Below are 72089 nucleotides of genomic sequence, written 5' to 3' on the forward strand. Positions count from 1 at the left end.
CTGCCATGGTTTTTGTTTGTTTGTTGTTATTTTTAATAAAACTCACTGCATTTGGATCCGCATCCTGTCTTACCTGGATTTACCCGTAACAGAACGATCGACCATTAAGGATCCAGCAGCAATTCCTCGCTCCCCTGTGTGTTTCCCCTCGTGCTTCCAAGGTTTCCCTGTGTTTTGTCCGACCCCGCTCACAAGATGACTTCCGCCGTGTCTGAGCCGGTGCACAAGTCACCAGGTTATCCGGATCATCCCGTGAAAGCCCGGGTCGGCCGTTTGATCTCCAGTGTGTTGGATTACCCGCTAATCACTGTCCGAGCGACCAGAATCCCTGGACCGCTCGTTCTCTCGAGTGAATCTTCGCCGAGTGAATACCAGAGTGAGTCCCCGAGTGAATCCCCGAGTGAGTCCTCGAGTTTGTCTTCGAGTGAGTCCCCGAGTGAATCCCCGAGTGAATCCCCGAGTGAATCCCCGAGTGAGTCTTTCCCGAGTGAATCTTTCCCAAGTGAATCTCCGAGTGAATCTTTCCCAAGTGAATCTTCCCTGTGTAAATCTCCGAGTGAATCGTCCCCGAGCAGATCCCCGAGTGAATCATCGGCCAGCAGGTGTGTTACATCACATGAGACAGCTACAGAGCTCTTGAAACTGTTTGTGCCCATTGATTCACTGAAGGCCTCGGAGCTCCCCGAACTTTTTAATCTGTGTGAATCATCAATGTTAGCACTGGCATTGTGCTATGTTTTTTCAGTGTGTGGCTCACCAGTTCAATGGCAGATCAACCAGACTCATGAACACGAGTCCTCTGAGCCGAGTGAATCTCCCGAGTCCTCTGAGCCGAGTGAATCTCCCGAGTCCTCTGAGCCGAGTGAATCTCCCGAGTCCTCTGAGCCGAGTGAATCTCCCGAGTCCTCTGAGCCGAGTGAATCTCCCGAGTCCTCTGAGCCGAGTGAATCTCCCGAGTCCCCCGAGTCTTCTGATTCTCCTGAGCCGAGTGAGTCTTCTGATTCCCCTGAGCCGAGTGAGTCTTCTGATTCCCCTGAGCCGAGTGAGTCTTCTGATTCCCCTGAGCCGAGTGAGTCTTCTGATTCCCCTGAGCCGAGTGAGTCTTCTGATTCCCCTGAGCCGAGTGAGTCTTCTGATTCCCCTGAGCCGAGTGAGTCTTCTGATTCCCCTGAGCCGAGTGAGTCTTCTGATTCCCCTGAGCCGAGTGAGTCTTCTGATTCCCCTGAGCCGAGTGAGTCTTCTGATTCCCCTGAGCCGAGTGAGTCTTCTGATTCCCCTGAGCCGAGTGAGTCTTCTGATTCCCCTGAGCCGAGTGAGTCATCTGATTCTTCTGAGCCGAGTGAGTCATCTGATTCTTCTGAGCCGAGTGAGTCATCTGAGTCATCTGAGCCGAGTGAGTCATCTGAGTCATCTGAGCCGAGTGAGTCATCTGAGTCATCTGAGCCGAGTGAGTCATCTGAGCCGAGTGAGTCATCTGAGCCGAGTGAGTCATCTGAGCCGAGTGAGTCATCTGAGCCGAGTGAGTCATCTGAGCCCCATTGGTCAGCTAGTGTGGCCACCGCGATGCCCCAGAGACTCTTTGTCGTCACCAAGACTATGGCCAGTGCTGAACTCTCTGCATGTCCCAAGATGACTGTCCCCAAGCTCTTTGCCCTCACTGTCTGGTCTGAGATGTCTATATTTGAACTTACTGCCCTGTCTAACCAGGCCCAGAGGGCCTCTCTCTGTTCTCTTCTACCCAGGTTCATGATACCACCAGCACCACCCTGGTATCCAGTCCCTCTCTGGTCTCCGGCTCCGCCCTGGCTTCCCGCCCTGCCGGCTCCGCCCTGGCTTCCCGCCCTGCCGGCTCCGCCCTGGGTTCCCGCTCTGCCGGCTCCGCCCTGGTTGCCAGTTTTGCCGGCTCCTCCTTGGTCCCTGTCTCCGCCTGCGGCTCCTCCTTGGTCCCTGTCTCCGCCTGCGGCTCCTCCTTGGTCCCTGTCTCCGCCTGCGGCTCCTCCTTGGTCCCTGTCTCCGCCTGCGGCTCCTCCTTGGTCCCTGTCTCCGCCTGCGGCTCCTCCTTGGTCCCTGTCTCCGCCCGCGGCTCCGCCCTGGCTCCAGCCTCCGCCCGCGGCTCCGCCCTGGCTCCAGCCTCCGCCCGCGGCTCCGCCCTGGCTCCAGCCTCCGCCCGCGGCTCCGCCCTGGCTCCAGGCTCCGCCCTGGCTCCAGCCTCCGCCCGCGGCTCCGCCCTGGCTCCAGCCTCCGCCCGCGGCTCCGCCCTGGCTCCAGCCTCCGCCCGCGGCTCCGCCCTGGCTCCAGCCTCCGCCCGCGGCTCCGCCCTGGCTCCAGCCTCCACCCGCGGCTCCGCCTTGGTCCCTGTCTTTGCCTACGGCTCCGCCCTGGCCCTTGGACTTTCATGGCCTTGGCCCACCATCCCTCCCCCGGGTCCACCTCCATGCCACCGCCCTCCTAGACTGTTGTACTTTGGGGTTTTCTGGGGGGCGTCTGGAAGCCGCCCTTTGAGGGGGGGCTATGTTATGAACTCTGTCTGTGTACCCTGTCTTGTACTCTTATTTTGAAGTCATGTCTGTGTCATCCATGTCTGTAGTTCTTTGTAGTTCTTTTGTTCATTGGTCTGTGTGATGATTGTTCCCCAGGTGTGTCTTGTTTTCCCTGATTACTCTGTGTATTTAAGCCTAGTGTTTCCAGTGTCTGATGTCGATCGTTGCTCAATGTTATGGTGTTTTTTCGTGTCCTTGTTCCTTGTTGGAGTACCTGCCATGGTTTTTGTTTGTTTGTTGTTATTTTTAATAAAACTCACTGCATTTGGATCCGCATCCTGTCTTACCTGGATTTACCCGTAACAGTTACATTTAAGTAAAACTAAATTAGACAAAGTGCATTTTTAAAAAGTGTACTTAAGTATGTTAAGAAATATTGTGATGAAAGTGTACTTACTATAAGTTAAGCTTAATTAGACAGTATTAAAAAGTGCATTTTTAAAAGTGCACTTAAGTGTGTTTATAAATATTATGTTGAAAGTGTACTTTCTTAAGTTAAGCTTAATTAGACATTAATACAAAGTGCATTTTTAAAAGTGCACTTAAGTGTGTTTATAAATATTATGATGAAAGTGTACTTACTATAATTTAAAATTATTTAGATATTATTACAAAGTGCATTTTTAAAAAGTGTCCTTAAGTGTGTTAGTGAAATATTATGATGAAAGTGTACTTACTGTAAGTTCAAATTAATTAGATATTATTACAAAGTGCATTTTAAAAGTGCACTTAATTGTGTTTATAAATATTATAATGAAAGTGTACTTACTATAAGTTCAAATTAATTAGATATTATTATAAAGTGCATTTTTAAAAGTGCACTTAAGTGTGATTATAAATATTATGATGAAAGTGTACTACCTATAAGTTAAAATTAAATACATATTATTACAAAGTGCAGTTGTAAAAAGTGCACTTAAGTGTGTTAATAAATAGTGTAATTAAAGTGTATTCCATTTAAGTACGCTTAAGTGGTCTTTAATTTGTATTATATTATATTATCAGCAAGTGCACTTTTCGAAAATTATACTTTTATTATTTTAAGCACACAAAAAGTATGCTTTCAATACACTTAAGTACGCTAATTTTTCACAAGGGGTGCCTCCCCCCAATGCATGTAAATGTAACCAATGATTAAAGAAATATCTGTAGCTTTTGGTCTGTCATGTTTATTTGTGAAATTAATAGAAAATATTTATATATATATATACACACATTATATATACACTGTAAAAAATAAATTGTTGGCTCAATGAATTATTTTTTAGTAACTAGTTCCACAGAAATTTTACGTTCACTCAATTTCTGTCTCCAAAGTGTTTCCTGGATTGATGTTTTTTAGTTGGCCCAAACTTGACTTAAATATAAAAAAGTATGTTTGCTCAATTAGCTTTATCATTCAACTAAAATGTTTTAATCAGTTGAATCTTTAAAAACTTACAGCAAAGACTCTGTCAATTAAAATTTAAGTATTTACTCAATGTTTTAAATGTTACTTCAATTAATATTTATTATTTGGGATTTTTTAAATAAAATTTTTTAATTATTTATCAAATAATTAATGCTGGTGTTGTTAACAAAATAATCAACTTCAGTCACATAAAAGCAAAAGCTTTTTCTTCATTTATCATACAGAATTAAGTCTTCTTTAAATAGAGGGCATAAAACAGTCCAAAAAGCACTCCAAAGTCAGACAGAACATTTGCAGGGCCATTTAGGAGACTTTCTTCAGCCCGTCCAAGCGGAGACTGTCTCGCTATTTATTCCTCTGGTCTGCCTCTCACATCATCTCCGCTCTGGCTTGATAAACAGAGGAATATAAACATACACACATACATAAATAACATGTTTAATATAATAAAGCTTGACGGTGAAAGACTTTATTCCCTAAATAACGTTAACGTTAGGCCAAATTTCCCTCAGACATGACACATAATTAAACACTATTGGGCGGTTTTCTCGGACAGGGCTTTTCACTGACTAAAATAACTTACTGACATCTCTTAACATATGAGTGCTATTGTTTTGTATCAAAATGCACGCCAGTATTGTATTTTATAAGGTTTGTTTGTAAAAATGTCCCAATTATAATAAAGACCGAGTTCTAAACCCTGTCCGGTAAACCAACCCTATAGCTCCACTTTACTTCGGACACATAACATAACACACTTCTAACTATATCTTTACAAAAATATCATTACAAAAACGTTGAGTATTTGCGTCTTTGCCGATTAATATATTCTAAAATTAACATTTAATTACAAACACTTACCTGACGTGAACTTGAGAAAACGGCTGATGAATTGTGTCCTTGTGTAAAACAGTAAGTGAATCCGGCTGTTATATGTGCGGATTGATCTCAGATGAAATTACCTGTGATCCAGATCCTTCCGAGTTAAAACATTTTAAATTCAAAATACATAAACGCAAGCACATACATACATACATACATGTACACACGCGACGCACGCACACACATGGGTATATTTAGAAGTTTTATTTAAGGTTGTTATGATATTGGGACTATTTCTCAACTCGCTCCTTCAGCTCTGAAGTTCAAATTCGCAGGCAGGACGCAGTCCGGTTATAACAAATGTAAAAGATATGAAATATCATTCAACAGCAATATCATTTAAGTGCAATCCTAAAATATGATTTAAAACATACCGGTAAACCTTTTATTATTAAGTATAAGAAATTAAAATGAATTAAATCGCATGTTTAAACGCCACAGAGATATCAGAGCCAGCAGTCTGATGGGCTTGCCGAGTCGAGACTGCGCTGGGCGGGGTGTGAGCGCTGCACATACATTCACGCCCAGGGCCTGAAGTTAACTTTTTTGACCACCAGCCACTGTGGCAGGTGGATTTAGAAATCCACCTGCCACAGAGACTTGCCAACGTTTTTTTTTTGCCTGAATAGTGAATGATAACGCTGTCTTTATTGTATGAATTAAATATAATTTTTTTTCAGAGCTACAAAAGTGAATTTCTCTTTGTCTTAGGTTGTTTGATTAACATTAATGACACAGACTTAAGTAGGTTTATTGAGGTTACTGTCTCTTTAAGACCAGCACAGACTGGTTTTTGAATCTCTATACATACACTTAAGACATAAAGAAATGTTTTATTAGAAAATTAATACTGTTGAGATCATTTTGTTTATATGTGCCCTGTCAAGAGCAAAAATTTTTTATGTACGCATGCTTTTAGGAACGCGTCTCTCCGATGTGCCCTATTGAGTCCCCTTAAACCCGCGCACGCACACAGAGACAGAGGGGGCACAAACTGCGCACATAAACGCTGCACATACGTTGTTTTTCATTACTATATTCGCAAAATGTATGTTAATGTACTACAGTATAAGGCATAGTAGCGCAACTCTCTCTAAAGTTTACACATCAAGAGTTCTGATCCATCACAGCAGCACTACACATCTGTGCAACTGCGATTGTACAGTAGCCTATGTCAGCATTGTATTATCATCCCATCTCACCAACAGTTTAATACTTACTCGCACATCCAAACGTAGTCAGAGAAGTGCCTCATCTTCTTTCCAATCGCATGAACGTTGCGAAAAAGAAGGCGCATCCTTTCAATGAATCACACAATTTGCATCGGTGATATGCGCAGGTTGATAAGAAATGAGCGGGTGCCGGTTACGAGTCATCCAAAAATATTTTAATGATATTCAGGCCGCGGTCAGTCGGTCGAGTTTAAAAACTATTTTGAACAATTGCGGGCGGGTTATAGTGATGGGTCGTTTGGGAACGAGCCGGCTCTAAGAGCTGATTCTTTGTAGCGAACGAGCAGAGCCGAATCTTCAGATGCAGGCAGGGGTGGAACCGTAGAGGCCAGAAGAGCCGAATCTATGAAAAGAGCCGGACTGCCATCACTAAAATGTAGAGCCGGAGCTGGAGCCGAAAGAGCCGAATCTATGAAAGTTGAAAATGTCGGTCGGTAGTGGGTTGGTCATACAATGACCCGCGCATCACTGATTCGCATTGGCTACCCGCCAATGTGGCTAGTAGATTGAGAGTGTTACCCGCCAATTGCAAAATCCACCCGCATTTGGCGCGTGGTCGGGTGTTAATTTCATGCCCTGTTCACGCCTGAACAACTCTTAAAATTACATTTTGTTACCAAATAACGGTTTATTATGAGCATTTTGTTGTCAGGAAACATAGCTGTCAGGAAACATAGCAGTCCACATATTGACCAGATTTGTCTTAATTAGTAATTTTAAGTCTAGATAAATCTGTGTTTAAAACATTAAATGAATGGTCATTTTCAAATTCAGTCAACATTCAGAATGGCTATGTTGACTGAATTTGAAAATGACCATTCATTTAATGTTTCCCGGACCAGGATTAGCTTAATCCAGTACTAGGCCTTAGTTTAATTAGGAAATATAACTAGTTTTAACAAACATGCCTTACTAAAAACATTACCTGTGTGCATTTTGAGGTAAAACAAATGGCACTTATGTATTTGAAGATATGTCAGTGCAAGTTGTTTTCAGTTTGGAGAGCTCTTAAAAGTGTTTAAGTCTAGGACTAGTCTAATCCCTGTCCGGGAAACCACCCCTTAGAGCAGGGGTGTCAAACTCATTTTAGGCTGAGGGCCGGATGGTAAATAACGCCATAATGTGAGGGCCACCGATGTTTTTTTAAACCTTAGTGTGCTGATAATTGTGTTAATATTAACTAAACAAACCAATTAATTCGTTTGTTCAGCAAGAAAACTAGAGAAACACACAGCTCTGTGAAAACTACATTTCATAAGGTCACACTCATACTGTACATATTATACACACAAATTTACATCTGTACAAAATCCATCGGCCTTAGGTTGAAAAGCCTTAATTTAACTTCTTTTGCATTATTCCTTAATGCCAAAATTATTTATAAATCATTCACTTTTCTTTGGAATATATTTGTAATGAGAACAGTCATTTAGAAAATGAAAATGCTAGATGGGGCAGTGGCCCAAACCAAAAAGGGCACTAAGGGGGGTGGTATTATAAATAAGTATTATAAATATGATGTGTTATATTACTAGCATGTGATTATAATAATTCGTTACATTTATATAGCGCTTTTCCAGTGCTCAAAGCGCTTTACATATGAATGGGGGAATCTCCTCAACCACCACCAATGTGCAGCATCCACCTGGATGATGCGACGGCAGCCATATTGCGCCAGAACGCTCACCACACACCAGCTTATTAGTGGAGAGGAGACAGAGTAATATAGCCAATTAGTATGAGGGGATGATTAGTAGGCCTATGGGCAAGTTTGGCCAGGATGCCGGGGCACACCCCTACTCTTTTTCGAAGGACATCCTGGGATTTTTAATGACCACAGAGAGTCAGGACCTCGGTTTAACGTCTCATCCGAAGGACGGTGCTTTTTTTTTGACAGTATAGTGTCCCCGTCACTATACTGGGGCATTAGGACCCACACAGACCACAGGGTGAGCATCCCCTGCTGGTCTCACTAACACCTCTACCAGCAGCAACCTGGTTTTCCCAGGTGGTCTCCCATCCAAGTACTGACCAGGCTCAGCCCTGCTTAGCTTCAGTGGGCAAGCTGGCTTGGGCTACAGGGTGATATGGCTGCTGGATAATAATGGGATTATTATATATAATAATGGATTATAATGGGAACTATAATAACAAGAATTAAAGAGTGACAATCTGCTAAATATTCAATATGATACTGGCTTGATGGAGCTTTGAATCCATGTTTGCAATGTTGAACTGCCTTTAGCAGCCTCTCTTTCCCTTCTTTGTCGTTATTTTGTTAAGGCATTGGTGTTTTTTGTATTTTTTGTCTACAAAGTGTGCCAACAACAGCAAATTTAGTGTTTATATTAACTTAGATCTGATCGGGAAGATTAAATCCATTAGACATGTATTGTAACGTTAATACTAAGAATGTGGATATTTTGTTGTTGTTTGCTTGCTAAGTTGTTAGCACTTTTAAAACAAAATTACTAATTTTGTTGTTTAACAACTGATTTAATGTAATTAATCTACCTGTTAATGCAACAAACTTCGGAAACTGTCGTCTTCGCTCTCCAGGCAGAGAGTGGACACAGAGATGCTGCAGAGCGGTCGGGAAAACACGAAGTGGATCACCGGAATAAGTGGATCTTTAGCGGATCAGTAACAATAAAACAGCAAGATTTTTGAGCACCGTGTTTAGTCTATGTTCCGCGTTTTGCTGCTTTCCGCAAGTCTCTCATATTAAAAACGAACTGGACACCCGCCTGAAAGTGTTTTTAAAATATGTATTTCATATTTAATAAATCATCATGCGGGCCGGACTGGACACCTTTGTGGGCCGTATGTTTGAAACCCCTGCCTTAGAGTATAAGCATGGTATATAAGCAATGATATCAATAGAGATAAGACACTTTGAACTTAATTTTCCAGGTTTCAAAATTATTTTAAAGGCGCTGTATGTAGTTTACAGCGGCCTCTAGCGGTGATGTTTCAGATTGCAACCAATAACAGGGCTCGAAATTGCGACCATTTTGGTCGCATATGCGACCGAAATTTAATCTGTGCGACCTTAAAATATATTTGGGAGCATTTGTGCGACTGCCCATTTTGTTGTGACCCGAGTTGATTGTGATCCTGCATGCTGGCGCTGTCCCAGGTTCAGTGTTCTCTCCAACGATACATAACCAATCAAATTTCACCATTAATTGCGTTTAATGAAGACCGCAGATTGGCTAATATGAGCTTCAGTCATTCCTTGTTGCCGTGAAGCGCGGAAATGTGAAAAGACGAACGCGTCGCGAGCATGACGAGAGCGAGCCGATTACAGCCAATGTTATTACTGTATTTTTTGACGACGATCCAGATTCAAATGTAACTCCACCACCGGAAAATACGAGTTGACGTTAAACCTTTCAGAGAGAGTGGCTTAAAGATTTCGAGTGTCTCCGCTATGAAAATGTAACTTACTGTGTTTAAGGTAAATCCTGTAAAACGGCGTTAATGGCGGAATCAAAACATTTTAAGCGCCAGACGTACCTTGCTTAAACATGGCGAAAGTGCCAAAAATACAAGACGTGTCATGACAAATGTGTTTATTATTGATGGAGACACCGAGCTGTCTGTCAAAGTGTGTTTGACGGTGTATGTGCGCACACACCCGTCGCTATGGGCGGGCCACAGGGGGCCGGGCCCACCCTCAACGACCCTTGTGCCCCCCCTACCAGTATTTAAAAAATACTGTAATTTTATATTATCATATTTGCTAATTTTGTGTTGCATTAATGTTGTATTCTTTATCATTAAAACATCAAAACATTAAAAATATAAAAAAAACAATGGTGTGATTTTGTTTGATTGATGGGAATCTAGCTACACTGCAACAGCCTATCACGAGGCTACGTTCGTGACGTAGCCTACGTCAGTATAGCCGCTCAACAGTTACCGCACTTTTTTTTTAAAACTGGACGAGTTTTAAACTGGACGCTTAGCTGCTGCTTCAAATTCAAAATGGATATCCGCAAATGGTTTAAAAGCCCACCAACAGTCTGCGCTGCCAAAATTAAAACGACATCGACGCCTGATGTTGGAGAAGGAGACCCTGGACGACAGCCTGAGCCCGATGCCAGCTCCGTGGAGCCCGACCCCGGGCCTTGCGGGTCAAGTGCAACCGCGACTGGGGCAGCATTTCGGCCACAACAACTGCCTGATGAAGCGCGTGTGAGTGACCTCGGCACTGACAAACCCAAACAGGTTGTGTTGAGCAAATTTCCAGTCAAAATGTTTGGTTCAAAAAAACGATCCTTTTCCTCTAGCTGGTATTTTAACAGGGACTGGCTTGAATACTCGGTGGAAAAGGACTCCGCATTTTGTTACGCCTGCAGGAAATTCAAATCTGTATCATCGGACGCAACGTTCTCTATTAAGGGATTTAACGATTGGAAACATGCGATTGAAACAGGCAAGGGTTTAAATAAGCATGCAGCCTCAAAAGAACATTTAGCCTGTGAAACAATGTGGAGAGATTCAGAAAAACGTAGAGAGACAGGAAAAGAGATTTCCAGTCTCTTAAATTCAGAGCAACTGGCTCGCAACAGATACTACATGTCAGCTGTGATTGATATGATAGAGTTTTTAGTGGTGAATCAATTGCCATTACGTGGAGATAATGCTGGTTTTGCCAGTGTGCTGCTAGAGGATGATAATAGCTCCATGGGGCTGTTTTTGTCTCTTTTTGAGTACACCATGCGCAAAGATCCTGAACTGAAAAAGATTACAAAAACAATACCACAGAAGGCACGCTATACCAGCCCACAGATTCAAAACGAGATTATCGAAATGATGAGCAAACTCGTGACAGAGGAGATAGTGAGACAAATCGGTGACAGCTGGTATTCAATTAAAGTGGATGGCACACGGGATTCTTTAGGCCAAAAAAATATATCTGTAGTTGTGCGTTTTGTTGACGAAAACTACTGTGTGTGTGAGCGCCTCTTGGTAATGGCCACATCTGAGAAAGGTGATGCAGAGGCTCTGACAGGTGTCATCATTGATGAGCTTACCAGCGCCGGACTCAGCACAGACAAAATCCTGAGTCAGGTTTATGATGGCGCATCACTCATGTCTGGCAGGCATGGTGGTGTGCAGAAATTGCTCCAAAACAAGCTGGATCGTAAAATACCATATATTCACTGCTTTAATCACCAGCTTTATCTGGGTGTAATTCATGCCATGTCCAGTGAAGCAGCTGTCGAGGATTTTTTTGGAGTATGCAACATGCTGTACAACTTCATCAGGAAGCCAACTGTGGCGATTCTGTACAAAGGTGATACCCTGAAACGTCTCTTGGATCAGAGATGGACTGGCCACTTGGCAACGGTCAAAGTTGTGGTGAAGAGTTTTCACGACATTTCCACATTACTGACCGAGGTGGAAAACACACGAGGCCTTGGAGCGGAGGTGCGCGTCGAGGCAACGGGGCTGCATCGTGCCATTACGCAGCGCAGTTTTCTTTTCATTGCGCACCTGTTTATGAAACTGTTGTCACTTTTCGAGCCGCCTAACAGACTGCTACAGTCAGAAGATATGGACTTGTTCACTGCGGTGACACTTGTGAATAGCGCTTCTGACTGCGTGAAGACACTGCACACAGAAAACGAGTTTTCTGCACTGTGGGATATCTGCGCTCCTCCAGCATCTGTTACCGAGACTGTGCCGGTGACCGACCCTGGTCCAAGCAAGAGAAGACGCACAATTAACAAGAACCTTCGCGGATTTGCAGTTGAAGAAACAGTTGGTCAGCCACAAAGTGACATAGACGAAAAGACTGAGTTCATGAGATTGTTTTACAGTGTAATTGATGCTGTGCAAGGAGAGATGAATGCGCGTTTTGGAGAGCGCAGTAGCGAGCTCATTTGCGCACTGGCTGCTTTGAACCCAGAGGACGTGGATAATTTCCTGGACCCATCAAAGGTAACCCCTCTCCTAGTATTAGCTGGAACTGATGTGGTTGAATCTGAATATACTGTGGCTCGTGAGTTCCTGGTGAAGAAAATGACTGACACCCCGGTTCCCCCCGAAGATGGAAAATGGACAATAGCCAACATCCTCAGCACATTCAGCTGTGCACTCCAGGCTATGCCTACTGTTCTCACAGCCTACACACTTGCCCTAACTTTAGGAGCTTCCACGGCGATGTGTGAAAACTCATTTTCCACGCTCAAAAGCATCTTCTCAGAGCATCGGCGCAGTATGCTGCACAGACGCAAGGCCCAGCTGATTCAGCTTGCTTTTGAAAAGGACCTCACTCATAAGTTTAATTTCGAGTGGAAGGACACTTTAATGAGGAGGTTCTGCTCGGAGAAACGCCGCCTGCCGCTATACTGACTGAAGGATGCGCTGTCGTCTCTCCCTTCCCTCCTCTCAAGTGCCGGTAGGTTCAAAGTCTGCGTGTGTGTGTGAATATGTGTGTGTGCGCACGTGTCTCATGGCAATGCATATCCCTCTGTTGACTGCTTTAAAATGCAATGTTTAAGAGATGCCTCTGGTGTTACATATAATATGTTGTAAAGATTTATGGATATTAATAAAATTGTTTCTATGTAATGTGGTGTAGGCTATAGGCTATCTGGTCATATTGCTGATGGTTATGTTTAACGTGATGATTACGTGCTGCGCGAATACAGTATATATAAGTATACGTACTGTAGGCTAATAATAAGTGTGCCCTCCCATGCATTTCATATGCCCCCCTTAAGACTGAGGTCTGGCGACGGGTCTGTGTGCGCATGTGCTGGTGAATGGACATCCGACAAACATCCTTGTGGTCCATGTTGCTGTGGAATACGACAATGCTGATGGTATGTTTTTGTTCTATTTTTTAAAACATTGCCTATTTAGTAGTAAAAGCATCCTGGTAATGCAGTTATCAATACCAATATATATTAGCCTTCTATATTAGGGTCACTTTTGTAATGTCACAATTAATCAGTGTTTTACGTGTTTGCTAGATTTTCTATTTAATCTTAATCATGTTACCTGTAATTGTTAAATTATTATTGCTGCAATACTATTTCAACAGCATTTGGGTATTAATTTAGGAATTTATGCAGCAAAAAATAAAATAAAATAAAATAGAAGACCAACTTTTAAATGCTGGCCATAGGACGTGTAAAGCCCGGTGGTGGTGTTTTATTTTTAATAAAATAAATATATTAACATTTACATTGTAGTTGTGGTGCTTTTAAATTTTTTGATGGATGCGCCTAAATTTTTGCTGGTGCTCCTAACTCTTTAAAGTTGGGAGCACCAGTGCTACCAAATAAAAAAGTTAATTTTGAGCCCTGAATAAGTTTACAAGTGCGTGCTTGAACTCATGAGCGACGGCCAGACTGAGATGTAAAACACCGGACAAAGCATCACACAACATGCTGGAACTCAGGTAAACTCCCACTGCAACGTTTAATTGACTGCATTTAGCCTATGCAATGTGGTGTTATGTAGGTAAATTTACGGTAAGATAACGAAAACGATTAGTGAACTACACTGAACAATTTCAGTATAACAGTAAAGCCCGATATACTGTGCAATTTTAAATAGCCCTTTAGGGTTGTTGCTTGCCACACTGTGCGATCAATATCGTAGTTAAGTCCACATCACACTGTATAATCTCAGTTTCCATCAATGTCAGACTGTACGAGTTTAAAGACTTTTAAAAAGCGGATGCACGCAAACAAACGCGTCCGCAGTTTTACGTCATCGATCGACGACGGCTGGGCAAACACGCTAAAGGGAAGGCTAGCAAACCGAAACATCATCTAAAAAACTAAAGCACATAATCGAAATATATTTGACATGCTTTGTAGTAATGTTAGCTTACCTGTCCAAAAGGATGAAAGCCAACTCCGGATCCGTTTTTATACCCAAAACAAAGTGGATGTTTCTCCATAATTCAAATGCCCTGTCAATGTTAATCCGTGTTTTTGTCCGAAGTTGATCCGATTCACGTTTGGCTTTACGAGCTTAAGCGGATAACTTTTTTCTTCACAATATGTGGAGTTTGTGTTGGAGTCTGTGTTGTGCTGGGAGCAGGTCGTTTTAGTCTGTTATCAGACGCAGTGCAGTGTCGGCGCTGTTGAGTGCAATGTCAGTAGACGAGGCGAGAGGCTTGGGAGCGCGCATGCAGGTGACATCATGAGTTTCTGCACGAGAGCGCCCTCTGGCTTTTGAATGTGGCGGCATTTCACTGTAATTCATTAAAATTCATTAATTGAGAAAACGCGCATTTGCACGATTAATCGTTACAGCCCTAATATTTTTCATGAAGTCATCGGAGGAACGAGCAAGTCAGATGACGTCACAATATTAGACAGCACTGTTTGGATATTATGAATTATACTCCTGCCTACTTTTAAAAACAAAGTTTGACCGCAGGTTCATGTGTTTACCGCAGTGGTTTTCAAATTCAGTCCTCAGCCTCCCCTCCCAGAATGTTTTAGATGTCTCCTTATATGAAACACCTGATTTTACTCATCAGGCTCCTTAATTAACCCTCTGGGGTCTAAGGGGTTTTTAGGGCCCTGGGGAAGTTTTGACATGCACTGACATTTGTGCTTTTTTCAGTGCTTAAAAAAAAATATAAATGGCAAAATTCTCAGCACAAACTGGGCTACAATATTATATGATCAACATGTATGTACATGTTTGTATTTTTGAGAGAAAAAATGTTTATGCGTGGTTTTTGAAAAAGCTAAATTTTTAAGTCACTGATACAAGTCCACAAAACTCATTCTAAACATGTTTTCCCAAGACGTTTCAAAACAGGATCTAGTAGTCTAGAGTTTTTTCTTCAAAATTATGTGAAAATTATCCTGTCTGCTCATTCACATAAATCAATATATTGATTTACAATTTCTAAGACACATTTTGCTTGGGAAAGGCCATATGCGTAGAGGCGGGGAAGCTCCCGAATTATGAGTGATTGACAGCTGGAGAACGAAAGAGTTGAATAATGAGCCACATAATGAGCCTTGTGGGAATGTTCAACAGGAATGTAACTTTCTCTGTAGTAAAACCATGATAAGGTTTACTTGGGAATTTATAACAAAAAATTATATATATATATAATGTGTGTATATATAGAAATATTTTCTATTCATTTCACAAGTATACCTTTAAAAACCACAGTAATCATAGTAAAGGTACTGTTTTGGCCATCCTAAAATTAAAGCAGGGTTAGTGTTTGGTTGGCCAGCGAGAGGTTTACTTTTGTGCAGTAAAAAGCTCAAAAGAACTGCCTATCGTTATCTGGACTCTTATTTGTGTTTTTGTAATCATTATAGTAGAAACACAACAAGGGATAAGCGTGTAAAAACATATCAATGTTTGTTTACAGCCGCCGCCGCCATTAATCCCTCACGTGTTAATCATGAAAGCAGATATACGCTTAGATGCAACTAAATAAGGATTGTACTGTTTGCAATCGAGTATTTTATAAGAATACCAAAAAGCATGTCGAGTTTCCTGACTTGTGTGTTTGTGTATGTGAGTTCCCCTCACGTGAAATGTTTGACGGAAGAACAAAGAAAACACTCGCGTCTGGAGATACTGACACACATATGCAAGTAAATAAGGATTTAGATGTCATGTTTGGTGCATTCAGATGAAACAACAAGGAATGGAGAGACTGGATTGTGGATTGCGTATCCATTGACGGCAGGAGGCACGAGATATGCATATGGATGTTTCTGCTCATTCACTTCAATGGTGCGGGGGTGTGGCGATCTCATCTCATTACAGATAAACAGGTAACAAAGGAAAGACGGTACTTCTCCTCCTTCTCATACAGTTTACACCAAATGACAATATCTGTTTTTGATCTTACTTACAAGCATTCCAAGCATTATGTAGACATTTATATTTTGTTTCTATGACATATATTCGTTAAGTTACAGTTAAAGGTGTAGCAGAGGATTTTCTAGAATTTTAAAAAAGAACCGCCTTCTCCACTTTTTATAAAAATGCAATTGTGCAACACTCCTGATTGACAACTAGGAGGACCAAAAGTCTTGATGATCCACCCGGAAAAAGAAAATCCTCTGCAATACCTTTAATTTTTATGACGCGTTTCTGAAAGGACTTCACTGAGGGAGAGAGAACAAAACGTGCATCATGTTTATTTTCTTAATTTTGCGAAAAGATCAAAATTCTGTTTTTATTGGGAGTTGACAGAAAAAAAACTAGACACTTTAACGTTTTAAATGATGTATAAATCATATCTGTATGTTCAAAATCAGCAGAGTTATCTAAGTCTCTTTGCAGAGTGAATGAAAAATAAAGAGTTTGTGGTGCCCGCAGTCGACCCCAGAGTGTTAACACACTAACAAGCTGATGAACTAAATCAGGTGTTTTTATATATGGAGACATCTAAGATGTTCTGGGAGGGGGAGACTGAGGACTGGAATTGAGAATCACTAGTTTAGCGTAACCTAAAGCGTAATCTCATATACAGTGTTACGATGAAAATAGTCCTCAGATTGTATATTATATTCTATTACAAGATGTTCATGCGAAATCTGATGTAAACAACAGACTATATATCCATATTTCATGGATTATACACATTTGTGGACAAAAATGGTCATTGAATGTATTCTATTAGATTGTTTTTATGGGTTATTCAAACATCTGAAACAGACTGGATTCGACTTGCAATCGTTATATTAACAGAAATTTAAGGATTCCCGTTTATATTTTGCATGTTGTCATCCGGTCTTTTGTCACAAAATACTACATTTATGATCCTAGAGCATCTGTATCTCAAAAGAGAGTCCATACACTGATCCATACACTGATGACCTTTTAAACGATGTATAGTAATGTTAATATTATTAATCTTTGTAGACAGTAGGCTATATTGATATTGTTTCTGTGGCACTGTGTTAGTGTTACAGACCTGTGACACGGGCAACCCAGGTTCAATTCCCCTTTAAGGCAATTTTTTATAAACTCACGATCTTGATTCATACATAAATGCGATCTTTATAAATGATGGCGATTATCTTGCATATAGTTCCCTGTATTCAGATCCTGCATTCACGTGTTCACGTATTTACCTTTCTTTTACTGTCTATGGTATTTACATTACAATCCAGGATGCTATAGCAGTCAAACTTGCTCAAACTCACACAGTGTAAAACCAAACCCTATTCATTCACCAATCCCTATTCATTCACCAATCAGATCCGAGCGTTTCTTTCTTCCTCATTTGCTGCGTTCCGCTGTCACTCGCGTGACGTATTACAAAACGGCAGACCTAAACACATCGGTTTACTTGGATTTGGAGCGACAATTTTCACACAAAAGAGAGGAAAAACAAGCGCCATTGCGGAAAATCCTGGTGGCGAGGAAGAGAGAGACGATGCAACAATATTTGTTTCGAAAAAGGCAAGGAAATACTTGTGGTCGTTTCTCAATTGGAAGGCTGCAGCCTCCGGAGGTCAAATATGCAGGCTGCATAGGTCATCAAGCCTGGTTTATTAAGGTAAACTGAGCATTACATTCGCAAGTTATAAGCATACTGCAACAATTTACGATTAACTAAGTATAATACGGACTACCGGCACATCTGGGAACTTGACTGTAAATTTCGTCACCGCCCCTTTTCGGGGGATAAAAAAGCAGCGCCTCCATTGGCTTCCATTCAAAACAGCGGAACAAAGCAACGCTTCCACACAGCCAGCAGGCGCAAACAACCCATGAAATCACTCAGATCAAACATGCCGAGTATGTATCTGTCCATCCCGCCCGCCATAGAGCGCGAAAGGTACATTAACACGTTTAATTTGGTCAATATAAAAACAAGTCCCCTTCATTCTCACAGCGTCAGATTTTGTCAAACAACGCCATCCAGTGATTGCTGGAAATATCGCTAAGCCAGTTAGTTGTATGACTCAACGGAAAAGTGCACTCATTACTCTAAATATAAAGACATAATACATAAATACGAAGTAACTTTCAAATACGAAGTAAAATCATTAACTTGCTTCCCTGTTGACTCGATGAGGTACGAGTAAATGTCCGGGTAAGACACCTCTGGCCAATAGGGAGCGTTGTTACACAAATTTGATGCTGTGAGAATGAGGGAGACATGTTTTTGTATTGGCCAGGTTGAATGTGTTGATGTGTCTTTCGCGCTCTGTGGCGGGCAGGGTGGACAGATAATTACTCAACATGTTTAATCTGAGTGATTTCATAAGTTATTTACGCCTGCCGTCTGTGTACGAAGGTTGCTTTGTTCCGCTATTTTGAATGGAAGCCAATGGAACGTCTAGTGCGATTTCCCCCAAAAGTGGGCGTGAACCTGTTCAGAGACATTCTATGTCGTTGCGCCGGTTGTGCGTATAGTCAACTTTATAATTGTTAATATTCTGAAATAAGACAGTCTTGATGACGAATGCAGCTTAGAAATACGAAATCCGGAGGCTGCAACCTTCTGATTGAGAAATGGCTTCTGCCACGAGTTCCTCATCAGAAAGTTGTAACATGACTGCATTTCTCCCTGATGCCTCAAAATGTTGATTGTTTAGCGTTTTAAATGTTTCGTTTTTAGTTTAGTTTTAAGGTTGGCCAGTTCTTTTTCTTAGCGACAGTGCTGCAGCGCTTGTGGCCTCTAGGGGCGCTAGGCGTGAAAAATGCATGTCTAGCGCCCCCTAGTGGCCAAAAAGTTCCACGGTGTGCCTTTAAAGTCCAATATTACATGTGTCTCAATGAAAATACACATATTTAAAAGCCTGTAAAAATAATCATAGATTTTATATATGATTTTAAATATACTCATTATGAATATCTTCTTTTACAGTTAAAGTTATGATTGTTAAACTATTTACAGTTTATGATTGTATTGAGTATACATAAAATGCACTGTGATTGCACTGTGTGCACATGATGATACTATGAAACAGTTCGTAAAATATTTCCAAAAGCAAACCGACAAGTCATACAGGTGCACAATTGTTGTCAAAAAATGATGTTGACATGAACAGGAATGTGGTGATATGATTTCAGTAAGTAAGAGTTTGTATTTTAATCTACCAAGAGACATCATGCGGAAACATGACATTGTGCTGCGCGAAAAAGGGGAGGCCAGAGAAAAACGTGAGCATTTTGAATATGGTTTAAATATGAATTATTATTATTATTTAAATATTATAATAATATTATAATTATTATTAAATACATTTTGTCAAAGGAAGGAATATTTTTATGTAGCCTACACTGCAAAAAAATTCTGTAGAAATTGCAGCTGGGTTGCCGGTAGCTTACCGTAGATTTAAATTTATGTTTTTACTGGCAACATTTTGTTCAAAGTTAAATGAACATAAAACATTTACAAGTCTTTGTCTTTACAGAGTAAAACAAAAACAAAAGCATCAAGCAAAACATTCTGGGAAACAAAATCTGAAGCAAAAAATACAAAAAAGTTTTTCCAGAATGCTTTGCATGAGGCTGTTAATGTATAGTTTTATTCTGTAAAGATAAAGACTTGTTAATATTTAAAATTTATTTAACTTTGAAGAAACACAGCCAGGCTACACACCCCCATGCTATAACACTGTGCGGGATATACTCATGCCTCATGCTCTGGAGGAGATGGAGGATAGGCTGTGAGACCTGTTGAAAAAAGGGGATGGGTTTGTTCTGTCAGCAGACATTTGGACCAGTAGAAGAGGGCACAGCTTTCTTGGCATCGTGGTCAGCTTCATTAATAGGACATTCCGGGGTCACACGGTTTTGTTGAGCTGTGACCACATACAGGGTCACCGCAGCTCACCTTTACCAGATGTACGAAAATGTTCTGAAATACTGGAAGGTAGAACGACGTGTCGTCACTGACAGTGCCAGCAACATGGTCAAGGCATTTACCTTCTTCCCTGTGACTGAAGAGTAGGATGAGCTCATTGATGAGGGGAACGCGGCTGCCAGCAGCAGCAGTTTTGAACATGTGGATGAGCACGGACAACCTGAGCTGTTGCAGATCGAGGTGAATTAGGTAGCAGCCAATGTCGAAAACATGAAGTTTACATTTAAGGTGTCCCATTCACATGCTTCAGCTGGCGATCAAAGACGCCATTAACAAGCATGACAGCATTAATAGGCTCCTGGTCAAAGTCGGAAACATAGTGAGAAGTGTTAGGAAAAGCACCCTGGACACTGAACAGACAGACGCTTTAGGTGTCCACCCCACAACTACATGTATCACTAGATGGAACAGCCGCTCACATCAATCTCAACGAAGTATGCCAGCTGACGCACCTTGTTTGTGTGCTTACACCACTGGCAGACCTCACTGACAATTTACAAAGGGAGTTGGGGAACCTGGCGATGATTCTCCCTGCTGTCAGTGAAATAAAATCCATACTCACTAATGATGCTGCCCTGCCCATGATGATTGCTGCTTTTGCTGAAACGTTGGCCAACAACATCTCCTCTCATTACAAAAGATATTATACCGATAAGCATATACTTTTAGCATTGGTATTAGATCCACGTTTCAAAACTGAATGGATAATTTGTGACGAGTCTGTGTGCAACAGGCTTGAGGAGATCCGCGACCTCCTTGTTGAGGAAGCTGAGCGACTAAACCCTCCCCGTGGGACACCAACACCTCACCTGACTCTGAACCAAAAAGGGCTCGACTGTTTGGTTCATACTTCAGCAAGTAGTTCGCACACCTGGAGACACCAAATGTGAGGTTGAAAAGTTCCTTTCATCCCCAAGGCAGAACCTGGACGCAGATGTCATACAGTTTTGGAACAAAAACTCCAAGTCATATCCCCTTTTGGCAAAGTAGCTCGCTCCGTCTTCAGCATCCCTAGTTGCTCTGCAAGTGCTGAGAGGGTGTTCTCTGCTGCCAGTCTGGTATCCAGAAATCACAGCACTAGTCTGAAGCCTCAAACATTGTCCAGACTTGTTTTCTTGAAGGTGAACTCAAAAGTACTGTAGATAAGGATGGTATGCCTAATTAACATAAGGGTTGACCATCATTTCATTAATATTTGTCATTATTAATTATGGGCTATATAATTAGGCATTAACCTTTGCTAATATAACATTTAAAGTGTGAGTCCATGTTTTTATAGGTCTATGGTTGGCTAGATTGCATTGATCATTTATGTTTGTGTTTAGCTTTTTAGTTAGTTTGTTTGAAGTCTCAGACTGACATCACTCCAACTTTTAATTTGTGTTCAAAACTTGGATGTTCGCGGTTGTGTTTGTTTGAAATAAACATATGTTTCATTCCAAATGATGGAAATGGAAATATGTCATCTGTCATCTTATCAAACACAGGCTCTCCTCAGGGCTGTGTGCTCTCCCCCTGCTTTTTAGGTAAGTTTTCAGATGATACAGCCCTGTTGTCCCTTTTACAGCGCAACCAATTTGATCATAGTAGTGCCCTTGAGGAGTTTGCTAGATGGTGTGATGATAGCTTCCTTGAATTAAATGTCAAAAATAAAATCATTCTTTATAGATTTTAGGAAGTTAAGTGAAGAACCAAAACAGAGTTTAATACACAATGAAGGTGTTCAGGTGGTACAAACATACAAGTATTTAGGCACAATGTTTGACTCGGAATTGAAATTCAGAGAGAACACTGATAGTATTATTAAGCAAGCAAACCAAAGAATTTACCTACTGAGGAAATTTTATTATTTTGGGGTCTTCACATTCTATCAGTCATTCATTGAATCTTTTAACTTTTTCATTTGTGGTTTGGTTTAATGGTCTAGGTGTAAAGGACAAAAAGAGTTTGAACTGTTGATAATAGATTGAGGAATACTAAGAAGGTGGAGGTCTAAATTTAAAACATACAGTAAATGAGGGGGTACTGGATAATCCCTATCACTAAAGACCCAATGAATCCATTTAAGGGTTAACCTAAATTTAAATCAATGTAATATTTACTAAGTGAAGTAAGTAATTTCAGAGTGCAGACTATAAAGGTTGTGTTTCATTTTGTTTGAAATAGATCCCCCCGAACGCAAAACAAACAGATCTCTGCAATAGCTGCTATGGTCTTCCCCATAAAGAAAGGATAAAGAACAATAAAAATGTCAATTTCTTTACAATAAAGAAATGTTCATACAAAAAGAAAAATTCTGATTTACCCGCTCTTGTGTCAATCCATTGACTTTAATTATATGAGTTTATAAAAAAAATCTTTGTTCATGTTCAACAGAAAAAGAAATGCATTACAGAATGTTTATTAATATGTATGTGGTAAATCATTTGACATTAACATTACTACTTTAAGAAGATGCTTGATCACCCCAATTAAACAATTTAACAGCTAAATAATTTACGTTTATTTAAGAATTTTCTAAAATGTACTTAATAAATTGATATTTACTCAAATGTCAAACCATCTGAATCCTTGAAGCCACAGATATAAGTGGATATGAGAGTCTTAAAGGCCTTCTGAAAACACGGATAAAAAAATCCATAGATCAAAGGATTGCAAGCAGAGTTAAAATATCCAAACCAACCTAAAGCCTCAAAAAGATCAGCTGGAGTTGAAAATTTGATATAAGGGTTTACGGCACTGACAGTAAAAAAAGGCAGCCAGCAGAGAAAGAAAACGCCCATAACAAGAGCCAGAGTTTTAGCTGCTTTTCTTTCTCTCTGTGCAGAGCTTTGACTGTTAACACCTTTGGAGGCCACAGACAAAACCTTTGCATGTTTTTTAACAACTTTAAATATGCTGATATACAGAGAGCTCATTATAGTTCCTGGAATAATAAATGCTACAATGAGAGTAGTTAGTACCCATTCTTTGTTTAAAAAAGCAGCACAGCCACCAAAACAAGACATCTGTAATATAAGAGCTTCCAGACCAACAGCATACACACCTGAAAACACAACAGAAAAACTGTACACAAATGAAAATATCCATGTAAATGTAATAGTTACAGTCATAGTGTTGTTTGTTACCCTCATTTTGTATTTTAAAGGGTAATATATGGCCCAATATCTATCAATAGATATTAAGCAAAGATGCAGAATAGAGACATTACAGAGGGTCATGTCCAAACTAATATATACTTTACAAAGAACATCTCCCAAAAACCAGCAGCCCTCGACAGATCGCACCATACTGTAGGGCATTGTCAGTGAACCCAGCAGAAAGTCACACACAGCCAATGACTGCATAGGCGGAAATCCCGGGGGGGGGTCGGGGGGGACAGGACCCCCCCTATCTGAGGGTTGTCCCCCCCTAAAATATCATTAAAATATGTGTATTGAAAATCATTTAATGATTTATAATACTTAAAATAGTTGTGTAAGAAGTAAAACAATACAAATACAAACGGAGCGACAACAAAAAACGTTGTAAACATTTGGATTCCCCCTCTCTTGCCTCACAGTGGTTTGGTCCACTGCCAGCGCCACACAGTAGGGTGGTTGAGAAGTGTACGAAGCCGATGCGTTAATCAGCTATATACCTACAAACCAACGTTTCCCACCACTTATCAGTTTATCCACATGTGTTTTAAAACTGGTCTATTTGGACATATAAACATGAACATATTTCGTTTTATGAGAACAGAAGCAGATAAACGAACAAGAAAACTTGTTATGCATTCATGAAGAGGTGAGGCAGAGCTGAAAAGTAACAAATTACATTTACTCACGTTGCTGTAATTGGGGTTTTTTGTGTGTACTTTTACTTTTTTGAGTAGTTTTTTAAAATCTGTACTTTTACTTTAACTTAAGTATGTTTTGTTTAAAGTATTGTAGGCTACTTCCCTACATTTTAAATCATATCCGTTACTGAGTAAAAATAAAACAAAAAAGCAAGAAGCGCCACGGATGATTGATTGATGGGCGGGGGAACGCGCAGAAAGAGATGGAGAGGGACGAGACAGGCGCGGGCTAATGCAGACCCTCAATTTAATTCTTATGAAAGAAACCCCTGGCCGTTGACGCGAAGCGATTGTTTCATTCAAGCTCTTGAATTGCCGACCGGGTTTTTAGCGCTTATTTGCACGACGCGTTTTTATTACATGCGCATCCTTCGAGGTCTAGCAGCTTCGCGTCAAGTCAAACAACTTAAGAACGTCCTCGGGAATGCGCAGGTAATTAGACATTGCAGAGAGAGAGAGAGAGAGAGAGAGAGAGAGAGCGCGAGAGAGAGAAAGATTGAAAGACATCGGTTACACAGGTCAGGGAAGCTACAATAAACGTGTAAAGGATAAAAGTATATTTTGGCACTCATCTCATGATATGCTCATTTAAACTAGGTATATAGTTTAATAAAATAATGTATGTTACCAGCAATACATCAATTACAACCTTACTATAGTGATTGTATTTACTAGCTGCTGACCTCATATTATTTTTGCTTCAAAAGTGCATAACTCACCTGTAAAAATCATTAAATAATTCCATAACTGTTTCTTAGTTATAAAAAAGCTTTTTATGTTATTAACTTTTTGTTATTGCACTTTAATTGTAAAGATGTTCCTACAATAAAAAACAACTAGTTTAAGTCTTTTTCTATACTAGAAACCTCTCCCCGCTGTAAAAAAAAGTAACTTTTTACTCTGAGTAAAATTAAAATGACTTACTTTTTACTTTTACATGAGTATTTTTAGACCAGTAACTTTACTTTTACTTAAGTAAAATATTATTGAAGTAACTTTACTTGAATATTTTATTACTCTTTCCACCTCTGAATTTATGTGTATTAAAATTACATTTGTGTCCGTTCATAGAGAAAGAGAAACGTTTTCTATCTGTACACATTTCCTTGCAAGTACAATTTTGCCTGTATAATTGGTGTCCCCTTCAAAAATTGTTCTTGAAAAATTTTATGTTTATTGTCCCCCCCAACATTTAGATGAGATTTTCGCCCCTGAATGACTGAACGATCAGATGAGTTGGAGACTGAAGCTGTTTGAAGTGAGAGATGGAGATGATGATCAGCAGATTCCCAAAAACTGTCATGAGGATTATGAGTAAAATGAAAGCGTACATTGCCACTTTAACTCCAGTGAGACGATGAGTTCTAGGACAAGAGTCTGGATGTAAAGGATGACACAGGAGAATATTCTCAGTCCCATTAGAAGACATTGCATCCAAAACTTAACACATCAGTTGTACAAGTAAAAAGATACAAGTATTGACCAAAATGTAAACGGAATTATTTCATAAAATTATATGATAAAGACCAAGACCAAAAGAAGGATTAATATATAAACAGTACCTTTCCATTTAAAATAACATCTCAAATGGACTCATCGCTGTTGCTACGTCTCTTTATATATTCTCAGAGGTAAGGTGCCTCCCCCTAATGCATGTAAATGTATCCAATGATTAAAGAAATAGCTGTAGCTTTTGGTCTGTCATGTTAATTTGCTGTGTTAACTCCAATTTTTTTGTCTTCTCTAATTTTCACTTATAGGCTATTTAACATGCTTTGATTATTTATAAGTTTAATTTAAAGTGAATTATTCAATTTCAGATTTCAGATTTTTTTTACCTTAAATAAAAAAATAAAATGTTAATGAAAAATATGTTTTTTGAAAAAGCTACAATACAGATTTACAGTACTGTGGTTAATGTGAATGCAAATCATAATAATTTTTTTAATGAATGCATCTTTAAGATGACTTGTGGGTAGTGCCACTACTAGTGTGATCACAAATATAGTGCCCCCCCCCCCCCTCTAAAAAAAGAAGTGAATAGAATAATATACAGGCTTCCATTCTGTTAATAATTTACATTATATTGCCAAAAGTTTTGGGAGACTTGCCTTTATATGCACATGAACCTGAATGACATCCCATTCTTAATCCATAATGTTTAGTATGGAGTTGGCCCACCCTTCGCAGCTTTACCAGCTTCAACTCTTCTTGTAAGACTTTCTACAAGGTTTTTGAACATTCTTTTAAAAGTACATTTGTAAGGTCAGACACTGTGTTGTGTCTGCAGATTGGTTGTGTAGCCACTAGATGGCAGTAGTGAAAAGAGAAGAAGAGAAGTAAAGAGGAGAGAAGAAAGTAAAAACAGTCTCGTGTCTCTGTTTATTTTCTTTTACTGATTATAACCCTACAAACATCACATTTGGCGACGAGGATGTCGATTTCAGTTCCTTTACCGGCTCCATTTCTGCCATGCCCTGGTGAGCCTTCTCTTACATTTACCGTTTGGCTCAAAATGTTTGAAAATTACCTACTTGTAATCGATGCTACTGGTGACGCATGGCCAGAGGAAAGAAAGCGAGCTGTTCTGCTACATGCTTTGGGCACAGAAGGACAAAGACTGTTTTATACCTTACCAGACACGGGCAATACTTATACCACGGCTGTCGCTGCGCTGAAAAGCCATTTCATTCCTGCAGTTAATGTTGTCGCTGAGAGACACAAATTTAGGCAAAGAGCACAGCGAACTGACGAAACTATTAATCAGTTCCTGGCTGCTTTACATGAGCTTTCAGTGGAGGGTCCGCTAATTATGCGGGTGATCATTGCCTTGTGGTGCCATTGTCTCTGCGCACAAGACTGGTGAATTTAGCTCATGAAGGACACCAAGGCATTGTACGGACTAAACAAAGACTTCATGAGCTCTACTGGTGGCCGCAAATGGGCAAAAACGTAGAAACCTTGATTGCCTCATGTGTGACATGTCAGCTAAACGACAAAACGGCCAAGCCTGCACCTGCACCTATCATACCTGTGGAACTACCTAATGGTCCATGGCAAAAGGTAGCAATCGATATTGTGGGACCATTTGAGTCTGCTACTTGGGATTGCCGCTACGCCATAACACTAGTAGACTACTACAGTAAGTGGCCAGAAGTAGCTTTTGCATCACATGTGACAACGGATGTCATAACCACTTTCCTGGACACCATCTTCAGTAGAGAAGGCAATCCACACTGCTTAGTGTCTAATAATGGTGCACAACTTACCTCTACGGCTTTTGCTGATTTCTTGGAGGAACGTAACATTCAGCATGTGTACTCCAGTGTATATTATCCACAAGCTAACGGGGCAGTGGAGCGATTTAATAAAGTGTTGAAAGAGTGTATCCAATCTGCAATTCAAGAAAAGCAGCCCTGGAAGACAGCTGTGACACAATTCTTGCATAATTTTCGTGCTACGCCACATGCTACCACAGGGGCTACACCATTCGAGCTTTTGCGTGGCCGTAAGATGCGTACAAAACTGGATGTCCTGCCTGTCAGCATGAGAGCTAAGACACGTTCGGAGATTAGTGATACAGTGGTTCGTAAACAGCAGAAATGTAAAGACTATACAGACAAAAAGAGAGGCGCTAGGGTACCCACATTCAAGGAAAAGGACTGGGTGCGTATTAAGAAACCTGAGCATGTTCGCAAAGGTTCATCAAAGTACACTGCTCCCTGTTTGGTGAAAAAGAGAGTGGGTCCAAATACCTTCCTGTTGGAAGATGGGAAGAAATGGAATGCGTCTCGTCTCACTGGAGTTCCAAATGAGGTGTTGTTAAGTCTGGGAGAAACACCAGAAGGAAAAATGAGTGTACAGCATCATGCTCATGTAAATGAACAGCAAACGAGTCCCAGAAGGAGTGTGAGAGTTCATAAACAGCCAGTTTGGTTGAAGGACTTTGTGTTAGAGAAATAGGTACAGTTAGAGGCTGTGGGAACAGTCATGATTCCAATTCGGTTAATTGTTGCTTTGGGTGTTTACTTGAGTTAGTTTAAATGTTATTAAGATACTCCTTAGAGAAAGTGCTAGGAGTTAATACACCATTTGTTTTGCTAGTAAACTTTTTATAGATAAAGCTAATTGGTTAATATCGAAATTCTTTAATTCTGTATTGTTTACAGTATTGGAAATATAGTACGGTACTAAGTTGTAATGTTCCATGACAGTACCTTAACCAAAATGCTTCAAGAAAAGGGGAAATGTTGTGTCTGCAGATTGGTTGTGTAGCCACTAGATGGCAGTAGTGAAAAGAGAAGAAGAGAAGTAAAGAGGAGAGAAGAAAGTAAAAACAGTCTCGTGTCTCTGTTTATTTTCTTTGACTGATTATAACCCTACAAACATCACACACTGATGTTGGACGAGAAAGCCTTGCTCGTCTCTGTTTAATTCATCCCAAAGATCTTCTATTGGGTTTAGGTCAGGACTCTGTGCAGGCCAGTCAAGTTCCTCCACACCAAACTTGCTCATCCATTTCTTTATGGAACTTGCTTTGTGCACTGGTGCACAGTCATGTTGGAACAGGAAAGGGCCACCCCCAAACTGTTTCCACAAAGTTGGGAGCATGAAATTGTCCAAAATGTCTTAGTATGATGAAGCATAAGAGTTCCTTTCACTGGAACTAGGGGTGTTTTCACATATAGTTCATTTTAAAAGAACCAAACCCAGTTCACTTAAAGTGAACCAGAAAAGGAACTAGCTGAATGTGACCTCAGTCCTTTTGGTGTTCACAATATAGTGGACTCAAAAGAGGACCCAGTTCTTTTTTTGGTCCTCTTCAGAACTTAAGTGATCTCAGACCTTTTCTTGTTCACATCACAACTTCATAAGAACTCAGATCCCAGCTTTCTGTGCAGCAGTTGATTTTGATACAATGTCCAAACAACACTCAAAGTGGACCGGGACCTCATTGATTTCACATATCAAAAAGAAATCGAACCACAAAAGAACCCTGACGTGGTCTGAGTTCGGTTCACTTCTGGGTCCTTTTAGGGGGCTCTGAGATCACTTGGTTTGTTCACATATACACCCTGAACTGATCTGAGAGCGTTTGGAAAGCTCCTTTGCAAGGGTACCGCCACGAGTATTCAGAAAGGGTTTCCTTCGCAGGTATGCCACAGGGAGTTTTCAGAAGAGGCTTTCCTTTGTAAGTATGCAACAATGAGTATTCAAAAGGGGCTTTCCTCTACAGGCATGCAGCGTTAAGTATTCCAAAGGGGCTCTCCTTTGCAAGTATTTAACGATGTGTATTCAGAAGGGGCTTTCCTACGCAAGTATGTAGCAGTAAGTATTCAGAAGGGGCTTTCCTTGGAAAACATGCAACGATGAATGTTCAAAAAGGGCTTCCCTGTATAAGTTTGCAGTAGTAAATATTCCAAAGAGGTTCTCCTTTGCAGGTGTACAGCGATAGATCTCCAGTTAGGGCTTTCCTGCACAGGTAAACAGCAATGGATACAAAGAAAGGACTTTCTCCTAGGCAGGCAGCAGTAAGTATACAGAAAGGACTTTCCTTTACAGAAGAGCAGCAGTGATCCCACAGGACGGACTTTGCAAGTGGGCGGCAGTAGCTATGCAGAAAGAACTTTTCTTTGCAGGCGGGCAACAGTAAGTATGCAGAAAAGACTTTTCTTTGCAGGCGGGCAACAGTAAGTATGCAGAAAGGACTTTTCTTGCAGGCGGACAACAGTGAAGACACAGGACGGGCTTTTACTTTGCAAGCAGCGGCAGTAAGTATGCAGAAGGGACTTTCCTTTGTAGGCAGACAGCAACAAATATGCAGAAATGACTTCCCCTTACATGTAGGCAGTGACGAGTGTACAAGAAGAGCTTTGCTGTGTAAGTGAACAGCAATGAGTATACAGAAGGGCTTTCCTTTACAGGTAGGCAGCAACGAGCATACAGAAGGGCTTTCCTTACATGAGTATACAGAAAGAGCTTTCCTGTGTGGCGGACAGCAATAAGTGTACAGAAGGGCTTTCCTTTACAGGTAGGCAGCAATGGGCATACAGAAGGGCAGCGATGAGTATACAGAAAGGGCTTTCCTGTGTGGGTGGACAGCAATAAGTGTACAGAAGAGCTTTCCTTTACAGGTAGGCAACATTAATATACTGAAGGGCTTTCCTTTACAGAAGGGCAGCGATGAGTATACAGAAAGGGCTTTCCTGTGTGGGTGGACAGCAATAAGTGTACAGAAGGGCAGAGTTCCATAGAAGGAGGCGGAAGCAAAGATCCAGGAAAAGGGCAGCATTCTTGGCAAATCCATTCAAGTTGACCAAGCAGCTCCTTGGCCAGGAGACGGCTGGCCATCTTCCCTTCTCCAACCGCTATTGATAACACAACCAATTCATCCTTATGGGTGATCTGGATTGGGAATGGCTTTCAGTGATGTCAGATTGTTTTAAAGAACTGTGTGATTCATTAAACCTAGTAACAACTAATTAATGCTCCAAGAAGGCCAAATCCTAAATCACAACATAAATCTACCTTGCTTGATTTAATTATAAAAAATACACCTTAACTGGCATATTTTGCAATCATTGTGCAATTGCTTGTATCAGAAATACAAAAATTCCCAAGGTAAAACCCAGATTCATTTTTAAAAGATATTTTAAAAGTTTTCAAAAGCAGGCTTTCCTGTGTGATTTATATAATAGTGATCTAAACAGAGTAACTCTGATTCCAGAGATTGAATTGGCATGGGGATATTTTCACTCAATTTTCTTTTCTGTCCCATGTTCTGCCACCTCTGCAACTGATAGAAATCTGGATTGGCTGATTTTAAAACTATTTCAGTTGTGCAACTTTATAAAGCTCTGAAAGGCATTTACCACAAAAAATGTGCAGGTCCTGACAATCTGGATCCTTATCTTCTAAAGGTGGCAGCGGAAGTTATATTCTAATTATGTTCTAATGCTGTTAAATGGTTTAGAAACAATTTTGTAGATCAAACTCAGTGTGTCTATGCAGAGGGCTACAAATCTAAGTTTCTTGGGATATCTAAAGGGGTCCCCCCAGGGGTCTATTCTGGGACCTATTCTCTATTTTTATAAATTATTTAGGTAAGGACATTCAAGCGAAAGTACACTTTTATGCTGATGACACTGTCATTTATACATATGCTCCTTCCATAGCACAGGCTGTGCAAGAGCTTCAGACTGCATTTCAGTCATTACAAACTGCTCTGCTCAATTTAAAATTGTTTTTTAATCCTCGGAAAACTAAGTACATGGTATTTTTAAAGACTTGCCTAAAGTTGCTTGATGATTCTAGCAACTGTAGTAAACGATAGTTTCTGATGGTAAATCCATTGAAAGGGTACCCACATACAAGTACTTGGGTATATGGATAGATGACAAACTTTTATTTAAGGTACATATTGCTCATTTAGTTAAGAAGCTCAAAACAAAGATTGGTTTTTATTTTAGAAATAAATCTAGTTTTACTTTTAATGCAAAAAAACTTGTGGAAACTACTTTTCTTTCTGTGATTGATTATGGTGACATATTATATACAGTATGCACGTGCAGCCTCCTCCATCTTAAAGGCGCTCTAAGCGAATCTGTGTAATGTCTATTCTTGTTGATGTTCAAACAAAACAGAACGTAGCTAACTCCTCCCCTCCCCCTCCCTTCCGTGGTTTCTGAACGAGTCATGAACGCACCCAACCCGCACTTCCAGATCCTTCTTGTAATTTTTTTGCTGGAACACTTTGTTATGTTTTCTGGTGGTAGGTTTGAGCACTTTGTTTTTGTTGCAGGTTGCGAAGCCTGGGGTGTCTACAGAGACAGAGTTTTATGGCCTAAAATGTGTGAATTCGCTTAGAGTACCTTTAAGGAGCCTTGATTCAGTGTAGCATGTGTCTCTATGCTTTATTACAAATGCAAAGTCCCGTACTTACCATTGCTCTCCGCTTTGAAGTTTAAAACTAGCGCTATGATTGGTCTACATCTTCTATTCCCAACAGGTTGCTGCCCAATGCGGTTACACCCATAGACGAGTTGCCTAATGCGTCAGTTGAACTCAAAGCCATCAAAGGCTTTTCGCGTATTTTGAAGAGACAAATCGTAGCAGCATAGTTTGGTGCCTAAATGCGTATCTGTTACCCAAAATGCGTAAAGATTGGCAGGTCTGGATATTCTGTCAAAACTGGTGGCTACCATAGACTTTAACGTTACAAAACAACACGTAAGCATCTAGTAAGCAACATCTTAACATCACGTTAGCATTGCATAACTGTTTACAATATATCATTTCAGTTTTCTCTGGCTCCATAATGTAACTTAAAAGTAAGGATTGCAGGATAAATCGCCTGCGATTGTTTCGCGCACCTCTTCAGTAAAGCCGGTTTATTGATTAGTAGTAAATCACCATCAGCTGCTTTCAGAAGCGACAACCGGCAGCCGGTTCTGAGAGCAGGTGACTAATCAACGAGATGCGTGTGACAATCGTGTGCAAGTTATTGTGCAGCCCTACTTAAATTGTATTTACTTCCGGGTTGTGGATTTGAGGTCGGATCCAACAAAGTAAAGACTGCAACATCTGTGATAAGTAGATTCCTGGAGAAACCAGCATTGAACTGCTACACTGAATCAGTCACTTGTGAAATGTTTAGGACAGACGGCTGAAGTCAAATTAATTGTTGAGGAATTTCTGAATTAATGAACATTAGCCATTGTTCTCGTATATTAATGTTTTTCAGAAGCCTGTGCAATGATTTAGTTTCCTGATATCCATCAATTGAACAGCATCTTCTCACATGGTGTGATATTCCTCAGGGGTTTGTTTGGCAAAAAAGGGGGTGGACAATGGACAGTGCTGGGTGGAGACTGAAGGCGGTGACTGTGTTTTGGTGACATAGCAACTTTACGAAAGTACAAACAAACCGTTTTAACTCACAGCTACTTCAAGCAGGTTGTGTGCATTTGACTTTTAAGTCTTTCCCCGCCATTGACGAGATATCTCGTCAATCAAGAGAAAACGCTTCCCCGCCAATGACGAGTATTTCCGTATTTCCGCAATACCGCTATTATCCACTAGGAGGTGCCCTTCCGCAACTTTTTAAACCCGGAAGAATTGCCCTATGGCAAGCTGCTGCATGTCCGTGTCTGTTTTAAAGATCGCTCTGAATGGGATCTCTATGAAAAGTCCGTCACAAAAATGGAATTATCTTAGCTTTTTGCTCAAAATGTGGTGTTTTTGCAGAAACCTACCCATATTCAAAAGCTGATTACAAAAGAACTACATAAGGTAGGATGAAACGGGTTTTTCGTTTGAAAGCAGAGGGTCTGTTCTTTCATTTGGTATATTGTATGTTTATATATTTGAAGAAGAACATTTTCTGGAAGGCATTAAACTTTTGTGAAAATCATGAAAAACGCTGGCGCTGGGTGCAACTTTTTTAAAAAACGCTGGCGGGGAAAGAGTTAAATTAAACTCATATGGTAATAACATAGCCCCTAGACTTCAGTTATCATGAAAAAAACCACACAATTTCAGTTTTGACAATATGGGACCTTTAAAGAAATAAACACATGTATTCATGCAATATGTTGTGTGAATCCTGTTAGCATTTTAAAATAATGCACATTACATTTAAGTTTGCATATTTAGAGAAATATTGATTTGTTTTGGTATGTGTACAACTGATAAGCCTTAATTGGAAAATCTGTTGAGTTGTTTATTATTGTTTTTCTGACAGTTATTTTGATTTTATTTTTATTCATAAAATATTTAGTTTAGCTACATTTGAGCTGAGACAGTCAATGGGTTCATTTGAACGCGCTGATAGGGCCGCCAGAAGTCTGGGATTGGCTCTGGATTCTTCTGATCACAGTACAAACCGATCTCTTCAATATCTGCTGTGGTCTTCTTCCCTCACAAAAAGGACGATAAAGAAATGTTCATACAAAACAAATAATTCTGATTTACTCGCCCTTGTGTCATTACATTGACTTTCATTATATGAATAAAAAAACATCTTTGTTTATGTTCAACAGATGACATACATGCATACAGGTTTAAAACTACACTCTCAGAAATAAAGGTACAAAACTGTACCTTTTCTGTCACTTGGGCTGTACCCTTTCAAAAAGTACCGCTTTGGACCTATAAGGATTTCATTTTAGTACCTCAGAAGTACATATTAGTATCTCAAAGGTACATATTGGTACTAAATATTTACATATCTGTACCTAATGGTCCATTCAATTGCCTTTTTAAAGGGTGCTGCCCCACTGACAGCTAGGGTACATATTTAGACTTTTTTCTAACAATGTAGGTCCTTAAAGGTGCAGTGTGTAAATTTTAGCGGCATCTAGTGGTGAGGTTGCGAATTGCAACCAAAGGCTCAGTCCACTGCTCACCTCTTGCTTCAGAAACACAGAGAAGCTACGATAGCCACCACAGGACAAACATGTCATCGCCAGAGACAACTTTGCAAAAAAGTTTGTCCGTTAAGAGCTTCTGTAGAAACATGGCAGCACAAAATGGCGACTTCCATGTAAGGGGACCCTCGGTGTATGTAGATAAAAACGTTTCATTCTAAGGTAATAAACACATAACGGTTTATTATGAAAGGTCTTTATACACCCCTGATCATATAGTTTTGAATATTATTTTGCATTTCGGTCAAGAGATCCTTCTAAAAATTACACACTGCACCTTTAAGGTACGGTAATCTACCCAAAATTGTATTCTGTTTTGTATCCCAGTTACAGAAAAGGTACATTTTTGTACCTTTATTTCTGACAGTGTACATACGGTTGGAGTATTAATGACATAATGATTATTTAATATATAAATCCTTTAAAATTAAGATGCACCATGATTAAACATTTCTTGTAATAATGTTAAAATATATATATATATATTTAGCAGTAATTGATGCTAAAATATTTATTCACAAGTTTATTTAGGCCATACAAATATATACAAAAATCATACTTAAAAAAATTATATTTACTCAAATGTCAAACCATTTGAGTTCTTTATGCCATAGATATAAGTGAATATAAGAATCTTAAAGGCCTTCTGAAAACAAGGATAGAAAAATCCATAGATCAAAGGATTACATGCAGAATTAAAATATCCAAACCAACCTAAAGCTTCAAAAACATCAGGTGGAGTTGAAAAATTTATATAAGGGTTGACAGCAATGGCAGTAAAACCAGGCAACCAACAGAGAAAGAAAACGCCCATAACAAGAGCCAGAGTTTTAGCTGCTTTTCTTTCTCTGTGTGCAGAGCTTTGACTGTAAACACGTTTGGTGGCCACAGACACTTTTTTTGACAAAACCTTTGCATGTTTTTTCACAACTATAAATATGCTGATATACAGAGCGCTCATTATAGTTCCTGGAATAATAAATACTAAAATTACACTAATTACCTACCTACACTAATCTTTGTTAAAAAACACAGCACAGCCACCAAAACAAGACACCTGTAATATAAGAGCTTCTAAACCAGCACTATTAACCTCTGAAAACACAAGGCTAAAGCAGTATAAAAATGAAAAGATCCATGTAAAGGTGATAAATACAGTCATAGTGTTGTTTGTGATCCTCGTTTTGTATTTTAAAGGGTAATATATTGCCAAGTATCTATCAATAGATATTAAACTAAGATGCAGTATAGATGCGACACAGAGGGTCATGTCCAAACTAAAATGCACTTTACAAATAACATCTCCCAAAAACCAGCAGCCCTCGACAGATCGCACCATACTGTAGGGCATCACCAGTGAACCCAGCAGACAGTCACACACAGCCAATGACTGAACGATCAGATGAGTTGGAGACTGAAGCTGTTTGAAGTGAGAGATGGAGATGATGATCAGTAGATTCCCCAAAACTGTCATGAGGATCATGAGTAACATAAAAGCATACATTGTCACTTTAACTCCAGTGAGACGATGAGCTCTAGGACAAGAGTCTGGATGTAAAGGATAACACAGGAGAATATTCTCAGTCTCATTGGAAGACATCACGTCCAAATCTCGATATGTCAGTTGTAAAAGTAAAAATACGCACAAGTATTGAGCAAATTGTAAACTGAATTATTTTATAAATCATAATATGATAAATAACAAGATCTAAAGAAGGATGAATATATAAACAGTACCTTTCCTTTTAAACTAACATCTAAAATAGACTCATCACTGTAGCTATGTCTCTTTATATATTCTTAGATTTAAAGAGTAACTAAACCCTAAACCAACTTTTTTTAGTTAATGATCTGTAAGAATGATCCTTTATTAGTGCTGTTCATTGATTTTAGTAAGTTTTTTGACATTAAGATATAAAGTGTTTCAATACTGCAATATATGGTGTAAAAACGTCTGAGTGCTGCCCTCTTCAGGTTGAACGGTGGCTACTGCAGTTGAATTTTCCTATTGGATGTTGGGTCCAAAAAGGAACTCGTGACGTAAGCGGGTTCAAGCTCACCACGCCCTTGTTACGATCTCACCACACACTTGGTAGGAGCTTAGTTCGTCCCCTCTATTTCCGTTGGGATCTGCCCACTTTTCTTGCATTTTTCAAATATTGCCAGTGGGTGGAGTCAGGCTTTGACCAGGGGTTTAGTTACGCTTTAAGGTGCCTGCCCCTTTTGCATGTAAATGTAACCAATGATTGCAGAAATATCTGTAGTTGTGTGTCTGTCATTTTCACTTCTGTTACCCGGCCTCTTTTTCCAATTTTCTTTTATTTTACATTTTCACAACTAGGGGTCCCTAGCAGAGGCGTCGCTAGACCCCTTTTACTGGGCACGTGCCCCAGTGTAAATCTTTTGCGCCCCTGTGTAAATCTCAAGTTTACATTTTAGCAGTTAACTAGTAGATTCCTTTACAAAGACAATCGCGGCAAAACGGATCTAAATGCAATGTAGTTACCCAATTCACGTTTGAAAAAGCGACGCAGCAGTCGCACTGACGCGTGCACGCCTCATGTCCGCGTCCGCGCACGGACATGAATGGGTGCGCGGACACGGACATGAATTGAGGCGTTCACGCAACTGTTTTGCCGTGCGCAGCCGCATACAAAGTACACGCGATTGAGTTGGTTTATGAAAACATGACGAGACTAAAGTAAGTTTCTAAATAATAATGAAAATCTTACTTTCACCCGATCATTGACGCGTGTGATGGACATCAGAAATGTTTTGTGCAAAGCAGGAAAAGGGAAGCAAAAATGAGAGATGATGAATTTAAGTGAGTAAAGACACATAACATCTTACCCTCTCAGGGCTTAAACATTAGAGGGAAAATCTCAGGAAAACCTCTGTCAATAGTCTATAAAATTGCATTGTTCACATACAAAAACAGTGTTATACTGTTCTGTATTTTCAGATATGAAATTAATATTTAGTTCACTAGCTCTAGGTCATTACATAAACAGTTAGGCGTAACTAAGATAGATTTTTTAGTAGCAGTCATAAAATGAAAATATTCTTAAAAATAAAAAAAGAAGTTATTAATCATTGTTATGTAAAATGCAAATGTGCATAAAAAATTTTCTCTCCGGCCATTATTTCCAAACATTTTATGCCTTTAAACATGTTAATAATGTTGTATATATGTATATATGAAGATGATACCCAAATATTTTTAAATAAATGTTTGTCTTTCCCAGTACTTGTTGCAATGTTGGAATAGTGGGTTAAGCAAAGGAAATTGTATCTTGCACACCGCAGGCTTTCAAGAAAAAGTAAAAAAATGGGGGGCCCGTGCCCCAGTAGAGCTTTATGTCTAGCAACGCCCCTGGTTCCTAGTAACAAGAAAACAAACTATGCAGATGTCGTACATACACGTACCAAGCCTGGTACATGTATTGTTTCTATTGACCTATACAACTTACAGTTCGACATTCATGAGCTCCGCCGAACTGTAAGGACATTTTAGATTTTTTGGAAAAGTGCTTGCAGTGATCTTTTAAATACTGCACTAGGGAATTCATGTGATTGTGTCACAGGAGTGACGATCTTTTGGGCGGAACCAAAAGTTGGGAAAGTTTGGTTCCGCCCGGATGTTTCCGCCCGGACCGGGAAGAGAAAACACCGGACATCCGGTAGCGCCGCGAGGGCTGTAATCAGCCGAACTACGGACAGCTGCGGGTAATTAACAAGAACGCCGGGTGATTGGACGAAGGCAACACCCGGGCGAATACTTAAGAGCAGCTTAAATCACAGTTTGTGTTGTTGTTATGACCAGTGTTGGTGTGTGCTGTAGCGCTGAGTTAAACTCACGGGTACGCCAGTCGGATTATTGGACTCTCTCTCTCTCTCTTTGTGCATCGTGGGATTTCAGCGGATGCAAATATTGAAGACCTTACGGGTTGGAAAGTAAGTGGAGACTGACCTTGTATAAACGAAGTGAAGGAAGAAGGAACGTGCTACCGTGAGTACCCATCGGTGTAGCTGGAATTATCGTAGGAAAAGTCAACCTAAGGAAGCGTGAGATAACAGAAGCACCGCAGCTGTGAGTAAACGAACTCATTCATTGAATATACCTTGCATGTATTTGACCTGGACATCTTTTAAGTGCTTTCCAGCGAGAGTGAGTGGCCCTGCCCCTGAGTCAGCGTGGTGGGTGAGCCACAGGATCTTTGTGTGAGACAGCCACAGCGACGGAAACCAGCTGCTAGGCCGTGTTACCATCTCCACATTCTTGCCCAGAGCGAGGCGAAGGAAGACGGGCGTCTATTGTGTGCACTGAGCGTGGTGGGTGAGTCTTGGATGTAGAAATTTCACTTTGAAGTGGTGCTGTGTATATTGCAGTGAGATTGCTGTGTCGTGTCAGACGTACCCCGCCTCCAGTCACTCGCTAGGGGCGCTGAAGAGGAAGACGGATCCTAGAATAACCCTGTGTATGATTATGCTGTGAGTGTGTTTCAGCATTGGAATTTTGGAGTAGTTCCTGAAGTATTTTCGTAGCCGGACGCTTGGCGGATTTGTGTTAGGAGTGGCGGTGAAGATCTGTACGGCTGGCGGTGTGAGTATTACCAGTTGCATTGCTACTTTACCTGTGTATTGTCTATCATCACAGAGTCAGAGGCGAAGGAGATCCGCTGCCCCGAGGTCTCTACAAAGGGGCGCCCCGGTCCGGTTGTTGATTGCCAACAGGCGTCGAGGAAAGGGCAGCGCTCGACCCGGGTGTGACGGCGTGACACTTCCGCCCCTCTGTTGAATCAACGAGTCAGCCGAGAGGGTTTTGGTCCCCGGCGCTATCTTGGAAATCACTGCCGGTCGATGCAGTACGCCTAGCCGTATTCGTGAGTCCGCTACCTTGAGAGAGTAAAACATAACCTGTTCAGTCTGTCCATCAACAGGGAAGAAAGCTGTCGTCTGTGGAGGAAGAGAGAGAGAAACAGTGTGAGCTCTAAGGAGACCCGTTGTGAAGGAGAACCATACGTACCAGAAGCTGTATTCAGCGACGAGCTGTCGTCTGTGGAGGAAGAGAGAGAAAAACAGTGTGAGCTCTAAGGAGACCCGTTGTGAAGGAGAACCATACGTACCAGAAGCTGTAATTAGCGACGAGGTGAGAGAACTAACTAAGAACGATTCACTGTGCCTTTGTGTCCCAGCTGTCGTCTGTGGAGAAAGAGAGAGAGAAACAGTGTGAGCTCTAAGGAGACCCATTGTGAAGGAGAACTATACGTACCAGACGCTGTAGTCAGCGACGAGGTGAGAGAACTAACCAAGAACGATTCACTGTGCCTTTGTGTCCCAGCTTTCGTCAGTGGAGAAAGAGAGAGAGAAACAGTGTGAGCTCTAAGGAGACCCGTTGTGAAGGAGAACCATACGTACCAGAAGCTGTAATCAGCGACGAGGTGAGAGAAATAACTAAGAACGATTCACTGTGCCTTTGTGTCCCAGCTGTCGTCTGTGGAGAAAGAGAGAGAGAAACAGTGTGAGCTCTAAGGAGACCCGTTGTGAAGGAGAACCATACATACCAGAAGCTGTAATCAGCGACGAGGTGAGAGAAATAACTAAGAACGATTCACTGTGCCTTTGTGTCCCAGCTGTCGTCTGTGGAGAAAGAGAGAGAGAAACAGTGTGAGCTCTAAGGAGACCCGTTGTTAATGAGAACCATACGTACCAGAAGCTGTAATCAGCGACGAGGTGAGAGAACTAACTAAGAACGATTCACTGTGCCTTTGTGTCCCAGCTGTCGTCTGTGGAGAAAGAGAGAGAGAAACGGTGTGAGCTCTAAGGAGACCCGTTGTGAAGGAGAACCATACGTACCAGAAGCTGTAATCAGCGACGAGGTGAGAGAATTACCTGAGAACGATTCACTGTGCCTTTGTGTCCCAGCTGTCGTCTGTGGAGAAAGAGAGAGAGAAACGGTGTGAGCTCTAAGGAGACCCGTTGTGAAGGAGAACCATACGTACCAGAAGCTGTAATCAGCGACGAGGTGAGAGAATTACCTGAGAACGATTCACTGTGCCTTTGTGTCCCAGCTGTCGTCTGTGGAGGAAGAGAGAGAGAAACAGTGTGAGTACTAAAGTGACGAGTTGAGGAGGAAGATTCATACTTACCCAGCAGCTGTGGTCGGTGGAGACCCTCGTGAGGACGATCCGGTGTGTCTTTGTGCCCTAGTGGTAGCCTGTAGAGAGGAAGAGAAACAGGAAAGGAGAGTGAGTCGACAATTAAGGAGCTGCGTGGGAAGACGGCGGAGTGCCGCGAACTACACGCAGGTACACGGACAGGAAACAGTACATGCCCATCTTCATTGTGATTTTATTCTGCCTCCAGGAAGGAAGAGGAGCGCGCCACGGGCAGAGGGAACCAGAGGCGGGAGCCCGTTCCCCGACGTAAAACCCCCCCCTGGAGGACAGATCCTGATCCTAGTTTTAAATCCCCTTTCCCCGAGTCCCCATATATTTTAAATATTTAAATCAATAAAAAATATTTTTATACTTACCTGTACTCGTTGTTGTCTGGTCATTGGGTTGGTTTTGGGGACCTCCTCGAGGTGGAAGTTAGAAGGGGCGTGGCTTAACCCTTAGCGGCCAGCCCCTGGCTTGTGACAATTGTCTCAAAATTTGGCTAACAAGATTTAACGATGCTAAACGATTTCGAATGTTTAAGATTTGGATGATGTTGGCATGGCGATGCAATAAATGTATGGGGAGAAAAGGAACGTGTCACATGTTCTGCATACATCAAGTGATTTATATCAAACTGTATGTTTGATTATGAGGTCCAGTCACATAGGTAGATGTGGTTTTTGTGGGACACAGTTACAGCGCCACTAACTGGCAGCAGGAAGTGTGTCACATAAAATATACTTTAAAATAATACACCGATTTTTCCTACTTAAATCTACAATCCTATTGTAGCCTACATGTTTTCAAAGTGTCACCATGCAGCAATCACAGCGGACTGCGTGGGCTTGTCATTGCTGTCAATCTGGCCCATTTCACTTGTTTTTATAACACTTAGCTTGCTCAAAATGCGATATGCAGATGTGTCATACCTGGTAAAATATATTAAAAAGCTCTGATGTTACCAGGCTTGGGCATGATCATTAGGCTGAATAGCACCCCTAAACACAGGCAACGTTTGGGATGAGTTGCATAGATGTTCACAGGACTTGGTATGACCATTGTCCTAATCATGTAGAGTGTTTCTCAAAAATTTTGTTGCATGCTATGGAGGCTGTGTTCTTCCTAGACCAGACCTTCTGACACTTGGAGGTTCCAGTCCGTCTCAACATTAAAATCTACGAGACAGTTTCCACATGGGTCCTATCTGGGCAGCATGCGTTACATTTGGGCATGGGCTTCATGGGCAAGGATAATTTTATGCTTGAAATACATCTTTATACATTTAAAATCTTAAAATAATAACTTTTGGTTGATTGTCACTTTTATACAAAAGCAAATAATATAACAGACATGATTTGATCTGTATAAAACATTTTAATTAAAGGACAAGTTCGGTATTTTACACTTAAAGCCCTGTTTTCAGATTGTTTATGGGGAAATAGAACGGTTTTGACTGAAATTTCGAGTGGTCAGGGGTGTTCACTGGTATGCTCACACAAAAATCACTGCAAAATACGCATTCCAACAGGTTTCATCGTAGTTTTTGCGAACTCCATTGACTTGTATGAGATGTGCTGTGAGGTACGGTATTACTCCGCGCCGGGAACTTTGTTTCTATTCTTGCAATTGGCAATGGCGGACTAGCGCCACCACCTGGGCTGGAGTATCTATTATTCAAGCACTAAGCGGAAGAATGTACCGGTGTGAGGCGTTTGGAAAAATAGTTCCACAAGTTTACAACGAATGCTAAAACACCTGTTGGAAAGCATCTTTTGCTTTTTCGTAGACTTCCTCATTAATGGATTCAAAAACGGCTTCCTTCCAGGCATAGAAATAATCCCAGACACTTCTCATATCTCACATAACCTCCAATCCGCCCTCTCAGAACCAGACATCGTCGACACATTAATAGCCAAAGAAGTCCAAGAAGGTTTCATGATAGGCCGTTTAAAGAACCTCCTTTCTCTCTTTTTCGCATCAGCCCCATTGGACTCGCCACCAGGAAATACTTCGGGTAAAAGAGATTAATTATAGACCTGTCCTTTCCACATGGCACATACGTTCCGAGCATCAATAGCATCATTCCAGCCCCAGACTTCTCCATGAAATACGCTTCCATCGAACAAGCCATCACTCTCATCCGCAAAGCAGGCCACAGGGCATGGCTCTCTAAAGCAGACATCACCAGTGCTTTCAAAGTCTTACCCATTCACCCAGAATTTTGGCGTTTCTTCTGAATATTCTGGAAAGGAGCTTATTATTTTTCGGTGCACCTCACTTTTGGCTGCAGAAGCAGCCCAAAGATCTTCGACTCCCTCTCGGAGGCTTTATGTTGGATTCTCATCAATAACCACAAGCTTCCCTACGTCCTCCACCTCCTCGATGACTTCCTCATCATCACCTCCACATTCAGGACTTTCCACCCTCGTCAAAGTGTTTTCTGAAATAGGTGTACCCCTTTCAAAAGAAAAGACCTTAAGGCCCTGCACCTCCATTGAGTTTTTAGGCATCACCCTAGACTCTATCTCCTTTCAAGCATCTCTACCTCTGGAGAAAATACAACGCATTGGATTGCTCCTATCAAACTACATTCTAGCAGACAGATGCACAAAGCAACAACTGCTAGCGCTCCTCGGACACCTCAACTACGCCATCAGAATAATTCCCCAAGGAAAGTCCTTTCTTTCCAACCTACTAGCAAAAGCAGCAACAATACCCTCTCTACATGATAAAATCACATTGGATGAAGCTTGCAAAATGTAAATGTGGCTTTGGCAGCAAATCCTGTCTTCATGGAACAGCATATCCTTCTTTTATAACGACTACATCACACATCCAGAAGACATCCAGATGTACACAGACGCAGCGCCTTCCATCGGATTCTGCGGCTACTATAGGGGTCACTGGTTCGCTTCTGGGTGGCCACCAGAGTTCAGCAATCTACTCCAGCAGTCAGATTTTCCCTCATCCGCACTTTACGAAATAATGTGGGGGCCATCCTTTGGGGGCACGAATGGTCCCGACATTCCATACTCATCCACTCCGACAACTCTGCAGTAGTCGAAATCATAAATAAAGGCAGATCCCGTTCCCTGACTATCATGCAATTAGTCCGCAGACTGACACTTATATCAGCGCAACATCAGTTCATCATCAGAGCAGCACACGTTCCAGGATACTGCAATAGCATAGCTGACTCGTTGTCCCGTTTTTCTTTTCAGAAGTTCAGAATCTTAGCTCCAGAGTCAGACATGCATCCCACGCCAGTTCCACTGTTTTCAGCCACCATCTTCAACTAAATCCACAGCTGGAAAACCTTTCACACGCTTCGCGAGAAGCTATTCTCAACGGCCTTGCCCAGAGTACCCTCTCCGCTTACTTGACCGGTTCGAATTGTTTCAAGGCGTACCATTTCTTCTACCAACTCTCATTCCCTCTAATGAATGTTTGGTCCATCTGCAATTTTGTCACTCACGCCCATTCCTACCAAAACATCAGGGCTTCCTCCATTCAGACTTATCTATCCGGAATTAACTTCATCTACAAACTTGCCACTGGCGACCAATGCCAAACAATTTCTCACCCTCACATATCTATGCTGATTAAAGGTCTATGAAAACAAGAACCGATCCCCAACGTTAAACGCCTGGCTTTAACTTCTGACCTCCTCAGCCAATGCATCCACACACTATGTTCTGGCTACTCAAGCCCATCAACCAACCAAACATTCGAATGCATGTTCCTTCTCGCTTTTTTCAGCTTCCTGAGATGCTCTGAATTCGCCCCGTCGACTTTAACCTTCGATCCAGCCATCCATCCCAGCCTCTCAGACATCACCGCTCATACGCCAGATTCTCTGATCTACAACCTAAAGAGAAGCAAAACCGACCAACTTGGAGAGTAATTTCCAATATACATATTTTCGCCTCCACTCATTCCTCAGTGCTTACGAGCCGATTTCGGAATAAGTTTCTTCTAGATATGCCAACCATTCATCTCCCAAAGAACCACTCTTTCTCACAGAAAACAGAAAAATGGCTACAAGATTTTAGTTTAACAAACACTTCCAAAATATTCTCAGGACCTCCGGCATATCCCCCGAATGTTACTCTCTACAGTCATTCCGGATCGGAGCAGCCACTACAGCCGCCACGATGGGCATCTCAGATGAGACAATCAGGGTCTTAGGTCGCTGGTCATCTGAAGCATACCACTCGTAAATCCGTAATAATCTTCATGATCTCCGTCAAGCCCAAGCCTGGATCGTTTCATCCAAACCTTTTGGGGGTCTTCAAGTAACTTAGCTTACTGCCTACCGAGACGAAGCCCCCACTCTGAGTCTTCCGGGTCAGACTCCCTGATCAGCCAGATGGAGAATCGACGTAACTCATCCTTTTCCCATTCCCTTTCGACCCTTATTCTATAATAAAGCTAATAGCAATTCTATGCAGTTGTGGCGTGGTCCTTGCTAGTGAAATGAAGTTAACAAGTTAGTTAAGGTTCAGGAGCAGGACCACGCCTCAACTAATCAGCTCATTTCCCGTTTGTGTATATATACAACGAACATACCTTCAACACACGTTTGTCTCAGTTTTCGACCCCACCCACCCCTCCCTTTCATCCCACTTCACCCCGACCCCCCCCTTCCAACCTCTAACTTCGACCCCACCCACCCATCTCAATTCATTCTTCCATCCCACTTCCCCCCGACCCCAATCTTCTCTCCTTCAATCCCTAACATCCCAAACTTTACTTCCACAGGCTGCATCCAGGGGGGTCTTCAAGTAACTTAGCTTACTGCCTACCGAGACGAAGCCCCCACTCTGAGTCTCCCAGGTCAGACTCTCTGATCAGCCAGATGGAGAATCGACGTAACTCCTCCTTTTCCCATTCCCTTTCAACCCTTATTCTATAATAAAGCTAATAGCAATTCTATGCAGTTGTGGCGTGGTCCTTGCTAGTGAACAAATATTAATTTTATTTCAGTTTGCACATCTGAGAATGAGGAAAAATAAGAAATGTCAGAAAGTTTGTCAGTGTGTAAATTAAAGAATTGTTTTAAACATTCTGGAAGGAGCCTGATTAGTGGAGTCAGGTGTTTCATATGAGGAGACGTCATTATGACCTGCTCACGTCACACATTGCGCTCAACAAAGTAGTCCTGCTCTGAATGTTTTTAATTTTTAATAATAATAATAATACATTTTATTTATAATGCACTTAACATTTCAGGGAAATCTCAAAGTGCTACAATTTCAAAAAAGATCACAAACAATAAATAGCAATAAAACATATCAGCGAAATCTCAATGTGCAACAATTTCAAAGAAGGTCACAAACAATAAATAGCAATAAAACATCACAAAGTTAAAAAGAATAAAATTGTAAGAGTTAAGAGGCTTTTTGAAATAAGAATGCCTTTAGTCCGTTTTTAAAAACCTCCACAGATTGTGGGACTCTTAAGGACTCTGGGAGGGCATTCCAGAGCCGTGGGGAGACTGCCTGGAAGGCTCTGTCTCCCATAGAGGTGAGTTTGGTCCTTGGTTGGTACAGGCAGTAGGTATAGGTAGAGAAGCAGAGATTTTGTGTGGTGTGTAGTATGGGGAGTCCACTGAGGTAGGCAGGTGCAGTTCCATGTATACACTGATGGGTAAGGAGACAGATTTTGTACTGAATTCTGTATTGTAATAATTTCAGAACAGGTGTGATATGATCATATTTGTGCCTTCTTATCAGGACCCGGGCAGCGCAGTTCTGAATATGCTGTAGCTTTTGCAGGCTTCTGCCAGGGATCCCTACGAGGAGGGCATTACAATAATCCAGCCTGGAAAAGAAGAAAGCATGGATCAACCTCTCAGCATCTGGTTGGGAGAGAGAAGGCCATAGTTTGACGATGTTTTTGAGGTGGAGGAAGGAGACCTTACAGAGGTAACGGATGTAGTTATCCAAATGGAGGATTTGAGTCAAGTCTGACTCCAAAGTATTTGTAATAGAGGTAGACAGATCGAGGTGATGGCCAATAATGAATATACTGCTGAGGGAGGAAGACCGGGTATGATGTGGGGTAACAAGTAGATGGTGAAAGGGTTGGACTAAAGGACAGACCCTTGTGGCACTCCGCAGCTGACCATGTGGGGTGATGATTGGGACTGTTCTAAGTCCACATACTCCAGTCTATCTGTGAGGTAAGACTGGAACCAACTCAGTTTGGTCCCAGAGAGTCCTACCACAGACAGAAGACAGAGCAAGATGTTGTGATCCAGGGTGTCAAAAGCGGCCGACTGGTCCAATAAGAGGAGGAAAGATGGTGAGCCCTGATCTGCGGTCATAAGTAGATCATTCATGACGCGTACCAGAGCTGTCTCCGTACTGTGTGTTGCTCAAAAATCAGACTGAATTTCATCTAGAGTGTGGCCTTTTCTGTGTGTAGCTACTGTGATATGTTGTATAAGATGTAAGCAGTCCAAGAGTTCAAGGAACTCTATAGCAGAATGGTTTGTGGGGGAGTCAACATGAAGGTTGAAATATCCCATTATGAGTGTATTATGGGTTATTGCACAGAGTGATGTGAGTAAATCTTGTAGCTCTGTGATAAATCCAAGGTTTGGATTTGGGGGGGGGCGATAGATGACAAGTATTGTTATTATTTCTTTATGAGATCTGCATTTATAAAGAAGACATTGAAATGTAGTCAGCTCTGGCTGTGGAAGGGGAGTGGCAATCAGGTCTTTACGATGAATAACAGTACGACCTCTGCCACGGCCAGTGTTTCTAGCCTTCTCCAAGTAATTGTTAGCCTGGTCCAACCAGACTCTCATACATTCATTTCGTTTGTACAGAGAGTCTGGCCACGCTCCATTGCAAAGCGTTACTTCCGTTAGGGTCCTCTGTTGAAGTTTAAAACTATTGGATCTGCCCAGAGTCACTCATGATCTGCCATAGGCGGTTGCTAACGTGTGGTCGTGACGTATATCATGCACCGAAACTGCCCGCAAACAACAAGTCAGAATAATCAGACAAACAAAACTTAGCGAACATTGTTCTTGCTCCGGCTTTAACTTCTGTATATTCGGCAGTTTTGCAACAACGGACCGAATAGCTTTTCTCACATCTTTCTCCACTGCCATTACTGAACTACAACTCAAACTGACGCACAACCTCAACGTCATCGTTCTTAGCCACCCCCATCTGTTCGCTGATTGGTCCTGCAGATTTTTGCAGGAAAAAACGAAACTCTACAGAGCAGTCCCAGACGTAGTACTGAAGCAAAATGAAAATTAAGCGGAAGCACGTAGGAGGGTGGAGCCAGGCCAAGTAAGTGTATCCTGGGGGACAGGCTTCATTCAGTGCAAGATATGATTCTGGTTTATGGCAGGTTTCAGTGAGGAACATCATGTGAATGTGTTCTGCTATTAAACCAGTTTTATTTGTCAGTGACTGGGTGTTGTAAAGGTCTATTTTTAATTCTGAAATGATCTTACATTTAGGAAAGGTGCAGAGAAGACAAAAATCGATTAGATAAGCAAAGTGTGTTCGGGTTGTGCACGCTATACATTATGGTCAAGCATGCGCCCTTAAAATAGCATAATGAACAATGCGCAATGCGCCACTGACTTTAGACTAGTTTTTTTTTGGTCAGTGGCTCAATTGTTTTTTGAAACTGCAAAATAACATCAGGGATGGTGCTGAACCGCCCAGGGAGCGCAAGTTCATTCCCTAGTTTGCCGACGTGCGTCTGTGGAGGGAAAAACCATGTTTACCATGTTGCAGTTACCAGACCACAAAACCATAGTCTGGGATTTATGAAAACATCTGATATGTCAGACTAATATATTATATAAGCCATCATCTGGCCTTATTCTACCATATTTAGCTTTTAACTGTCACTATTAGAAATACTTGTAAATATCTAAAAAATAGCTTGTGACAATGTGCAGAGAGTAAAACTGGTGGATATTATTTATGTTAACCAGTGACATAAAACCTTTTTAATGGTTGACTTCAATACGGTCATAATTCAGACAGTGGAAAGCTACACAACACATAAAAAAATACATCTTAAATCTAACATTGTTTGACACTTTTTGTTTATTGTGTTGTTAAACCTCTGCATAAAACTGATTTAATATGTATGATGTTCTCATGATACAGCTCCTTTGTTTTTTTAGAGTCTATCATATAGTTACTGTATGTTTGCAATAATGTCGAATAAGCAAAATATTTTATACATAAACTAAAGCATGTGAAACTACTTTAAAATATGAAATGTTGAAATATAAACTTTATTCTAAGGAATTTATTACCAACACAATCTGCTTCACAATATTTTTTCAGTCATTGATTATCAGAAATTATATTCATTCAAATGTCAGAGTATGTGAATGATTGAATCCACAGATATAAGTGAGTATTAGAGTCTTAAAAGCCTTCTGAAAGCGAGGATAGAAAAATCCATAGATCAAAGGATTACAAGTTGAGTTAAAATATGCAAACCAAACTAAAGCCTGACAAACATCGGTTGCGTTCATATAATTAAAAAAAGGAGAAACAGCAGTGGCAATAGCAAAAGGCAGCCAGCAGATGAAGAAAACGCCCATAACAAGAGCCAGAGTTTTAGCTGCTTTTCTTTCTCTGTGTGCAGAGCTTTGACTGTTAACACCTGTGGTGGTCACAGACACTTTCTCTGACAAAACCTTTGCATGTTTTTTCACAACATTGAATATGATGATATACAGAGTGCTCATTATAGTTCCTGGAATAATAAATACCAAGATTACATTAGTTAGTGCCCATTCTTTGTTTAAAAACAGAACACAGCCACCAAAACAAGACATCTGTAATATATACGCTTTCAGACCAACAACAAACACCCCTGAAAATGCAATGCTAAAGCAATACACAAATGAAAAGATCCATGTGAAGGTGATTAATACAGTCACAGTGTTGTTCGTGACCCTCATTCTGTACTTCAGAGGGTCACAGATGGCCCAGTATCTATCAACAGATATTAAACTAAGATGTATTAAAGAACAGATACAGAGGGTCAAGTCCAAACTACCATGCACTTTACAAATAACATCTCCTAAAAACCAGCAGCCCTCCGCAGATCGCACCATACTGTAGGGCATCACCAGTAAACCCAGCAGACAGTCACACACAGCCAATGACTGAACGATCAGATGAGTTGGAGACTGAAGCTGTTTGAAGTGAGAGATGGAGATGATGATCAGCAGATTCCCAAAAATTGTCATGAGGATCATGAGTGAAATGAAAGCGTACATTGCCACTTTAACTCCAGTGAAACTCTGAGCTCTAGGACAAGAGTCTGGATGTAAAGGATAACACAGCAGAATGTTCTCAGTCACATTAGAAGACATTGCATCCAAAACTCGATACATCAGTTGTAAAAGAAAAAGACGCAGTATTGACCAAACTGTAAACTGTTTCATTGAAAACCATAGCGAATTCCTTTGTAATTGTAAACAGACAAACAATTATAACCCAGTTTAAACTAAATCATTTTAGATATAACAACATGGTTAAAACCAATATCTAAAGTAACATGAATAGAAATACAATACATGCTTATTCAATCTAAATTCTCAAATAAACTTGATATAGCTCAGATGTGTTCATATATACATTTCAGATCAGGTCTCAACCTCCCCAACTGTATACGTAACTAACTGATACACAAACACTGTGACTCATGAGATTTAAAAAAGTGGAACTGTATGTGTTAAATTAAAGGTCAAAACTAAAATTGAAGTTCTCTGAATGACTAATTAGTAATGACTCACACTAGAATCCGCGCATATAATTATGTTTGGACAGTTTATGGTATGGTGATGTCCCGAGTCTGCAGGGGTTGGTTGAGGCACAGCTGCGTCCAGCACCCCGGCCTCTGGGACAGATAAGCCTGTCCTTTCCTCGCTGACTGGTAGCAGTCGTCCGCACTAAACGGCGTCTGCAAATCAGGTTCGCCGGGAGGTGACCTCTACACTACATGCCATGGCACTGCTGCAGGTACATTAGGTTAAGGCTCTGATGGATCTGCACGAGGGAGGTTACGACTCAACCGGCTTTCAGACCTACATGCGGCTACTAACCTGACGCTCTGTGTGTCCAAGTTTGCCGCCAGGCTGTTGGTTGTGTGATGTCCACACTACTGGTCCAGGAACACCATCTCAGGCTCTGTTTCGCAGACATGAGTGAGGTAGATAAGAATCATGTACAGACTGGCCTTTTCGGCGATGTGGTAGAGTGCTTCCAAGCAGTTCTCGACCGCCAAGCGGTCCTGAGACAGGTGACCTGGAGATGCAGGGGACCATTATACCTGCGTGCCTTCTCACTTTCACTGCATGGATAGACCCGGCGTTTCTTCGGGCTGGTGTGCCCTTGAGACAGGTCTCCAGACATGCTGTAGTACACACAGATGCCTCCATTTTTTGGTCCTACGCTTCCCCTGACCCTAACCCTTTCATAGATGACATAAATTTCTACAAATACATTTAAACAACTTAACGTAGTGATGGGAGGAGGAGACTTTTTACCAGCATAACTAAAAATGTTTCTGGATCAAATAAGATACCCTGCCTTTAAGGCAAACAAATCATTAAAACTAACTCTTAACCCTTTTAATTATGCACATGTTTGTCATTAAATCTATCTATAAACAAAAAGTAGGCAAAATAGAATTGTTTTTAGTCAGAAGGATGAATGTTTTATGAACTTGCATAATAAAACTGAACCGAGTTCACAACCATATTAGCACTTTTTTTCATAACAGTGATACCATAATAAAGCATTGTTCATATAAAACACGCTTCGGATCATTAATTCAAAACAAAAAAAATTAAAATGTTTCAAAACCTTCCGAAGCAGTGTTTCAAAATCGACTATCACTACCTCTGCATGAATATTATTTATTGATTGTTTGCTGCCTGCCCTGACCTTTGCTTGGATATACTTTGCTTGGATTACTTCTGCTGATGATGTTTGCCTGGTTGTTCACCCTTGCCTGTTCTGTGGATTATCTTTAATAAACTGCACTTGGATCTAACCCTCGGCATAACGTTACAGTGTGTTTGTAAAAACTAGGCAAGACAAGGAACATTTATTAGCACATTTCATACACAAAGTGCTTTACATAGAAATGAGGAAACAATCTAAGAGGAAAAAAAATATTTTAAAGGGCCCATATTTAGTGTCTAAAAAGCACATTTGTGTATTTGTTGTAATACAGTGTGTTTATGGGAAAAAAGCAATATTTCTCCACATACCTTACATTATTGTAGTTTCTCTAATTCCCGCCTTTCTGTAACACGTGGATTTATGCAAAGCTCATCGTTCTGAGAAAGCGCAATGTGATCCGATTGGCCAGCTATCCAGCGCATTGTCATTCTCCGAATACCTCAGTTGCATAAGCGGAAATGTGACGCTCCTTACCATGTTCGAAAGATGAGCTCGTAAAGCAATAGTGAAAGCCAGGAGATAATATCATATTTACTGTCTTATTAAGCCTGAATCTGACCAAGTAAGTGCAGATGACTAAGCTGATCAATCAACTTTACTATGAAGTGAGTAGAACTTAAAAGATAGGTAAGGCACTAAATCTTAAAACCATGTATGGATTTGTGATTGTGGAAACGCCAAACAACACGCGCTACTAAGTAGTTTGCCTTTCGCAGGGTTACACCATCTGTCTTTGCTTATACATTAGGGCTGTATTATGCAAATGTTCCCTGCATTATGACATCCAACTGCAGGGGTGTGTTTGAACGAGCCGTTTAAGGAAGGGGTGGATGAGGCTTTACTTTTAAAAAGAAGCTCACTTTCGGACATTAAAACTTTGCGCAGTAATGTATGTGTAAAAAATCAGGCACTGACAATAGACAATTGTATTGGGGGCAGTGAGCCCCCCCTCAAAAAAAAAAAAAAAAATTCTGCTGAGGGCCCCACAAATTCTTGGGCTGTATATAACTCACAATAATGCAAACCTCATAAGACCCTATACACTTTTTACAAAAAAAAAAACAGAATTGATTTAATTTATTGTGTTTATTTTATGTTAACTTGTTGTTAATAAATAGATACTAAGAAGATGGAGGTCTAAATGAGAAGGTACTGGATGATGGCCTAGGTCACTAAAGACCTGATGTATTAATTTAGGAGTTTATCTAGATTTAAATCAATGCAGACTATGTAGATTGTATTGCATTTCATTTGTAATAGATTCTTCTGAATGCAGTACAAACAGATCTCTACAATAGCTGCTATGCTCTTCTTCCCCCTAAAGAAAGGACAATGAAGAAATGTTCATACAAAAATGAAAAAAAAAATGATTTACTCACCCTTGTGTCTTCCATTGACTTTCATTATATGAATTTATAAAAAAACATTTATTTGTTCATGTTCAACGGATAAAAGAAATGGATAAAGTTTTAAAACTACATAATGTTGGAGTAATACTGACAGAATGTTTATTAATGTGTACATGGTTAATCATTTAAGAATTAACATTACTACTTCACCTCATGAAACAATGTCTTGTAATGATGTTAAAATATAATATAATATAACAGTAATATATGCTAAATTATTTAGAATATACAAACGTTTCACTTTAGGAAAAAACATTTATTAACCTGTTATTTACTTAAATGTCAAACCATATGATTTGAAGCCATAGATATAAGTGAATATGAGAGTCTTAAAGGCCTTCTGAAAACAAGGATAGAAAAATCCATAGATCAAAGGATTGCATGCAGAGTTAGAATATCCAAACCAACCAAAAGCTTCAAAAACATCAGCTGGAGTTGTAAAATTGAAAAAAGGGTCTAGAACAGTAAGAGTAAAATAAGGCAGCCAGCAAAGAAAGAAAACGCCCATAACAAGAGCAAGAGTTTTAGCTGCTTTTCTTTCTCTGTGTGCAGAGCTTTGACTGTTAACACCTGTGGTGGTCACAGACAATTTTTCTGACAAAACCTTTGCATGTTTTTTCACAACTTTAAATATGCTGAAATACAGAGAGCTCATTATAGTTCCTGGTATTATAAATACTACAATGACAATAGTTAGTCCCCATTCTTTGTTTAAAAACACAGCACAGCCACCAAAACAAGACATCTGTAATATTAAAGCTTCCAGACCAACAGCACTCGCCCCTGAAAAAACAACAGAAAAGCTGTACACCAATGAAAAGATCCATGTAAATGTGATAAATACAGTCATAGAACTTTTTGTGATTCTTATTCTGTACTTCAGAGGATAATATATGGCCCAGTATCTATCAATAGATATTAAACTAAGATGCAGTATAGAGGTGATACAGAGGGTCAAGTCCAAACTAAAATGCACTTTACAAATTACATCTCCCAAAAACCAGCAGCCCTCAACAGATCGCACCATACTGTAGGGCATCACCAGTGAACCCAGCAGACAGTCACACACAGCCAATGACTGAACGATCAGATGAGTTGGAGACTGAAGCTGTTTGAAGTGAGAGATGGAGATGATGATCAGCAGATTCCCAAAAACTGTTGTGAGGATCATGAGTGAAATAAAAGCATACATTGCCACTTTAACTCCAGTGAGACGATGAGCTCTAGGACAAGAGTCTGGATGTAAAGGATAACAAAGGAGAATATTCTAATTCTCATTAGAAGACATCACGTCCAAACTCAATAGCCAATAAAGTAAAGTGAGACACACAAGTATTGACCAAACTGTAATCTGAATTACTTTATAAATTATAATTTGATAAAGACCAAGATCAAAAGAAGAATGAAAACATAAACAGTACTTTTTCTTTTAAAATAATAACTCAAATAGACTCATCGCTATATATGTGTCTTTATATATTCTCAAATTTAAGGTGCCTGCCCCTTTTGCATGTAAACGTAACCAATGATTACAGAAATATCTGTAGTTGTATGTCTGTCATGTTTATTTCTGTTAACTCCACCTCTTTTTGTGTTAGCAAACACTTTCGTTTGATGTATCTTGTTAGTTTAACAATTATAATGTTTACAAAATGTAATCGAACATGGGTATAACTACGGTTGTGACACACAGTCAGCTTGCAGATAATCACAGCAAAAACAACCCAATGCCCAATTATATCTATCCCTATGACCACTTTACTTACATAAATAAAATAATCTTACCTCAATATTGACAGCCAATAAACAAAATCCTTTATCATTTGAGATATAAGACGTGTACTTAAGCACAATTATTCTGCGCATGTGCACAATGTATTTTTGCATCCGACTTATGCATTTACATGTGTACCCAGTCACAGATGGTTCAGGGGTGACAAGTAACATTTTATTTACAAAGACAAAACAAGGGAAAATACACATGAAGGGGAAAACAACATGGACAGTAAATCACTAGACAGAACAGACTAGACACCAGACTTGACTAGACTTGACTTAGAAACTGGACAAGACATGGATTTACTTTATACAAGTAATGTACAAAACGAATGAGCCCAGGACAGCAAACACAAGGGCATGAAATAAGGGAACAAATCAAGAAGGAAACAGGTGACAATGATTAAACAATAACAAGAATAATTAACGAGGAGACAAGGTGGCAATACTGAGAAAGCACATAGCCTGATAAACAAAGCCACGTGCCTTCACACAAAACATGGTACTGTCAGAACCCTGTCACAATAAACTAGAAACTAAGACAAGACAAGATCCTGACAGAATCCTGATAGTATCCCTCCCCCTAGGGACACCACTTGGCGTTCCTCAGGGGGGCGCACAAGACACAACAGAGACAAGGATAAGAGTCACCAAAACATGATAAAAACTAAATCGGAGTTCAAACAAGACACAGTATTAAACAGGTTGGTGTACAATACCAAAATAACAAACATGGAAGGGGGGGGGTTGAGACACACACAAGAGTTCATAATGGGAAAGGTAATGCAGGGTATAGTGGTCAGATGGGTAAAGATGTGGGCAGATTTTGGGATACAGAGAACAGACTGGGTGGAGGAAGCACAGGACAGAACAATTCCAGGGGGTGCAGGACGTGGGGAAGGAGTCCAGGCTGGCTTGGTTGGCTACGCAGGGTTGATCGGCTGCGCAGGCTACAGTGGCTGCATCCTCTATAACTAAGCGAGCAGTTCAACATTCAGGGCATCCGATGCTCCAACTTCCTGGCTCGCGACCATTCCAGATTGTGCGGCATTGGGTGCTGCTCGGTGGATGGGTATGATCCCTGTCGATTCCCAGGAGGGTCGAATCTCCAGAGTCGACTCCTGAGATGGCCTCTCCGGTGTTTTCGTCTTCGCACCGGCTTCCTGTCCTGCCGGTTTCACCCCGGCTCCCTGCCCTGCCGGGTTCGCCCTGGCTTCTGCCGGCTCCACCGTGGTCTCCAAGCCCTCCATCCCTCCACCCAGACTCACCTTGCCAGACTTTTGTTGATGTTTATGTTTGGGTGGTGTCTGGAAGCCACTCTTTGGGGGGGGGGTAATGTCATGGTCATTCCGTGATATGTCTTGTTTCTGTTCTGATTGTCATCACTTGGACTTGTTAATTAATTACCTGATTCACTCCACCTGTTTGTCATTTAGTCTGTGTGTATTTATACCTGTGTGTTTGTGCAATACTCACTGTCGGATCATTGTCGCCATTCCACATCTGTTCCTGTGCTTCATGTCAGTGTTCCAGTTGTACTTACCTGCCCGTTGTTGTTTCTTGTGTTTTATTTTCTGTTTGTTAATAAATGTTATTTATTTATTGTGAACTTTGCACATGCGTCCTGATTCCTGTAACCCATCGTGACACCATCAGTGTTGGGGAAAGTTACTTTTAAAAGTAATGCATTACAATATTAAGTTACTCCCAAAAACGTAACTAGTTACTTTTCATGGAAAGTAATGCTTACGTTACTTTTAGTTACTTTTGCGTTACTTTTTCTTGGCTAAAGCTTGATCTCTTTCAGGCCTTGCAGGTGTTTTTATGACTGAAAAGTTCTGCATTCAGAAATTGCATATTTCATCACAAAAATTTTTAGCTCTGGCCTGCCATCTCAGTTTCTGACTCAAACTGTTTCCACACAGGCACAGAGAGTGCATACGTTAAGTTTAATTCAGTACATATTTTTTAATCAAATTAATTAAACTAAAAAAGTAACTTGAGTTACTTTTTTGAAAAAGTAACTCAAATATTAATGTGTACATTTAAAAAGTAATGCGTTACTTTACTCGTTACTTCAGAAAAGTAATATTATTACCTAACTCAAGTTACTTGTAATGCGTTACCCCCAACACTGGACACCATCCTTATTATGTTAGCTGGATCAAGCTACAAAAATGGCAGGTATAATGTAAAGTCACCTGTTACTAGGACAAAAAGTATTATTTCTGAATCTGAAATATTGAGTGGATTAAGCTCTTTTAATCTGCAAGAGAGGAATAGAAAGAGAAAGGCATTTTAACTGCGTCTGCTCTATTTAAGTTAAAGTGAAGAAATTTACATAAATTATTATATAACACAAGTCACATTTATAACCCCTAGATCCGTTTATAATATATAGGCCAACAATGTCTATCATTTATATACTACACAGATTGTTGTATTCAAGTTTTGAGTTTTCTACAGCTCTCAAAATGTTAATAAATTCTTTCAAATGTGTCATCTTCACAAGTATTACTTCATGCTTCATATGCTTTGACAAACAGTGTTAGGTTTGTTTATGGCAAAGAAAGTTTTGGTTGGTTGGATTTTTTTAAATAAAATATGAAATTAATATAAATGTATTGGGTTAGGTTACACATTAGGCCTACTAGTTGTTTGTCACACATATAGTAGACCATTTCTTTTTTGCTGGGTAATGATTGCCTTTTCCACCGGCTAGTATTTCCGATCCGTGGGAACAGGGGCGTTGCACAAGATCTCGGGCCCTATGCATAGGCAGTCCTGATGGGCCCCCATGCCCCACCCCCATAATATATTCTAGACTTTTCAAGGGCCCTCTCTTCCTTTGGGGCCCTGGTAATCAGTATTGGTTTTACCCCCACTCCGACGCCCCTGCGTGGGAAACACTGTGGACATGTTATTTTATCATCTGCTCATAGTCCAAATGACTTACTGTTACATAATGAAGACTTGGTTTTATTTTAACCTCAAATGCAACGAACCCTACAGACTTATGGAGACCCTTATAAATAATGTTCATATGCAGTGTCTAATTGTACATTTTTTGTAATACTTGACCACAGTGTTTGATCTGTGTTTAATATTTGTACAAATGTCACTAATTCAAACACACACATGCGCACGCACACACGCACGCACACACCATTATGCACATTATGTAATGTCTGTGTTTATCACAAAAACACACAGCAGCACCCAGGAGTCTTATTATAATTTCTCACTTTAACAACATTTACCTCTCAAAGGTCATCACCTCTCATTGTTGACAGTCACTTATTCAGGTGTCATAGATTTGCTGTCACATCTTGCATCAGATCAAAGCTGTTTGTCCGAGCATAGAGGATCTTAGTATTCAACCCCAAATACTTTAAAATTCTTAAATAACCTTTAAATCACTTAAAATGAACATTTATGAACTGTTTTTTCAGTGTCTTTACAATGATGCAGTTATCAGACCACATAACCATAGTCTGGGTTTTATGTTGCAAACACCTGATATGTCAAACTGAAGTCATATATAAGCAATTATTTGGCCTTATTCTACCATATTTACATTTTAACAGTCACTATGAGAAATACTCAAATACTTGAAAAAATATCTTGAAAAACTTTCTTCAGTGAGTAAAATAGCAGATTGTTGCAGAATCAGGCTCTCATTGAGACATTTGAGAGGAGAGGATTTAATCATTATGGGTCAGAAAATGAGACGGTTAAGATAACTGTTAGAGATGAAGAGAAAGTAGCTTGTGATGATGTCCAGACAGTATAAATAAGTGAATATTATTTATACCAACCAGTGACACAAAAACTTTTGAATGGTTAACTTCAATTCAGTAAAATGTATAATGTATTTGATTTAATTATGACTTTACTCACATATGATTAGACAGTTCAGAACTTAAAAAAACTGTGGAAAGCTACACAAATGTACAAATCTCACATATGTGGAATTTAATATGTACGATGTTCTCATTGAGATCAATACAGGCCTGCAGGCTCTTTGTTTTTTAAACTTTATCAAATATTTACTCCATGTTTGCAATAATGTCAAATAAGCAAAATATTTATTCATAAATAAACTATATGTAAAACTACTTTAAAATATGAGAATTATCAACTTAATTATACAGTGTGAAAATAGCAACAGTTTGTTCAAAGGTAAATGAACATTAAACATTAAAAAGTGTTTGTTTTTACAGAGTGAAACTATAAAATAAAAGCCTCATGCAAAGCATCCTGGGAACCAGAAATCCACATCAACTTTTTCAGGTTTTTTCTTCAGATCTTGGTTCCCAGAATGCTTTGCATGAGACTGTTATTTTAGTTTTATTCTGACAAAGACTTGTTAATGTTTAATGTTCATTGAACTACTGCCAATAAATAACATACATTTAAATCTATACAGTAAGTTACTGGCAAACATCTCCCAGTAATACTGTAATTTCTACAGATATTTTTTACAGCGCAAAGAATTTATTACACCAAATCAACACTACCAGCTCCACTATATCAATTCAGTCATTGTATATCAGAAAATCATATTCATTCAAATATCAGAGTGTGTGAATGATTGAATCCACAGATATAAGAGAATATGAGAGTCTTAAAGGCCTTCTGAAAGCGAGGATAAAAAAATCCATAAATCAAAGGATTACAAGTTGAGTTAAAATATGCAAACCAAACTAAAGCCTCAAAAACATCAGCTGGGGTCACAAAATTAAGAAAAGGATCAACAGCAATGGCAATAAAATAAGGCAGCCAGCAGATAAAGAAAACGCCCATAACAAGAGCCAGAGTTTTAGCTGCTTTTCTTTCTCTGTGTGCAGAGCTTTGAATGTTAACACATGTGGTGGTCACAGACACTTTCTCTGACAAAACCTTTGCGTGTTTTTTCACAACATTAAATATGATGATATACAGAGAGCTCATTATAGTTCCTGGAATAATAAATAACAAGATTACACAAATGAGTCCCCATTCTTTGTTAAAAAACACACCACAGCCACCAAAACAAGACATCTGTAATATAAGAGCTTCCAGACCAATAGAATTCACCCCTGAAAACAAAATGCTAAAGCTGTACACAAATGAAAAGATCCATGTAAAGGTGATACATACAGTCACAGTGTTGTTTGTGACCCTCATTCTGTACTTCAGAGGGTCACAGATGGCCCAGTATCGATCAATAGATATTAAACTGAGATGTATTAAAGAGGAAGTACAGAAGGTCATGTCCAAACTAGACTGAACTTTACAAATAACATCTCCCAAAAACCAGCAGCCCTCAACAGATCGCATCATACTGTAGGGCATCACCAGTGAACCCAGCAGACAGCCACACACAGCCAATGACTGAACGAGCAGATGAGTTGGAGACTGAAGCTGTTTGAAGCGAGAGATAGAGATGATGATCAGCAGATTCCCAAAAACTGTCATGAGGATCATGAGTAACATGAAAGCATACATTGCCACTTTAACTACAGTGAGACGATGAGCTCTAAGACAAGAGTCTGGATGTAAAGGATAACACAGGAGAATATTCTCAGTTTCATTGAAAGACATCGTGTCTGAGAGGACTTCCTTTGTAATTGATAACAGACAGACAATTATAACCCAAAGTTTAAACAAAATCATTTTAAAAATTACAACATGGTTAAGGCAAATATCTAAAGAAACATAAACATAAATACAGTACATGCCCATTAAATCTAACTACCCTAAAATAAACCTGATATAGCTTGGATGTGTTCATATATACAGATCAGGTCAGGTCTAAACCCCTCCCCAGCTGTATACGTAACTAACTGATACACAAACATTGTGACTCGTGAGATTAAAATAAAAAATTGTACTGAACTGCGTGTCTTGAATTAAAGATCAACAGAGTGCCCTATTAGAAAAAAATGTCAAAATACCCAGCTGTCACCGAGGCATTACACTATTAAAAGGTCCAAATATTTACTATTAGATAAATATATGTATACAGATATGTATATTTGGTATCAATATTTACCTTTAAGGTACTATTATGCACATTTGAGATACTAATATGCACTCTTTGGTACTAATATGAACCTCTGAGGTTTTTTAAAAGGGTACTGCCCTAGTGAAATTTTGGGGTACATATTTTGACCATTTTTTTCTGACAGTGTGACTCTGGTGGCTATTTACATACCACAAAAAACATGTAAAATTTGTAGGAGATGCACATCATTGTATTATTGTACTTATTAAATCCTATCCTATACCACATTCTGGTTCATCGAGTCCTGCTTTAGTTCTGCGAGAGTTAACTGTGAAGGGAGGTCACGCTGAAGATAACTGTGAAGTTTGGGCCAGTGCCTCTTGCTTAAGAAATATTTGAAAAATAAAATAAAAAAAACTTATGACTTTTGATTATTTTTCCTATTTGTAATGGAACTGTGCTGTTTTAGTTCCTTTGGTCATAACAAGTACGAGAATAGAAAATATGTCATAATCAACAATACTTCTGTCTACCATATTGAATTATACTTAAAAAACAATTTTTTCCACCTGGGCCATTCATCTGATTTGCATTAAATATGGCATATACCATGTTAACAGAGAGTGAGAGTCAGAGTGAGCGTCGTGCATCAGAGCTCCGTCGAGTTTATCATCCAAATCCTATTTTCTGACTACCTTGTTCCTATTTATATAATATAACATATTCGTTTATCTCAAGAATACTTTACCGTGACGACTATTGAGCAGTACTACCACGTGAAACGATTTATCACTGCTAAACACCCAGTGTTAGCCTATAGCCCGGTTTTAGTTACCATTTTGCCGATCTAATGGCGGACTCATCCACTGTATGCTATTCAGACCTGTCCTCACCTTAGCGGGAAGCTGTGGAGCAGTTGATACCCGGTTATCGCAGATCTTACGTGAAGTACAGCGCCCAGTTCACCCAGGCTCCAGACATCCACAAGCGACCGAGAAGTGCAAAAAGCGAACACCCTACGCGGTGCAGCTTCACGGACCGCGCTCGAGGGAACGGAGACGCCATCGCCCAGAATGAAAGCGATCGGGAAGCCGTGGAGGAGCCGCTGCCCGGCCGTCGCAGATTCAGCTTGCCTCACATCACACTGGCTACAGAAGTCCGCAGGCGATCGGGGCGTGCTGCGAGTGAGCTTCCCTCGCGATGTAGCTTCACGGACCGCGTCCAGGTGACCGAAGACGCCATCACCCAACATGAAAGCGTTAAGACTCCGCTTGTTATTGTAACCTGCATTACTTGCCACATGTACAGTTTAGCTTCTTCCATCAGCACAGAGGGGTTTACTTGTGCTAAGTGTATTGAAGTAGTAAGGCTGACGGAGAAGATTGCAGAACTAGAAGCGCGCATCCAAACGCTAGTTGATGACAGCAATACCGCTAATGCTACAAACGCTAATACCGCTAATGCTACAAACGCTAATACCGCTAATGCTACAAACGCTAATACCGCTAATGCTACAAACGCTAATACCGCTAATGCTACAAACGCTAATACCGCTAATGCTACAAACGTTAATACCGCTAATGCTACAAACGCTAATACCGCTAATGCTACAAACACTGTTTCGGGTGCGCCTAGTGTTAAACGTAATACACATAGCTCGGTTCCATCATCTGAGTCAAGGGGGCCGACTAACTGGGTGACTGTCAGGCGACAAAGTCGTTTCCGGTGCCCACCCAAGACCCCCCTGGTAATTTCAAACAGGTTCGATATTCTAAGCAACACACCGACTGAGACGTCTGTTAAAAGTGCCTTGGTCATTGGAGATTCGATACTTAGGAACGCGAACATTGAAGCACCAGCCACCATAGTCGATTGTATACCGGGAGCCAGGTCTTCAGACATTAGATCAAAACTTAAAGTGCTGGCTAATGCTAAGCGTAAGTTTTCTAAAATTGTTATTCACGCCGGCACGAATGACACCAGACTCCGCCAGTCGGAGATCACCAAAGATAATATTAAAGAGATATGTGAAATTGCTAAAACAATGTCAGACAATGTAATATGCTCTGGTCCCCTCCCCGCCTACCGGGGGGATGAAACTTACAGTAGATTATTGTCTTTTCACAACTGGATGTCAAAATGGTGCCCTCAGCATAACGTAGGGTTTATAGACAATTGGAAGCATTTTCGGGGGAGACCTGACCTGCTAAAGAGAGATGGCCTCCATCCATCTCAGGAAGGAAGGGCGATTCTCTCTATAAATCTGACCAATAGTCTTACTTCGAATACAGTCTGACTATCCAGGGTACAAGTCAGACAACAGACGGATCGGCTTAACCGTCCATCTGTTAGCTGCCGTGATATGTCAAGATCACTTATATCCCAGCACTTCGAGTCAATCTTACCAGAATATCAACACATTTCAACTGTATCTGTTCCCTGAACAAATAAATACAGAGCACCGCTTGCCACATCTGGTACAAATCTGATTAATATAAAATTAGAAAACAATACATAAACAGATGAACCTCGAATGTTAAAATTCGGCCTTCTTAACATTAGATCACTTACCAATAAAGAACCTATTGTCAATGAAATAGTTACAGACCAAAACTTAGATGCACTCTGTTTAACAGAAACCTGGCTTAAAGCAGACGACTACATTAGTTTAAACGAATCCACCCCACAAGACTATTATTATAAACACGAACCTCGATTAAAGGGGAGAGGGGGTGGTGTAGCTACAATATACAACAAAATTTTTAAAGTAAACCAAAAATCTGAAGTAAAATTTAAATCATTCGAACTAATGTTGTTAGATATGGAAATAACCGATCGTAACCACAAACAGCTCTCTTTTGCCTTAGCTACAATCTATAGACCTCCGGGCCACCATGCAGATTTCCTTAAAGAAATAGCAGATTTCCTGTCTGAGCTTGTAGTCACTGTAGATAAAGCTCTTATCGTTGGTGATTTTAATATTCATGTGGATAACCCAAAAGATGCACTAGGACGTGCATTTATGGATGTTCTAAATTCTCTCAATATTAGACAAAACGTGACAGGGCCAACGCATACTCGTAAGCACACATTAGACTTAATTCTGTCACTCAGGCTCAATATTAATGACATCAAAATATCACCTCAGAGTGATGCAGTTTCTGACCATTACCTTGTGTCATACACTGTACTTCTAGATAGGATCACTCAATCCACAACATGCTACAGATTAGCCAGAACAATAATTTCCACCACTAAAGATAGATTTATTAGCACTCTTCCAGACCTGTCCCAAATTAAACATGTAGCAGATAACTCTGACGATCTAGATATTGTAATGGAAAACCTGAACAATGTCTGTTCTAACACACTGGATGCCGTTGCTCCCATTCGAAAAAAGAGAATCAAAGAAAAACCGCCAGCTCCATGGTATGATCATCACACCGCAGCACTCAAAAAGGCAACTAGGAAAATGGAAAGAAATTATAGAAGCACAAAGTTAGAGGTATGGCGTGCAGCATGGAAAGAGAGTGTTAAACAATACAGACAGGCTATTAAAACCGCCAGATCTACCTATCTTAGCAAGCTTATAAATGAGAATCATAATAACCCTCGTTTCCTCTTCAGCACCGTTGCAAAACTGACTAGAAATAAAGAACAAACAGAAACCAATAGTAAACTTCAACACAATAGTAACGACTTCATTAACTTCTTTTCTAACAAAATTACGGCTATAAGGGAAAACATCGTAGCTACCCAGGCAGCCACCACTCAACCCGTTAGTTCACTTAACACTAGACTACCATACGAACATCTTGATTCATTTAAACCTACTACAATAGATGAGCTCTCTAGACTAGTTACATCATCCAAATCATCATCCTGTATATTAGACCCCGTTCCCACAAAACTGCTTAAAGAGGTATTCCCCGTAGTGTCAACCCCGGTTCTAAATATCTTTAACTCATCGCTAGAAATAGGATACGTTCCAACAGCTTTCAAACTAGCAGTTATTAAACCACTGATTAAAAAACCGCAGCTTGATCAGGGAGAGCTTAATAACTTTAGACCAATCTCAAATCTCCCTTTTCTTTCGAAAATATTAGAAAAGGTAGTGGCAAGCCAGTTACGCACATTCTTGACAAATAATAGTACATATGAAAAGTTCCAATCAGGATTCAGGCCCCACCATAGCACAGAGACAGCTTTGCTTAGAGTTACAAATGACCTCCTATTAACATCCGATCGTGGTGAAATCTCAATTCTTATATTATTAGACCTTAGTGCAGCCTTTGACACAATAGATCATACAATCTTACTCAATAGACTAGAAAACTATGTTGGTATCAGTGGTCAGGCGCTAGCCTGGTTTAGGTCGTATCTAACCAATCGCTATCACTTTGTTTATGTAAACGAGGAAGAGTCATATCACTCCCTGGTTAAATACGGTGTACCGCAGGGTTCGGTTTTAGGTCCTATCCTGTTCTCGTTATACATGTTACCTCTAGGAGACATTATCAGGAAACATAACATAAGTTTTCACTGCTATGCGGATGATACCCAGCTTTACATCTCCTCACATCCCAGCGAAACACACACGTTTTTTTAAGCTAACAGACTGCCTTAGCGATGTTAGTGACTGGATGGCACATAACTTTCTTAAGCTGAACTCCAATAAGACAGAGATACTTATTATTGAACCGAATCGCTACAAACATAATATGTCAGATTACAAGTTGCACATAGATGGCTGCACTGTGGTGCCATCTTCCACGGTTAGGAACTTAGGTGTGATGTTTAACAGCAACTTATCCTTCGATAGTCATATCGCCAACGTCTGCCGCACAGCATTCTTCCATCTTAGAAATATCTCGAAAATACGCCATATACTGTCTACATCTGACGCAGAGAAGCTTATCCATGCTTTTATGACCTCTAGAATAGACTATTGTAACTCGCTACTCGGGGGATGCCATGCAAATCAAGTAAACAAGCTTCAGCTAGTTCAAAACGCTTCCGCAAGGGTACTTACTCGATCTAAAAAGTATGACCACATAAGCCCAATTCTGGCATCTTTACACTGGCTACCAGTTAAATATCGCATACAATTTAAAATATCACTAATCACCTACAAAGCTTTAAATGGCCTAGCACCCTCATATCTTAGAGAATTACTATCAGAATACAATCCATCACGCACACTACGGTCGCAAAATTCTGGTCTCTTGATTATCCCTAGACTATCAAAAGTGTCTAAAAGTGGAAGGTCATTTTCCTACTTAGCCCCTAAGCTCTGGAATGATTTACCAACCGATGTCCGAGAATCAGACACAGTCGATAATTTTAAATCTAGACTTAAAACTTTTCTCTTCAACAAAGCATTCGCATAATTTGTCTAGTAAAAGTACTTAACTCGAAATAGTTATCTGTACGGAACAAAGCACTCGCGGTCATAACACAGACCAACCAAATAAATAAATAAAAATCTTATCTTAACCTATAGTCGGATTGCTATTTTGGAACTTTCGTGTTCTTGTGAATAGTATGCCATACAACCCCGTTTGCCAATGAACCTGCATTAACGACGACAGTGGGGCCTCCAGCCTCAGTCTAACGGGTTGGCACGTATGGTTGGGTTGTGATTTTGGCGCTTTCTTTGTATTGCAAATAGTATGCCATACAGACCCGTTTGCCACTGAACCTGCATTAACGATGACAGTGGGGCTTTTGGCCTTGGTCAAACGGGTTGGCACGTATGGTTGGGTTGTGATTTTGGCACTTTCTTTCTATTGCGAATAGTATGCCATACAGACCCGTTTGCCACTGAACTTGCATTAACGACGACAGTGGGGCTTCCGGCCTTAGTCAAACGGGTTGGCACGTATGGTCGGGTTGCGATTTTGGCGCTTTCTTGTGTCTTGTGAATAGTATGCCATACAGACCCGTTTGCCACTGAACCTGCATTAACGACGACAGTGGGGCTTCCAGCCTTAGTCAAACGGGTTGACACGTATGGTCAGGTTGCGATGTTGGCGTTTTTTTCGTGATCTTGTAAATAGTATGCAATATAGACCCGTTTGCCACTGAACCTGCATTAACGACGACAGTGGGGTTACAGGCCTTAGTCAAACGGGTCGACAGGTTTCATTTTCTCTTAAAAATCGGAAGGTGACCCTTAGTTATCATATATACCGTCGCAGTGGGCCCCCAATTTGCAAAATCCTCAACTGTGGATAATATAATTATGCCGCAATAGTTAGTCTGTCTGAAACTAAGCTGATTAAACCACATCACTGTGTGACACTTGCATTACATGTGAACGGCCCCTACGCTAATATGATTTTGTTTTTCTCTCCCTGTCTCGTCCTTGGGTCCCATTGACCCTGAGGACAATGGGACAAACAGACCCAGTTCCGGTAGATGTGAAAGTCGGCACACCTCTGATCTACTGATCGTCCTTCAATGTGATGCCCAGTTGATGCCTGACCAACGACCACCGGCAGGACCCGCTTAATATCCGCTTAATCTCTGCTTAATCTCCGCTTAAGCTCCTTATCCGTTAATATGTGTGTATATACATGTATATCTCCCAAGGGTTTTTCCTTCCTAGGACTTTTATTTTTATTTCCTCGGCTAAACATCCCGGGGTTTTTTGTTTTTTTTCTCCTAGGGGGTTTTTTACCCCGGGGAGGTAGCCTGCTTGGGCTTAACTTAGCTTCTTCTTCTAGACGTTACATTAGTAATATGCTCGCTCATAATGTCGCGTCATAGCCGCAGCAAATTTGACTGCTTATGCTATTGTGTATTATGTTATGCTATCTGTCGTTTTTCTGTGCTTTTACTGCTTCTATTAATGTAAAGCTGCTTTGATACAATTGAGTATTGTGAAAAGCGCTATATAAATAAAATTGAATTGAATTGAATTGAATTTAACAGAGTGCTGAAAAAAGATATGAAAAAAATGATCAGGGGCCGTTTCTCAATGTCAAGGATACTTCCTTGGCAGGACTAGCCTTTACAAGTCACTTCCTTCAAAGGCTAGGCATTCGGAGAACACGTAAATGGAACAGGCTAGCAAGTGCACGTCATTGCGCCATTGCGTCAATGAAAGCTTTGCTTTCTGTGCTGCACGGATATGATTGTGGGTGATTTCAGCGTGCAGCGAGCGCAAAGGATACTGTAGCAAATGGCTCGGAGTCAGATTGAGGCCATTTGGCATCTGGATCGTAAACAGCCCTAAAATTGTGACTTTAGATAACCCTGTGTCCTGATAACACAATCACCCAGATATCTACCACCTATCAGGGGTGTAAAATGGGCAACAATTAAAACAAATGCAGTCTTCAAAGGAGGTTCAAAGGAACTCCACCATTCTGACCATTGCCAGAGACACAGCAGGGTGCACAGACGATATGTCTGTGATGAAACCACATTTGAAGATCACAATGAGCTGTTTAAATGTATATATATGTTATATCCCTTTACTGCATGATCATGTATGTGTGATGTAACTGTGTGTTAACACTTTAGTTTGATTTTGTTCACTGTAGCATGGTTCATATCTTAGGTATGAAATTATTATTCAATGTGATCTTAAACCCATGTCTTGTCTAGTATCAAATTAATCTACTCTTTATTTCCCAATCATTTCTATTTATCATATTACCATAAGCCGCATCAATGTCATTTAATATCGATTTGAAGAGTTATGGAAACAAACTTTTATCATTATGCAAAAACGCAAATGTGATGTCTGAAAGAACAAAGGCTTGTTTCCCCGCGCGATCGAACACTTCACACATTGGCCATACACCCAAAATGGGCTGGGCGTGTGAAAGGTCAAAACGGCCTATCGCCCAAGCCACCTTTGCTCATTGCTCATTTGATCATCGCTCAATAGCTCAATTCGAACGATTCGCTCAGTATCTCAGTCAGTGGCTTAGTTCACTCATGAGCGCCCAGTCGCCCGGTTACCCAGGTAACCCGTCAGCGCAGTTTGGAAACTCGCTGAGACTCACCCAGAGTCCCTCGGATTCATCATCTTTTCTCTGAGCCCTGTCTCTTCAGGACAGTCTTTCCTGGCTTTGCGCTAGAGTTCGGAAAACCCCGCGGACCAATCCGCCCTACGAAACAACTTAACGGACTTCCATCTTAAACGAACACACCTGGATTCTCTCTCTCTCTCCTTGCTCGCACCGCGAGCATAAGAAACTTCGCACCGCATCACAAAGAGCCAAACGCAAGTATAAACTCGTTTAACTCGCTGATGTTCAAGCTTTACCCCTTATGAAAATTAAGGCGATCCTTAGAGATTATCCGATGGTTTGTGCAGATGTTAAGCAATAGGATGAATTTGTATGAATGAAAATGTATTTTCCTGTATCATTTTCAGGACGTAACAGACTCGCGCCCCTGTTATGTATAGTTAACTGCAGTCTTTAAGGTAACCGTATTAAAAACCCTTTGATACGCTGCATTACCGTCTGATTCCGCCTAATAAAGAGTAGAATTCCTTTATTTAGAGCGAAGCGGTGGTCGAGTGAGTACTCCCATCTGATAAGGCCTTTTTGTTAAATCTCCAGAAAATGATTTACAATTAGAGAAGCTGTCAATGGTATTTTTCCATTTTATTCACGTACGTGGATTTTTAAAATTGTAAGCACCGAATTGTAAAATTGTAAGACTTTTCAATTTTAATGGAGATAAAAACTTGATCAAGTATTTATAGTCACAACGTATGATAAAGCACGTTGGATACTTGTGTCAGGACTCTGCCTTGAAGTCTTGTTAAATTTGTATTTTGTCATGGTGGCAGAGTTCTGGCAGTCCCTGGCCTTGTGTGGAGGTTCATGCCTAGTTTTTGTGTTTGGCATGTACCTCCGGTGTCTTGTCATTTGTCCACGCTCCCTCGTCCTCCTGCTTATTGTTAATTATTACTTATTCCCATCACCTGTTCCCCGCTCGTTATCTTGTTTGGTTTGCTCTATTTAATGTCAGTGTTTCTTTAGTTCTGTGCAGGATCATTGTGTTGTGTCGTGTTCTACGTAATTTAGAGTCTAGTTGCCCAGTCTAGTTAAAGTGTTATCTGTCAAGTGTTTCATGTCTTCATGTTGTGTACCCCCTCGTGGGTTTTTGTTTTTGTAAAAATAAAGTGTTTTCTGTTTTTCCCCAACATCGTCTGCATTTGGGTTCATCTGTCCTGCCAAACCCTCACAGAATGATCCTGCCTACACTGAACCCAGCGACGGTGTCGGGGTCCGTCGCAGCGCCTCCAGTCATGGTACTGCTGCCCATTGCTGTGCGTCCAGCCCCTTGCTGGTTGACAGAGGGGGAACGCACAGCACTCTTCAGTGCGCTCTTGAGAGCCGTCGCCAGGCCGGAGTCCGCGCAGCCAGAGCCGGAGCCCGCGCAGTCCGCGCAGCCAGAGCCGGAGCCCGCGCAGTCCGCGCAGCCAGAGCCGGAGCCCGCGCAGTCCGCGCAGCCAGAGCCGGAGCCCGCGCAGTCCGCGCAGCCAGAGCCGGAGCCCGCGCAGTCCGCGCAGCCAGAGCCGGAGCCCGCGCAGTCCGCGCAGCCAGAGCCGGAGCCCGCGCAGTCCGCGCAGCCAGAGCCGGAGCCCGCGCAGTCCGCGCAGCCAGAGCCGGAGCCCGCGCAGTCCGCGCAGCCAGAGCCGGAGCCCGCGCAGTCCGCGCAGCCAGAGCCGGAGCCCGCGCAGTCCGCGCAGCCGCAGCCGGAGCCGGAGCCCGCGCAGCCAGAGCCGGAGCCCGCGCAGCCAGAGCCGGAGCCCGCGCAGCCAGAGCCGGAGCCCGCGCAGCCAGAGCCGGAGCCCGCGCAGCCAGAGCCGGAGCCCGCGCAGTCCGCGCGGTCGATTCAGCCCGCGCAGTCGACCCAGCCCGCGCAGCCCGCGCAGTCGACCCAGCCCGCGCAGTCGACCCAGCCCGCGCAGCCCGCGCAGTCGACCCAGCCCGCGCAGTCGACCCAGCCCGCGCAGCCCGCGCAGTCGACCCAGCCCGCGCAGTCGACCCAGCCCGCGCAGTCCACGCCGCCCACCGAGCCTGGGCATCAGCTGCAGCCTCCACCACCTAAGCCCCCATGGACTGTTTTGAGTATTTTGTGGACTTAAGTGTGTTTGATTAGTTTTGTTTTTTATCCTGTTTTTGCACCTTCTGTTATGTTTTATTCTGATGTGCTCATAGTCTTGTCTTGTATAGTATCAGTCATGTGTTCTTGTCTTGTGTGTTCCCTTTTTGGACGCCAGGTGGCGTCCTTTGAGAGAGGGCTACTGTCAGGACTCTGCCTTGAAGTCTTGTTAAATTTGTATTTTGTCATGGTGGCAGAGTTCTGGCAGTCCCTGGCCTTGTGTGGAGGTTCATGCCTAGTTTTTGTGTTTGGCATGTACCTCCGGTGTCTTGTCATTTGTCCCCGCTCCCTCGTCCTCCTGCTTATTGTTAATTATCACTTATTCCCATCACCTGTTCCCCGCTCGTTATCTTGTTTGGTTTGCTCTATTTAATGTCAGTGTTTCTTTAGTTCTGGGCAGGATCATTGTGTTGTGTCGTGTTCTACGTAATTTAGAGTCTAGTTGCCCAGTCTAGTTAAAGTGTTATCTGTCAAGTGTTTCATGTCTTCATGTTGTGTACCCCCTCGTGGGTTTTTGTTTTTGTAAAAATAAAGTGTTTTCTGTTTTTCCCCGACATTGTCTGCATTTGGGTTCATCTGTCCTGCCAAACCCTCACAACTTGTTTATTTCGTGTCCCGGTAACGTAAGCCAAAAGAGGCACCGGCTGAACACGAGCGAATTACATCCGTCGTCTTAGCAACGCAGCGGCCGCCGATGTAATTACTGTATAGAAGCGAATCTTTGTCAGTTTAAAGCGTACTACCTAGTTCTAACACTAGATGTCAGTCTTGAGTGTCTAACACTTCTTCTTCTCCATTACTCTACGTCTGACTTCCGCTTTCTTTGTTTGTTGAGCGAAATATCGCCATCTAGTGGGAAAAGCTTGTTTGGTCCTCTCATAAACTCTTTTGGGAGTATATGACAGGAATCAAACTTGGATTTTTGACCTTACTTCAATAACTAGGTTATTCTACTACTTTGTAGTTTTATTTCCTACATATTGAATGTTATGGTCTTAAATTATAAATAATAATTAATATTGCTGTGGCTTTATTAATTTATTATTTCTTTATTTAATTTTTATTTTATTTTGACTTATTTTATTTTGATTTTATTTCATTTTTTTGCTGGTCTCTCTCACTCCTTACTCTCCTGTTCTCTTTTCTATTGTAGAGATTGTATTCTAATTAAGTTTAAATTTAAATTCAATGCAGTTTGATTTATTTTAAATTTTAATTGAATCAATCCTTTACTGTGAATAGAATTCAGCCCCATAAGTCCCATTCTCAGTGAATTCATTTATGTTTTAACTGGTGCAATAGGATAAGCCCCTGTGCATCTCTTGAAAGCTAACACTTGATAGATGAATCAGAGGCTTCACCAGCGGTGAGTTCTACAAGAGACCGGTCCCGCTGAACTGACTCGAGTGTGTACAGTCGGGGTGCTGCGGTAGCTCCCTCCTTAGCACCTTAGGCAGCAAGACACAGTGCA

At 40.9% G+C, this 72089-nt stretch overlaps 2 protein-coding genes and 3 pseudogenes across 2 annotated transcripts; all 5 read right to left on the minus strand.

Moving 5' to 3' along the window:
• Nucleotides 1-8047: 8047 nt before the first annotated feature.
• Nucleotides 8048-8164, minus strand: LOC141350721 (5S ribosomal RNA; annotated as a pseudogene).
• A 14266-nt stretch (nucleotides 8165-22430) lies between these two features.
• Nucleotides 22431-25175, minus strand: LOC141350299 (trace amine-associated receptor 2-like). Its single transcript, XM_073855399.1, has 3 exons — nucleotides 24972-25175; nucleotides 24700-24705; nucleotides 22431-23246 (listed from the first exon to the last, which is right to left on the minus strand). Exons 1-3 carry the CDS (start codon nucleotides 25173-25175, stop codon nucleotides 22449-22451), a joined length of 1008 nt encoding a protein of 335 aa, XP_073711500.1. The 3' UTR covers nucleotides 22431-22448.
• Nucleotides 25176-34747: 9572 nt separating this feature from the next.
• Nucleotides 34748-35773, minus strand: LOC141350300 (trace amine-associated receptor 4-like; annotated as a pseudogene).
• A 14725-nt stretch (nucleotides 35774-50498) lies between these two features.
• LOC141350301 (trace amine-associated receptor 2-like) lies at nucleotides 50499-54663 on the minus strand (annotated as a pseudogene).
• A 4395-nt stretch (nucleotides 54664-59058) lies between these two features.
• Nucleotides 59059-60078, minus strand: LOC129428926 (trace amine-associated receptor 4-like). The gene has a single exon (XM_055185293.2). It carries the CDS (start codon nucleotides 60076-60078, stop codon nucleotides 59059-59061), a length of 1020 nt encoding a protein of 339 aa, XP_055041268.2.
• Nucleotides 60079-72089: the final 12011 nt, after the last annotated feature.

Source organism: Misgurnus anguillicaudatus, chromosome 18, assembly GCF_027580225.2.
Source record: "Misgurnus anguillicaudatus chromosome 18, ASM2758022v2, whole genome shotgun sequence".
Lineage (NCBI taxonomy): Eukaryota > Metazoa > Chordata > Actinopteri > Cypriniformes > Cobitidae > Misgurnus > Misgurnus anguillicaudatus.

Coding starts and splice junctions, on each gene's coding strand:
- LOC141350299 (XM_073855399.1), bottom strand. CDS start 25,175: ATGTCTTCTAATGGGACTGAGAATATTCTCCTGTGTCATCCTTTACAT.
- LOC129428926 (XM_055185293.2), bottom strand. CDS start 60,078: ATGTCTTTCAATGAAACTGAGAATATTCTCCTGTGTTATCCTTTACAT.